This window comes from Cydia splendana, chromosome 16, assembly GCF_910591565.1.
Source record: "Cydia splendana chromosome 16, ilCydSple1.2, whole genome shotgun sequence".
Taxonomy (NCBI): Eukaryota; Metazoa; Arthropoda; class Insecta; order Lepidoptera; family Tortricidae; genus Cydia; species Cydia splendana.
In genome coordinates, this window is record NC_085975.1 from 12,480,023 (window position 1) to 12,552,111 (window position 72,089).

The following is a 72,089-nucleotide window of genomic DNA, read 5'->3' on the forward strand; positions in this document are numbered from 1 at the left end:
ACGAGTCTTGCCTTTTTAGTTCCATCTTGTTTTGTTCTGAAAATCCACTTTGTGTCTATAGCTTTGCTTTCTTCTGGTAATGTTGCTTCTTCCCATGTTTCTAACTTCTTTTGTGAGTCTAGTTCTTTGGTGATTGCAGTTATCCACTCTTCATTTTCTATAGCTTCTTCAAAATTTTCAGGATCTCCGGATAGTAAGCAGTATGCTGCATAGTTTGAGTCATAATCTTGTAACATCTTCGGTTTCTTTATTTGTCTTCCTGACCTTGTTCTATATTCAACTGGATCTTCCGTATGTTCTTCGTTATTCTCTTCTTTATCTTCTTCTGCGCTTCCATTTTTGTCATCTTGAATCTCTTGAATACTGTCTTCATACTTATCATCTTCTTCATGTTCTTTTTTATCATTTTCATCTTCATGCTGTTCTTTTCTGTTATTTTCATCTTCTTGTTCTTCCTGTTCATCATCATCGTAGTACCTATATCCTTCTCTTTTCTTTGGCTTTATTTCTTCATATTTAAATTGAGTCTCATCAAACCTGACGTCTCTTGCTACTGTTATTTCATTTGTTTCAGGGTTCCATACACGATAGCCATTTGGGGCGTATCCTACAAATATCATAGTTCTTGCTCTTTCTTCAAGTTTACTCTGTCTTGGTAAAATGTGTACCCACACTTTGGATCCAAATACTCTCAGCTTGGCTAAATCTCTGTGTCCAATCATCATTTCAGCTGGAGTATGGAAATTGATAGCTGAGGAAGGACAACGGTTGATCTGATAAACTGCGCACCTGACTGCTTCACCCCATAGTGTCTTTGGGAGTCCTGTCTCAACCAAAAGAGTCCTGGCTCGGTTGTAGATAGTTAAGTTCATACGTTCCGCCACACCGTTCGATTGTGGGCTGTAAGGTATTGTGTATAACATAATGATGCCTTTCTCCTTGCAGAAGTTACTAAGGATCTCATTCTTGAACTCACCTCCATTGTCACACTTAATCTTTTGAACTTTGTTGCCAGTTTGTGTTTCAATCTTGTTTATGTACTCAATTAACTTCTGTGTAGCTTCACTCTTCCTTTTCAGTAGTTGTACTTCGCAAAAATGTGTGTAGTCATCTATTAAGGTTTGATAATAAACTTCACCATCAGCTGTAGGGTTACTTACTGGACCTGAGATGTCAGTGTGAATAAGCTCACCAATTCGTCTAGAACGTGGCTTTGGAGTGGGATAAAATGGTAATCTAGTTGACTTACCTTGCATGCAGGGCCCGCACGGTGTCTCACTGTAGGGTAGCTTCATGATGCTCAGATGTTTTCGGTTAGCATGACCGAGTCTCTGGTGCCAAATGTTTTCATTTGCAGTCAGCATACCTAAATTGTGAGTGTCTAATTGCAAAGGTATAACATACAGGTTTCCTATCAGATTTCCCATAATATTGTAAGTTCTGTTGTAAACTGACACATTGTATCTATTAAACTTGACATCAAAACCTTTTTCTAATAATTTTCTGACAGATAACAAGTTGTGAGAGAGATTTGGAACTATTAGCCCTTCAATTGTCACTGGAATGCCATTAAAATTTAAAAATAATGTACCTTTATGACTACATGTTAAATATTGTCCATTAGCAACATAAATTTTGACAACTTTATCCAATTTTATTACATTTGACATATATTCTTGATACTCAGACCTTAGAAGATGTTCTGTCGCACCTGAGTCGACGATGAATTGCAGATGGCCATTAGTTGGATGACCGTGTACTCCTGCCTGGAACGCTTCATACGCTGTGAACGACACGATCACGTCATCACTGGTTGACGCTGTGTTGCCTGATGATCTTGATCCATGGTAGCGTGGAGCATGTGCGCGGCCGGAACTGCTTCTAAATCTGGAGGGACGTTGGTAGCCTCTGGATAGAGGTCTTCCACGATGGTAGCCTCTATGCGGTGGTCCGTCCTGGAATGAGTGAGGATTGTAGGAATCAGTCCATGACTCGCAGTCTCGCATCATATGCCCGTGTTTCCCACATCTGTGACATACGAGGAACGCCTCTTCATTAATGTTGGTGGCGTCTTCTTGGCCTAGCTTCAATTCTGCGTCTAGCAATCTAGCTTTCACTGTATCTACTTCGATTTGGCTGTCTGACTTATCTGTGATTAGCGTTTCAATCGCTGTGATGACATTGTCGTACGCTGCGGGTAGTGATGAGAGTAGATAGCATACCTGGTCCATTTTGTCTACTTCGGATCCAATAGCTTTCAATTCTCCTAACAGGGTGTCGAATTTCAGGAAGTAATCTTGTAGTTTTTCTTTAGAGCCACATTTCAATATGATGAGTTGGCGTTTCAGTCTCAGTTTGTTACATACACTTTTTCTTTCAAAAATATCTTCTAATTTCGTTATCATTTCAACAGCGGTCGTGCAGGTTTTTACTATTTCAATATATTTATCACCTAAGCATTGCACTATTATTGACCTCGCTTTGGCGTCGTTCTTCTTCTTCGCCGTTTCGTCTTGGCTCGTTATATCAATACCTTTCTCTTCTAGTATGAGTTTCACGCGAAATTTCCAGTTTCCAAAATTGCACTTTTCGTCCAGTCGCGGATAATAATTCTTTTCTTGCGCCATTATTTATTATTTGTATTCACTTTTACTTTATATTTTAACACATTTAGCGCAGTGGAAGCGTGTTAAAAATTAGGCTTAATTAAAACGCGTCTTGTTCGTTAGCCATTTTTATTCGCAGAGCAACAGGCAATTGTTACAACCATAGATAACATAGAGTAGACATACTCCTAATTCAAATATTCGAATCTGGAACATCTTGTGGTGGCAGCTTTACCACAGACAAACAATATAACCTCAACAATATGTACCTAAAAAAGTACATTATTCAAATTTACTTATCTAGCATACATAGATATCGCATAGAGCTAGACCCCCCCGTCGCCCGCCGATACGAACGTCAGGATTTTTTTTCGCAAATCAGGAATATTGACAGGAATTCCAAATTTGGATCTGGTAACCCTAGGTTCACAAAGTAATTTTAGATGTCTCGCCATCCTAAACTAATACTTAAAACGGACAATAATACGAATGATGTAATTAAGATCACTAAAGCAAAAAAAAAATAAAAATATCTATCAAAATTTTGCACCCTTGGTAGCGTGCCCATGACGCAGGCAGCGTTCTCGCACTGGATTGCTATGGCCAATCTTTGCGCGAGGGTCACCTGTGGCCTCCCTTAACGTTTGCAAAGCGCCTTGTGGAGCCCCCGAGCCCCCTACCCCACGGACCTAGTGTCTCGACGCTAAAGGCTACAAATTCGTAGTGTACGACGAGATGTTGTACTTAGTAATTAGGTTACTCGCAAATGTTATAGAGTCCCTCTAAGCTAACTCAGGATTTATTCATAAAGTGTGAACATACCACCATAAACTCAATATTTCCATAGTATTATGACGGCGACTCCACACTTTAAGGTTAGCTTGATTTGACTCTATCATCTTATAAAAATATTCGAAAACGAAGGAAATTTAGAAAACTTGACACGCAGGTCGGTAATAAATAAGATTTTTAAGGCGACGATCAATATTCATCATTTGCCGCCTTAGAGCATTTAGTAACTGGAGACGTCATAGCTGTCATTTTCTGTACGAAACAGTCTGCCTTAGAGGATATAACCAACGGAGACGCCATGTCTATAATTTTCGGTACAAAATAGTCTGCCGTTTTTTGCGGGGGAGGGGCACATCAAATGTATACGTAACGTAAACATAGCCATGTCAGATAAACGTCAGTCCATACATGTGGTTGACATGTGGTTGACCATTGGCCGCCTATTTTCGACAGAGGGGAACGCCTGTTAATGACCACTTCGTCCACTCCGTTTGTTTATATTCTCTAAGCAGTCTGCGGATTTTTGCGGGGGAGGGGACGTCAAATGTACAACACAATTGTGCAAGTTTTTCGGCAGAAGGGTAAGCTCTTAAAGGCGAATCCAGTTATTTAAATGCTCTAAGTTTGCCGCTTTACCTGACTCAGAAATCAAATTGATAGTAACAATTAGTGTAACAGTGTTAAATTAAATGTTTACTTTTGTTTCTGTAAGCAATATGTCAATGGATCTCAAACTAAATACACACTTTATAACTGTCTACTCGGGTGGCGGGTATAGTCTTAGTTTCCATGTTGAGCTTGTCCACTTGTATTGAAAACCGCAAACCGAAGAAGTTATAAAAAGATGCAGAACGCTATTTACAATATTTATCTAGGCAGTAGATACATACGTACTTAAGAGGGAAATATAGCACGTGATCGTCCATACAAAAAGAGAAAACGTTTTTCCACTTCTAAATATTTTACATTTTCCATGATTTTTTTGTATGTTATTGACACAATGAAAAACTAGCTTCATAGGTTTTCTTTTTATCAAAATTTGTTTTTTAAGCGAAACCTATAAAACTAGAATATATTATGCTGAAGCGATCGACATCAAAATCAAAGTAATATGTTATGATTTAGGTAGTTAGTTGAAAACGTTTTCTCCCGAAGTGGAAATTGTATGAAACATGTTATTTTTATCAGTAGCTATATTCCCTCTTAAACACTGAAGTAAACTTTGAGCATCCATGGTGTTTTTGTCAATGTGCTAACATTAACTAAAACTAGAGAGACAATAACAAACAAACTTCCAACTACAGTTACTGAAATCACAACAATGGAACTAAACATTAGGAATCATTAGTTCGGGAGCTGCAAAGATAAATTTGTTGTGATTCTTCATGGGAATCCCATCAAATAGAACCATCGTTTTTAAACAGGGCTCCTCCAGTATAGCGACTAGTGTATCAAGTGGTGTCACATTCAAAATGTTGAAAGTAAGTTATAATTAAATCTATAGTTAAATTTTAGTAAACATTTTGGTTACAATGCGCCTCGCAGTACCTACTTATTATCACCATCATCATCATCACCATCACCATTATCATACAGTGGTTAGGTACAGGAAATTGAAAACCAAAATTCAACACAAAAGTTCTTTATATGTACCATATCAATGGTCATATTACCCATAATAAGTGGGAGACAGAGCTTTGCTCGGAAAACATATAAAAACTCAAAAATGCGCGGTTTCCCAATGATAATACCTAGCTAGATCGATTTATCGTTCCCGAAAACCCTCATATAGCAAATTTCATCGGAAATCATAAGAGCCGTTTCCGAGATCCCCGAAATATATAAATAAACAAGAATGAAGAATTGCTCGTTTGAAGGTATTAGATTTATCTAGAAAGAAAAGTTCTGTAAGCTTGTCTCCCTTATCAATAAAATAAATTTTAATAACAAAACTTTCGTGAGACACTCCTCCTCCTCGTACTCCTGCTCCTCCTTAAGGTCCTCGTTATGGAGCGAAACATGTCGCAATCATCGATTTAAACGTGAGTGACCCGGTTTAACATAAATAAATATAAATAAATAAATAATTTAGCCTATTTACGTCCCACTGCTGGGCACAGGCCTCCTCTCAAGCACCAGAGAATTTAGGCTATAGTCCCCACTCTGACCCAATGGGGGTCGGGGACTTCACATACATCCGCGGTTTAATATTTTTAATATAAAATAAATTAACTACGTAGGTAATATTTTTTCAGATCGCTCTGGTGTTGGCTGTAACCTTAGCCGTCTTTTCGGTAGTGTCCGCCCAGTTCGGAGGTGGTTACGGAGGCCCAGGCGGTTACGGCGGCTACGGTCGAGGCGGTTACGGGGGCTGGGGAGGACGCGGCTACGGTCAACGAGGGTTCGGTAACCAAGGATATGGCTGGAACCGTTACGGAGGCGGTTATGGCGGTGGATACGGGGGATTCGGTGGACTCGGTGGATTCGGACGCTGGTAGTACTACTATATTTGTGAATTTCTAATTTTTTTTAGTTGAAACGGCATGTACAATGGATTTTAAAATAATTTTTCAACATGTAAATAATAAGATATATTAAATCAATATAATATTTTTTCACGTAGAATAAAATGTTTTGTGAGCTTTGTATAAAATAAATAAGCTTAAAATAAAAGTGATGTTAATTTAACATACTTAAATACATAATTTTGTAAAACGGCTGTTTTCTTATACCTTATTAAATCACCAATTGGCATAAAATGGGCATATTTGCCGTGGACATCAAGGTAACAATTTGGATACATTTTACTACTCATAAGTCTCTCATCAATCTCATCATGCTGCTTTTAAGAAGTATCTCGGTAGAAAGTTTTAACATGTCTATAAGGATCCAGCAAGTAAATTATGCTTTAAACCCGATTTATTCTATAATGTCCACAGGAAAGACGCATAAACTTTACTAATAGTAAACATGTTTTTGGCTTTGTTATTAGAGACTAATCAAGCCAACACATGCATGCTAATAATAAAGTGTGGAAATGTCATCATAAATGTCAAATTTCTATGGAAATATGACGTACCTATATTTATAATAACGCTTCCACACTTTGATCTGTCAAGGTTTGTGCAGTTTGTTGCAGCTTAGACGGTCTCTACTGCTGTCATGTGAAAAACACAATACATGAGGGATCTTAAATTTTACTAAGCTCTTTAACAATAGTTATTATTTTTATGTGGGCGAAGTTGTTGTTTAACTCTATATATTTTGGGGACCATTTTGAGACAGAACTAGCCGGCTAGCCCTAAATTAAGCAAAGCTTGTACCATAAGCACTACTTAAATAGACATATCAACAAAGTACTTATACATTTTTGAGGCCGTACGCCACTTGTTAATATTCCTCGATAGCCAAATCTAATATGTTGTCAATAGGAAAACAAATACTTCTTGTTCACCGTTTCTAATAAACCGAAGTTATGATAAGCATACAGGGACGTATCAATACACAACAATATAGACATTGACATAAATTAGCAGGATAGTGTCAAATCTCATAGATTTTTTGGGTAATTTAGCTCAATGGATCTCAAACATTGTAGATAGTTGTAGGTTAACAATCAGTAGTAGATTTTATATTAAAGACAATCAATGATATCTTAAATTGTGAGAAATTACAATGTTTTTGTGAGAAATTACATTTGTTACTTAAAGCTAAAAACAATATTTAATGTCAATAGACAACATAATAAGTAGGTATAATAACAATTATATTTGGCTAATTAGCATTTGGCATTTGGCATATCAATCATCGAATAGCTCTCTTAACGTTGTTCTCACTGATGAATCAAGAAAATATATTAACACATAATGATCTGTGTTAATTTATCTTCTTCGATACTTCTTCGAGTTCATCATTTAAGAGTCCTTACTCCTACAGACGAGCGTATTTTGCAAAATGCTTCCTTTTTCATTTAAGATTACGACGTAACTATTAGTATTTATTCAAAAACTGATAATGTACTTAAATAATCATTTCTTAAACTAGGGGCTGAAAACGTTCAAATTTTCATTTTCTCTTTTTGAACCTAAAATAAATGAGTTTTCTTAGGAGTCTTTTTCAAATTTTGCAGTGAGAAGGGTCGTTTCGGTTCTCAATTTTGCAGTAAACAAGAATCATTTGGTACATGAATGATTACAATTCAACTCACCATATCTTGTACGAGGGGCTGACATGCTTGAAAATCGAAGATTCATTTTAAAAAAATGATAAAAAACCTTCCGAGTTTTCTTCATTTTTTTGGTGAAAACAGGGTTACATTACATTTTTTTATCGCAAATTGGACTTATATTTTGCCCCAAAAATAATATTTTATCAAATTGTAACTTTATGTTTACTCATAAAAAAAAAATCATAACTATAGGACCTACCTAGCCGTAAATCTATATTTTTTTAAAGACGTATAAATCACGCTGCACCGACACCGCGCGCTCAGTCTCCGCCGAGTGCGCTTAGGGGACGGACCTGTGCTCGACCGTCAGGCGTTCGTTGCTTTCGTAACCATCGAGAGAGTTCCGAGAAGTGCTGTATACTATGATTAGAAAATCTTGATCCAAGGGTGTACATTTTTTACACCATATTTAATTTTAACAACCGACTCTCGCTTATGTGATAGATTTTCAGTGTTACTTGAATTCTGGTTAGGGTTTGCATTTTTATTATACCCGGACGACCTGGATGATGTCCAGGTTCTCATGATGGAGTCAGGAATGGTCACCGAACTCCTAATCTACTCATCATAACTCCATCGTGTTTGGGCTCAATAGATTTTCCTTGACGAACACCATCGATCTAGATGAGGTCCAGGTTCTCATGATGGAGTCAGGAGTTGGTCACCAGAACTCCTAATCTACTCATTAACACTCCATCGTGTTTGGGTTCAAATGATTTGCCCTGACGAGCACCATCTATCTAGATAAGGTCCAGGGTCATGAGACCCTTCTGGTGACCAACTTCTGACTCCATCATGAGATGGTCACCAGAAGTCCTAATTTACTCATCATAAGTCCATCGTGTTTGGGCTCAATCGATTTGCCTCGATGAGCACCATCTATCTAGATGAGGTCCAGGGTCATGAGACCCTTCTGGTGACCAACTCCTGACTCCATCATGAGATGGTCACCAGATGTTCTAATCTACTCATCATAACTCCATCCTGTTTGGGCTCAATAGATTTTCCTTGACGAACACCATCGATCTAGATGAGGTCCAGGTTCTCATGATGGAGTCAGGAGTTGGTCACCAGAACTCCTAATCTACTCATTATCACTCCATCGTGTTTGGGCTCAATCGATTTGCCTCGACGAGCACCATCTATCTAGATGAGGTCCAGGGTCATGAGACCCTTCTGGTGACCAGCTCCTGACTCCATCATGAGATGGTCACTAGATGTTCTAATCTACTCATCATAACTCCATCGTGTTTGGGCTCAATAGATTTGCCCCGACGAGCACCATCGATCTAGATGAAGTCCAGGTTCTCATGATGGAGTCAGGAGTTGGTCACCAGAAATCCTAATCTACTCATTATCACTCTATCGTGATTGGGCTCATTAGATTTGCCCTGACGAGCACCATCTATCTAGATGAGGTCCAGAGTCATGAGACTCTTCTGGTGACCAACTCCTGACTCCATTACGAGATGGGGTCAGGAGTTGGTCCCCAGAAGTCCTAATCTATTCATCATAACTCCATCGTGTTTGGGATCAATAGATTTGCCCCGACAAGCACCATCCATCTAGAATCTAGATGAAGTCCAGGTTTTCATGATGGAGTCAGGAGTTGGTCACCAGAACTCCTAATCTACTCATCATAACTCCATCGTGTTTGGGCTCAATAGATTTTCCTTGACGAGCACTATCGATCTAGATGCGGTTGATAGATTATTAATATTATTTTATTTTACATACATACTTACAAATAAAGCTTCATTTGCTTCCCACAAGGATCAAGTAAACCTTATAAATCAACTTCGTTCTAAATAAAAACCGGCCAAGTGCGAGTCGGACTCGCACACGAAGGGTTCCGTACCATTATCTATAAAAACGGTCACCCATCCAAGTACTGACCCCGCCCGAGCCCGACGTTGCTTAACTTCTGTCAAAAATCACGTTTACAACAGTATGGGAGCCCCACTTAAATCTTTATTTTATTCTGTTTTAGTATTTGTTGTTATAGCGACAACAGAAATACATCATCTGTGAAAATTTCAACTGTCTAGCTATCTCGATTCGTGAGATACAGCCTGGTGATTGACGGACGGACGGACGGACGGACAGCGGAGTCTTAGTAATAGGGTCCCGTTTTACCCTTTGGGTACGGAACCCTAAAAACGGAGATACTTCTGTTTTAGACATAAAATCGAACTTCAGAGAGTTCAGTAGTTGTTACTTGCAGGTACTCTCGAATTTATTGTCATTATACAGGGTGGCCATAAAATAAGTGCTTTTCCGCTGCTGGTAAGAAAATGGTTGCTGGAAAAAAAATTACCCTCCCATAGAAAATGGACTAGACAAAATGTATGAAACAGCCAAATTTTTTTTTCGCGTTTTCGGGGTTGGTCCCATCGCGGTTCGCGGTTGCTCAGTTCAGTATAATCCCTAAACCTCCCTGGCAACGGGAATGCACTTATTTTTGGCCACCCTGTATATATTATTATTTAATATAACCTTATCTTTAAAACATTTAATTATTCAACTTCCTTGGTGAACTGACTTGAATAAGTTACTTGACTTCGTGGATGAACTTGTCACAATAATTCCATGACATACAGAGGTAAACAATCATTATTATTTACTCGTCGTTGGTTATATATTATCTCATCACATATACTCTATTGACTACTACCATGCTTATAAAATAAAATACAGAGTGCCAATATAACGTTAAAATAAATTTACTTGCAAATTAAATTGAAAAGTATCAAAATTATTCTTGTCTGCGTTGAAACGCGCTTAGCTTTGCCGGCGCTCGCGTACCGAGCGCTAACGCCATCTATCGAGTGTTATTTCGCAAAATCGGTGAACGCTCTAAGGAATAAGGGCTCTTAAGAATGTTTTCTAAAAACTCTCGAAGAAAAAGCCGCTAAAAAGCGGCTTTTAGAATGAAATCTGTGAATGCTATATCGTTTCCGCCGCTCCTGCAGTGGCAGACAAGAGAGAGAAGATTTCTGAGAACTAATTAAAAATGCCATGCAAACCCACTGTTTTGCATGGCATTTTTAATTTGATCTAGGAAATCTTGCACCTTCCCTAGGCCGGCTAGGTCAGGTCGGTTGCTCGCTCTTTCTTGTCAAATTGAAGGACTTTTTCACTGTGTTTACTGCAACAAATTACAAAACGGGACGGAAACTGTGAAAATGGTTCTTAAATAAGCTAAAATTGTATTGCTAAAAGTAGGGTTGATTAATTTTAAGTGATTCACCCCGTATGGCTAAGAACTAAAAAAATATTAAAAGGTACTTAAGGTACCTAATGGATTAAAACTAAAGTAAGTATATATATATATGATGTAACGCGACATGCTAAAGACAGCCCAAAAAATAATTTGGGGCGATAGAATAAAAGTTTCACTTTAATAAAATAACGCAACTAGGTGCGACCAATCGCGCGTATGATGCGAACTCATCAACCAATCGCGTTGTGGCGTTAGACTGCACGATTGACTCGAATTCGTGTGCGTGACACCGCTGTAGTATCACCATTTATAGTGCCCGTAAGATAATCTTTAGATAAAAAAGTTTGTATGGAAAGCCAATAGTGCTGAATCGATTGAGATAAAATTTGGTACGGTCTACATTCTTCTTCTACCAGTACGGTAATTAGCACTTTCCGTGTAATAATTACTGGTGGAATCAGTAATAAAAACTAGTTATCTGCTGAATAAGTAAGTTTTAATTTCGTTTTTTACAAATGCGTCGTTCAGTTTTTTATATAAAATCAATTAGTCCCGTTTGACATAAGCGTTTTGTTATTTCTCATATCAATGGCGTTTTATTGTCAACGGTTTTAACTATGCTAAGATATAATACTAAGGACATTTACTAGTATTAATCAACTCTTAATTTTAAACAATATTTATAACAAAGTTAATAATGTTTTATAACACAATAAATTACCATAAACTCAGTAAACTCTTTAGGTGCATTGCAAACCTGCTCAACGTCAGGGAGCTATATATGTCTATCTCACTTTACTACCTTAGTGTCTTTCTTAGGCTTGCTGTAAGCCAAGCAGAACTCCACCAGTCTACAGTCTGAATATCTATCATTCGGCCTTCCTGATAACAATTTGTTTGTCCCTAAACAAAATACTAAATATAAAATAACACTTTACAGTTTATAATTTTAGTTATAAAAATGTGAAACAATTTTCACATTAATTAAGATATGAAATATGACAATACAGTTGTAGTTAGTCACATTTCCCATTCTCTACATAAAGTTAGTAATACTAATATCACAACATGGAATTCACCGGTTCACAATTGACCCGGCCACCCACAACTTCCAGCTGCACCGTGGACTTCACCAGTTCACAATTGATCTGGCCACCCACGACTTCCAACTGCACCGGTTCACAATTGACCCGGCCACCCACAACTTCCAGCTGCACCGTGGACTTCACCAGTTCACAATTGATCTGGCCACCCACGACTTCCAGCTGCACCAGTTCACAATTGATCCGGCCACCCACTATTTCCAGCTGTACCGTGGACTTCACCAGTTCACAATTGATCTGGCCACCCACGACTTCCAGCTCCACCGGTTCACAATTGATCCGGGCACCCACAACATCCAGCTGCACCGCGGGCTTCACCAGTTCACAATTGATCTGGCCACCCACGGTTTTCAGCTGCACCGTGGACTTCATCTGAAAGTTATAAGTAACACACAGCCATCACATTCTTTTTTTTTTTTTTTTTTTTTTTTATAGGTACTAATAGTATTATCTTTTACAGTTAAAAGACATATTTAAGTATATGCTAAACATTTGCAATATTTTAATTAAATATATCTCTAACAATTAAAGCTGATTTCAGACAACGTTAATTAATTTAATCACAACAATTACTTCTTATCATTCTCACTATCTGTTTCCGAACTGGCATTTTGTATGTGTGCACTGATCCAGGGCTGTATCTGATCGACTGCCCATACATTACAGTAATTCTTTTTCCCTATAGTTGAACCAGGAATACTAGACACTTCGTATCTATCATTTTCAAGAACTTTAGTTACTCTATAGGGACCTGAAAATAGAGGTAAGAGTTTTTTACTTTGGCCTTCACTTTGTGCAACTTGTTTTCTTATTTTTACTAAATCACCTACAGAATATGTATTTGGTTCTTTACGAGTCTTATCAAACCTTTTCTTTTGTTGTTCCTGATCCTTCTGTATATGTTTGCTAATGCCTTCCCTAACATCTCCAATGTCATCACACTGGGTTCTAGTATTTGCAAACACATCAACAAACATATTCTCACCACCATGAAACATATTTTGTCCAAAAAGGGCTTCCGCTGGGGTTCTACCAATACCCTTATTTAAAGTATTGTTAAGACCCCATTGAATCTTACCTAATTCTATATCCCATTTGTTTTCTCCATGAATCTCTGCATATGCACAGAGCGAACCTAACACTGTGCGATTATAGCGCTCCACCTGTCCATTTGCACGAGGCGACGCGACCGCATTTAATATGTGCTTTATATTTTCCTTGTCACAAAACTTTCTGAATTCTTCAGAGGTAAAGGAAGTTCCCCTATCTGATATAAGTCTTTTAGGGTAACAAAAGGTCGTAAATATATCCTGCAACGCAGCAATAGTGGGCGTCGATTTTAGATTACGCAAGGGTTTCAGAAAACAATACTTGGTGAATCCGTCAACTACCAAAAGTAAATAGCAATACCCGCGAGTACTTTTTACAAATGGGCCTAAGTGATCAATGTGCACTGTATGGAAGGGTTTTTCAATTTTAGGGATGGGATGAAGATATCCTTCTTTTTTTCCAGACGGGGCCTTTCCATAAGCACACGCGACACAAGATTTAACATATTTTGACACGAATCTTTTCATTTTCGGGAACCAAAAATCCTTTTTAATTTTTGATAGTGTTTTCTCTACAGAAAAGTGACCTATGTCGTCGTGATTTTGTTTGCATATTTGCCACCGGGCTCCTTTTGGTACGACCCATTTTAATTCATTGTCACTAATTTTCCTGTATAATTTGTTGTCTTTGACAATGAAGTTCTGTTTAATATCGACAATATCATTATATTTTGCATCTTCTAAAACATCACGAATGTGACAGATCTTCGGGTCTGTTAATTGCAAACTTAAAAGCCAATCCTCGGTGGTAATAAATAATACTCGAGGAGCCTCGTATGACACGTCAGATGAAGGATCTACATCAATAGGATTTCGACTAAGTGCGTCGACATGAGCCATAGAATGATTAGGACGATAGATGATGTCACAATCGTACTCTTGAAGAGTTAGCCACCAACGTGCTATTCGCGGCAAAATATCACGCTTAGTAAATGTTGCTCTTAACGCATTGCAATCAGTGACTATAGTAAATTTAGTTCCAAGAAGGTAAACTCTGAACCTACTTAGTGATGTTACCACAGCCAGCGTTTCAAGATCATATGCATGAAATTTCTGTTCATCTATGGTAGTTTTTCTGCTATAATATGCTACAGGTTTAAAAGGAGAATCATCAGATTCTTTTTGAAGCAGTATTCCTGCTAATCCGATTTTGCTCGCATCCGTGTGTAATTGAGTTTCACTTCTAGGATTATAAATTGCCAAAATTGGTCGTTCAATTAACTTTTCTTTTAAAACATTAAACGCATCATTTTGGAGTTCAGTCCACATCCACGAACAGTCTTTTCTTGTCAAGTCAGTCAATGGTTTAGCAATAAGAGAAAAGTTATTTATAAATTTCCTGAAATAACTGGCTAAACCTATAAATTGGCGAACTTCGTGAACATTTCTCGGAGTTGGAAATTTTTCTACGGCCTGAATCTTGGATTTACCTGGTCTGACACCCTCACTAGAGATTTCGTATCCTAGATATTCTATAGTCGTTTGAAAGAAACTACATTTTTTGATATTAAGTGTGAAATTAGCTTCATCCATTAATTTAAATGTTGACTCTAGTTTATCAATTCCCTCCTTAAAATTTTTTGAAACTATTATGACATCATCCATGTATGCCAATGCTGCTTTGTTTCCAAATTCACCGTTTGTACCAGACAACGCCAACGCTTTGGACATAGTCCGCTGAAAAATTGATGGTGCGTTTGCTAGGCCAAATGGCATCCTTTTAAATTGGAACAGCCCATCCGGGGTAACAAAAGCTGTTAAGTGTCTACAGTCGGGTTTAATAGGTATCTGATAGTATCCGCTAACCAGATCTAAGGTACAAAAATATCGACTACCACTTAACTGATCAATTTGATCTTCGATGAGTGGCAGTGGAAAATGATCTTTTACGGTCCGTTTATTTAAAGCTCGATAGTCAACACAAAGACGATGCCCACCCGTTTTTTTTGTCACTAATATGATTGGGCTAGCATAGTCGGAAGTAGATTCTTCTACAATATCATTTTGAATAAGTTCGTTAACCATGGTTTGTACTGTTTCACGTTGTGTGCAACTCAACCTGTATGGTCTGTATACTACCGGTGTATTGTCAATAAGCTTGATATCCATTTCAGCTAAATTGGTACAACCTAGTTCGGAGAGGTTTTGAGCAAAAGTACCGCGGTATTTCTGTATAAGTTCATGAAGCTGATTTTTTTGTGTTTCGTCTAAGTCGGGGTTAACATTTATTTCATCGCGTTCGATTTGTTGGGAATCTACCCGAATTCTATAACACTTCACAGAATCAGTATCCCTTAGCACCTCACTTTTACATAACTCAGCTCGGGCCAAAAGAGACCCCTTCTTCACAGGAAAACAATTAGAGGTAGGAGATACTAATATATTGCATTGATTGTTAAGTACATTATAAACACCCTCATGTATGTAATATTCGCTTCCAGGTCCATTATATCGATAACGTCCTGACACAAATAAATCACCTTCTGTTAGATCACGCGTATGACATTTAATATTACCAGTTCCATTAAGTGTAATGTCATCGTTCGCATATAATTTTATGATGCAGTTTATTTCATGATCAATTTTGGACAAATCTGATGGCATGTCACGGTTTAATAATTCCAGGGACGTGCTTGATTTGATGACTAATATGTGTGGTAATTCCGTAAAATCATGTCCTACTAGAATAGGCACATGTAACTCTTTTAGGGGCACTACTAATGCAGTAATTAATGCCTCAACTTGGTTAATTCTTAATAAGATTTTAGTTTTACCAATTACTGTTAAACGTGTCTCATCAACCCATTTTATGTTAGGAATGCAATCTTTTTCAACAACCAGATTGTGTGTGTCGACAAAGTCTTCTCTTATTAAAGTGCACTCACTGCCAAAATCAATAAAACACAAAGTGCCACTAGTAGAATTGTTGATGTGTGCAAATTTATAATATTTTGAACTAGTTTGAGAAGGGTTTGTCGACTCAACTGTGCACACTCGTTTATCTGAATTTGTTACATTTTTTGTTTTAGTACCTGAATAACAATCTTCAGTTTTATGACCAACTTTATTACATTTTTCACATTTGATCAATGTCTTTGGACACTTCATTATAACATGTCCTAGCTCTTTGCAATTAAAGCATCTTAACTTCTTTTTACACTGACTTGCATGATGACCCACTTGGTCACAATTTGCACATGTAACATTACTACTGCTAGAAGGAATGGATTTGTTTTTAAATAACCTAGACTCCCTAGTATCACGATTCATTTCTTTCAGGTATTTCAACAATTGCTCGGGTTGTGTAAACCGTGCTGAGGTAGCACTAGCCCGAATGGTCCTATCATCAAGGCCATGAATTAAACAATCCACAGCCTTTTTGTTTGTAATTTCACATGCATTTAATAAAGCCATTTTTGAATAATAATAATCATCTAATGTTTCAGTTGCCTTAAGCCTTCTGTCTAACATTTCACTCAACAAAGAACCATAATTAACATCAGACGGGAAAGCATTTTTTAATTGTTGTTGCCACTCCGGCCAAGTATAATTTACTGTTAATAAAGTTTCATACCAAAGCTTAGCATGACCAACTAATCTAGGCAATGCATAAAAGGAGGTTTGCCTATCAGACCAGCCATAAATCAGTGCACACTCATTAACCTTAGAAATCCAATTTTCTACTTTATGACTTTTAATGGAAGGATTAAATTCAGGAACTATATTTTTATCACATTGAATCTTATTTTGCTCTGGTTTTACGACATTGTTCATAAACTTCATAAAATCTTGGAAAGTAAACTGACCTGATGCATTTGGCACACTTTGCTCAGCATCAATGTTCCTTGTACTTTCCTGGACAGCTTGATCCTGGTGTTCAGCTGCATAGATCGGCCATGCCGGTATAATAGCCCGTGTTGTTGTACCACTGTCTACAAGCTGCATTGAGTGGTTTGTGGTCGACGATCCTAAAACCGGACATGTCATATCCTGCATATCTGATTGCCTTGATGTTACCTCTGGATATGTACGTTGTATTGTTGGAGGCGCTTGCATAGGTAAAGATGTCTCTTCTAACATGTTACTATGGTAACTTTCTGTAATTCTTTCAGGAACTGTAGAGTAGCCGCAATTGTTAGCAGATGCAAATTGAATATCTCTAGCAGTATATTGCTCAACACCTGGTGTTCTTAATTCTCTATCATGTGTATCTTCTCTATGTACTTGCACTTGAACAGTTTCACGTCTCGGAGGGCTACGAGTAGGTGTATGTAAAAACTTCGAGTTCGATGATCGCTGTCTTTGGGGTGTTTCACTCCGTTTCCGATTTCTTCGGTGTACTTTCTTAGTCTCTGGTGTATTTTTATGTAGCTTCCTACCTGCTGTACGATAACGTGATCTACTTCTATACACAATTTCTTTCGACGAATCCGTATCTGAACTCGAACTAGTTCGATGTCTTTTACGATTCTTGTCAAACTTTTGACGAAATTTTCGACTTTCCGAAGTGATTCTTCGATGATATTTGGATGTAGAGCGTTGGCGTGAACGACTTCTTCGAGTGGAAGGCACATTTTCATCAGTAACACTGGATGTATTCGATTTAGATCTTGCTCGATTACGCTCACGTTTACGCCGCTTACGATCGCGTTTTTTCTTCATATTTAAATGTTCTGACCACTTCTGATAATAATTACTGGTGGAATCAGTAATAAAAACTAGTTATCTGCTGAATAAGTAAGTTTTAATTTCGTTTTTTACAAATGCGTCGTTCAGTTTTTTATATAAAATCAATTAGTCCCGTTTGACATAAGCGTTTTGTTATTTCTCATATCAATGGCGTTTTATTGTCAACGGTTTTAACTATGCTAAGATATAATACTAAGGACATTTACTAGTATTAATCAACTCTTAATTTTAAACAATATTTATAACAAAGTTAATAATGTTTTATAACACAATAAATTACCATAAACTCAGTAAACTCTTTAGGTGCATTGCAAACCTGCTCAACGTCAGGGAGCTATATATGTCTATCTCACTTTACTACCTTAGTGTCTTTCTTAGGCTTGCTGTAAGCCAAGCAGAACTCCACCAGTCTACAGTCTGAATATCTATCACGTGCCATTTTCAAAAGTTTAAAAGGCTATATTGTATACCTACTGCAAAACGTTGTACAGGATACACGTGCGAATAGGTAATTCGCAACTCGTGACGATTGAAAACATTCCCTTCGGTCTATTTTAAGTTTTGTCGTATTTCGTTGCGAATTTCCCAGTTTTCGGACTTGTATCGTAAATAAATATGTAGAATACTCTGTATTGGCATACCTCAGTAAAAGATACAGCTTAAATAAAAACAATCGATTAAAGATAGAGGCAATCGAAATGTCTGGGGAGATCGTAATGTATTATTGTATCATACGTTCTTTATTTTAGTTTCATAAAACCATACATACCTATGGCTACATTAGTATATTTGCTGTTATTCGCTTATATCTCGCTTCTTCCTCGCAGTAATGCCTGCCTCCACAATTTATGCGGCAGCAGAGTTGTTTCCTACTTCTACTACTGTATTAAATGCAGTGCTATCTTCAGCCTTATCTTTTTCATTTGGTGACATAGAAGTCTCGTCTTGTCTATGATTATCTTCGTTGACATAATGGGTATCATTGACTTCAACCGATTCTCCTTTCTTTGATTTGTCGATGTCAACATTATTATTTTTCGAATTTTCTGATGTATTCTCTTCATGTGCTATTTCCTTTTCCTCGTTTGCGATTGTTGTGTCAGAGACATTTGTAGATGTAATCTCAGTAATATTTTCATTTGTTTTATTACGGTTAGTATCTGTTTCTGAAGAATTAGATGCATCTGCATCATATTGAGCTCTAAATGAGAACGTATTGTTGGATTCCAATGCTTCAGCATCAGTAACATTTTCCATTCTGTTACTTTCTGTACTTTCTATGCGTTTTGAGTGAGTTAGATTTTTTACGTATTCGACCTGGTCTTTTACTGCTTCTATTTCTTCTTCTATATGCTTAATCATTGTATCTACGACATCGATATATCCTGGACTAGTATCCACTGCAAACGAATCGTTTGCGTTACGTTTTCTTAAAATTTGTCTTTCATCGCTGATTCTGAAACTATTACAGTTATATGTTATTCGGCGAAAATGACCCAATTTCATTATTCATTCCAAATATTCATAGGTATAAACTTACTATGTATAGTGGAAAGTATAAAAGTAGCATTTTACATGAATATATTATTATGTATTTTTGAGGCATGTAAGGTAAACAAGGGTACCTAGTGGCTTGCCTTCACACTGAAGCCTGTTTATCCATTAATTAGTAAAATGTACCTCTCATAACATAAAAAGGAAGGTTGATATTGGACTGTAGCCGCTGTAGAGTGAGTTGTCTTTGGCGGTCAAAGTTAAATAGTACCTATACATAATAATATTACTTACTTGTCTGGCGAAACAAAAGTTATGTTGAAACGTCCTGGTGTCTTCCGAGACAACCCAATATCGATAACATTGTTGTGCTGTATTAGTATCTCCTCTGTACTAGTCTCGTCTTCTACTCTATCTCTAGAAAACTCATTAGAAGTTATTTCAGGGTCTCGAGTATTTTGCCCACCCATTAAAACCTTTTCTTCCGATTCAGCAGATTCAGTTGACTCTTGTTTACTGGTTCGGAGATTCTTCTTGTGTTTACCTTTATTTGAATAACGCCATCTGTCATGTGGTTTGTTTTGACTTAGATATGGTTTATTTTTAACCTGCGACGGCAAAAGCACCGAGGAATACGAATGTTGATTTGATTGTGGTTTGTATTTAGCCCCCGGCGGAGAGGGAAATAAGGAATACGAATGTTGATTTGATTGTGGTTTGTATTTAGCCCCCGACTGAGAGAGAAATGAGGAATACGAATTTTGATTTGATTGTGGTTTGTATTTAGCCCCCGACGGAGAGAGAAATGAGGAATACGAGGAATACGAATGTTGATTTGATTGTGGTTTGTATTTAGCCCCCGACGGAGAGAGAAATGAGGAATACGAATTTTGATTTGATTGTGGTTTGTATTTAGCCCCCGACGGAGAGGGAAATGAGGAATACGAGGAATACGAATGTTGATTTGATTGTGGTTTGTATTTAGCCTCCAAAGGAGAGGGAAATGAGGAATACGAGGAATACGAATGTTGATTTGATTGTGGTTTGTATTTAGCCTCCGAAGGAGAGGGAAATGAGGAATACGAGGAATACGAATGTTGATTTGATTGTGGTTTGTATTTACCCTCCGAAGGAGAGAGAAATGAGGAATACGAATGTTGATTTGATTGTGGTTTGTATTTAGCCCCCGACGGAGAGAGAAATGAGGAATACGAATGTTGATTTGATTGTGGTTTGTATTTAGCCCCCGACGGAGAGGGAAATGAGGAATACGAATGTTGATTTGATTGTGGTTTGTATTTAGCCTCCGACGGAGAGAGAAATGAGGAATACGAATTTTGATTTGATTGTGGTTTGTATTTAGCCCCCGACGGAGAGAGAAATGAGGAATACGAATGTTGATTTGATTGTGGTTTGTATTTAGCCCCCGACGGAGAGAGAAATGAGGAATACGAATTTTGATTTGATTGTGGTTTGTATTTAGCCCCCGACGGAGAGAGAAATGAGGAATACGAATTTTGATTTGATTGTGGTTGATATGTTTGTGGTTCATTCATACCAATCAACGTCTTTAAATCGTCATTAGATACGAAAATCTCTAGTTTTTTAAAAGGTTCGTTTTTAAAATCGTTAATTTTTTTTGGTAAATATGTCTTTTTTGTGTGTGCTGTAAATTTATCGTAATATCTATGTTTGCGTGTTTCCCATTGATTTGTCGTACGCCTAGTAGTAGTTACGTAGTTGCGTAAGCCATTGGGTCCATTGTTTGCAATATATGTTCGCAAATAATTATTGACCAATTTTTTAAATTGAGTTTTTACATCATTACCGAGCGATTCATAATGCAAAAATGCAAGCGACGCGAGTCCTCTTCTTAACAAGTTCCCTGTATTATATTCATTACCTCTTCTCAATTTCTTAAGGTCACTAAGTGCTTCCCTCAATTTAGCACTAGCACCTTCATACAAAGTATTCCCAATTTCAAGTAAGTCAGTATTTCCTCCAGCTTCTCGTTTATTTTCTATGAGGGCAATTACTGCATCTATATGCCTACGCAAGTCATTAGCTGTCATCTCCTTGTTATCGTCTAATTTCTCAGAAACGTACCTCCTCATATCATTATCTTCGAATAGCTCTTTTAACTCATTATCTTTGTTAATATATCTTTTTGATTCATCATTGATAACAACGTATGCTTCTTCGAGTACATCGTCTTTCAGACTTTTTAGAATTTTAGCAGCTTTAAAAATGAAATCCGTGAATGTTATATCGTTTCCGCTGTTTCTCCTACCACTGGTTTGCATGGCATTTTTAATATTATCTAGGAAATCTTTCACCTTGTCTAGGACGGCTAGGTCGGCTGCTCGGTCTTTCTTGTCAAATTGAAGGACTGTTTCGAGGGCTAGATTCAATTGTTTCGGCTCCACTGCTTTCACTATATTTACTGCAACAAAACGGGACGGAAACTGTGAAAATGTCAAATTGTCTCTGTTTGGTCCTAAGGTTGACTGGTAGAGAATGCTATTTGGCATTAAGTCCGCCATTTGTACATTATATTGTATATATTTTGTGCAATAAAGTTTAAATAAATACCCTAACTCCGGCACCCCAACTAGAGATGGGAATGGGTGCATTACATTTGTTATAATTACTCTTCATATATTATAGTTTGATATATCGTTATTTTGAATAACGTAATAAATGGCATACTACCGTAATACCTAATTAACGGTATACATAATGTTATTATTGGTATAATGGTCATAAGGTATATTTACACTTCGTCTAATATACATTGCCATAATTATTACATACTCTAAAGCATATTATTTGTTATAACAAGTGACATCACATAATTATTTATGTAGCATAATAGTTGCATGACATAAATGGGTTAGGTTAGGTTGGAACTGCGACTCCGCACAAACGAATAACTACCTAACAAATTAAAAGGAGGGTTAGGTTAGGTTAGAACTTTGACCCTCCGTAGAATAAAATATTCTATCAAAAAAGTGGTTTAGGTTAGGTTTGAACTGCGGCCCCCGCAGAACGAAATCCGTGAAAAAATAGGTTAGGTTAGGTTAGAACTGCGACCTCCCTAGAATAAAATAGCTAGCAAAAGCAGTAGACCTGCGTACTAGTTATAAAAAGTATGTAAAACTTTACGTTATCAGTAAATGAAATATGACAAAAAATGTTATACGATATATGTATTTATACTTGATAAAATTGTATGAAGTATTATGTTATACAAAAATATAATATAACAAATGTCATTATAAAACATGTCTATATACTATTTAAAAATTATATTACATTAGGCATTATATCAATGTCAGTTTAGATGAAATCACTGTATAATAAAGGAAACGTATAATAAAAATTACATTATAACATACAATAATATATCAAATGGCGTTATAACAAATGTATGATAGTTTTTTTATAATTATATTAAACTTTACACACCCGATGGGAATAATAATGGCCAGGAAGAAGAAGAAGAGAAGAAAGTTTAAATAAATAAATAAAATGGTTCTTAAAGAAGCTGAATTTGTATGGCTAGACGTAGTGTTGATATATTTTTGGTTTAATTTGGTTAAATGGTTTGGCTTAGGACCGGATGGCTGAGAAGTGAGAACCAATGCTTTCCGAAGAAAATATTAATGAATTAGAGTTAGACCAAGAAAAGTCTGCAACGATTATGATAGCACTCGCAGTGCAAGTGTTATTTTAAACGTCAAACTTCTATGAAATAATAACGTATAAATAACACTTGCACTGAGTATGCTATCAAAATCGTTGCAGACTTTTCTTGATCTAACTCTAAAACCCTAAGGACCCTAAACACGAATAATTTCGTACATAGACCCGCCATTTTCTATCTCTATCGCACGCGCATAATACTTGTATTGCTGTCCCGCCGATGATGCCGGCGGTCAATGCTTCTGTGATTCTCCGAGACCACGGGAACAACGCCATCCTCGAAACGTCGGAGGTCATTTTAAAAATTAATTTATACGCGATTAAGTCCTGTTTTAGAATACTTATATGTAAAAAATGTAAAAATAGTGACAGTTTAAATTAGTGAGTTGTAAGTAGTGCAATTACCCGCCTTTCCCACTTTCCTTTGACTCCGTAATTTCCGTAATTTTTGGACTAGTTAGTTGACCCCCCTTCCCTAAAATCATCCAAAAATCATGCTTGCCGGGGGGGGGGGGGGGGGGGGGGGTTTGAAGTTCACGTTTTTCGGTTTTTCGATTATATGCATCTTAGCGACATGGCCACTTATACAAAATGAAAGTTGATCTCATTTGTTAGAAGTTTTATTCAGTCAAGTTTTTTGGAGATATCCGCTCTTGAAAGTTTATTTAGGGCTCTAAATTTTATCTTGAATCTACATTAGTAAAGCTGCTAGGCCGTGTTTGGTATCGTTTTCTCCTAACTAAACTCTAAATCATAATTCGATTCCAAAAAAAAGTAAGACAATGTTGCCACTTTTTACTAGCGCGTCTTGTATTTATGTAAAAATAAGTAAATAAAAGTACTTTTTTAAATCGTAGGAGTAAAATTACCAATAAATAAATTATCTTAGCGTATTTATTTATAAAAAGGAATTTACTATTTTACAAACAAATTATTGCAGTGGCAACATAGTCTTACTTTTTTTGGAATGTAATTATGATTTAGAGCAGCGGTCGGCAACCTTTTTTTGCGTATCTACCTAGTTTTAGTAGCGTAGTTAACGATGAGTAAGTTGACGCGGGCCGCACTTTGTTAATATTTATGACTTTATCAGACATTGTCGTTTCTCAATATTACATAGCCAGAGACGCTCGCAGGCCGCAAGTGACAGTTTCACGAGCCGCATGCGGCCCGCGGGCCGCAGGTTGCCGACCGCCGATTTAGAGTATAGTCCAAACAAAGTTACGGAGTCAAAAATTGTGTTCCTAGCTTTTCCCTCTACAACTTTTTTTTAACATTCGTTGCCTGACCTACTGATCTTGTATGAATCTTGTTATCACAATGTTCATCAGTATGTCCATCTGTGGCATCGTAGCTCAAAATATTATTTAAAAGAATAAAATACAGTAAATTACCTATTAAACTGGCAACAGCGATAAACACGACGGCTTTCATTTTACTGAAAATAATTCAAGAAATTGCAAAATAATCGTAAAATATTTATGTGTATACCTACACATAAATATTATAAAGTCAATATCGATGTTACATACTTCCGACTGTTAAGGGGGCGATATTCGCTACGTGCTTGAGTGTGGCGTAGCCTTAAGGGGCCCACTGATTAACAGTCCGCCGGATGGTATCTGCCTGTCAGTTGCTGTCAACTTTTTGTTCTAACTGACAGGCCGATTCCGTCCGGCGGACTGTTAATCAGTGGGCCCCTTTAGAGTGTTTTCATTTTCACATTGACCGACCCGATATTTGGTCCTATTTCTGATTTTAGGGTCCCTTATCTCAAAAGGAAAAAACGGAACGGAACGGTGAGGGACTTAGCCCTAAACTAAGCAAAGCTTGTACCATAAGCACCACTTAAGAGCGCTCTTACAAGAAAAGTCGAAATAACGCAAAATTGATGATACTAGTCGACGAAATTCAGGACTTTGTGCTCATTATTAGAAACAATGAGTACTTGTTCCAGTAAAAGCGTCTTCTTATCTTTTTAAATATCGTTGTAAATATTAGAAAAAGGACTTATTAAATTAGTAATGATTTTTTTTCTGATGGTCGTTTCCGAAAAACCCCGTGAAGCACTGAATGGCAAGCTCTTATTTGGAAATGTTGAGAAGTTTACTCTGCTAAACCTGGCTATTTTGTATTACTAATACCCTGTACTTTAGGCATATCAAACGATATTTTTCCTACACACCTTTGAGAAAGAGAAAATCAAAGTAAAACGAACTCAATTTTCTCTCCGAAACAAGTGTCAATTCCTACGAAAATCTACTTAATATCGAAGTCATTTTCATACTCAAGCAATCTGCAACGTTTGCTCATACTGTTGGTATACATTAGTGTTTATGAAATTCTACTATAATTTTTTGGCAATTTTTTGAAAACTACTCTATATTACCGATGACGCGCGCTGCGCCAGCTCAGTGCCGCGGCAGAGCTTGTAGAGGCAGGACGTGTGTCGGTCGGCTCCGCACATTTTCAACGGCGACAACGAGATTTTTTATCATTGTGTGCGGCGGGCGCCGTGTAAAACGCTATACTGTGTGCGTGTAAACCGCAACGAGAGACTTTGATCCTAGCACTGTTTTTATAGTATTATAATTTATAATGGTACAGTTTAATAAACTACCGGACAGGATTAAAAATATTTGATCAGGTCGTTTCAATATGTATTAATTTTGACTCAAGATAGTACTCAGGGTCTGATGATGGAGCTTCCGGCTCCGGCTTCCGGAGCCGGAAGGTGGTCACCGGTACCAATCAACCATGCAACTAAACCACTTCGTGTTTGGGCTCGTTTGATTCGTCTCAACAAGATCTTTGACACAAGATAGTACTCAGGGTCTGATGATGGAGCCGGAAGGTGGTCACCGGTACCAATCAACCATGCAACTAAACCACTTCGTGTTTAGGCTCGTTTTATTCATCTCAACAAGATCTTTGACACAAGATGGTACTCAGGGTCTGATGATGGAGCCGGAAGGTGGTCACCGGTACCAATCAACCATGCAACTAAACCACTTCGTGTTTGGGCTCGTTTGATTCGTCTCAACAAGATCTTTGACACAAGATAGTACTCAAGGTCTAATGATGGAGCCGGAATGTGGTCACCGGTACCAATCAACCATGCAACTAAACCACTTCGTGTTTGGGCTCGTTTGATTCGTCTCAACAAGATCTTTGACAAAAGTTAGTACTCAGAGTCTGATGATGGAGCTGGACTGTGGCCACGAGTACCAGTCTACCATGTAACTGAACCACTTCGTGTTTGGGCTCGTTTGATTCGTCGCAACAAGATCTTTGACACAAGATACTACTCAGGGTCTGATGATGGAGCTCGAAGGTGGCGACGGATACCAGTCTATCACGTAACTGAACCACTTCGTGTTTGGGCTACGTGTTTGGGCTTCGTGTTTGGGCATCGTGTTTGGGCTTCGTGTTTGGTGTATCACCTAATGTCAAAGATCTTGTTGAGACGAATCAAACGAGCCTAAACACGATGTGGTTTAGTTGCATGGTTGATTGGTAATGGTGACCACCTTCCAGCTCCATCATCAGACCCTGAGTACTGTCTTGTGTCAAAGATCTTGTTGAGACGAATCAAACGAGCCCAAACAAGAAGTTGTTTAGTTACACGATAGACTGGTACCCGTGGCCACCTTCCAGCTCCATCATCAGACCCTGTGTATCTTCAGTGTCAAAGATCTTGTTGAGACGAATCAAACGAGCCCAAACACGAAGTTGTTTAGTTACACGATAGACTGGTACCCGTGGCCACCTTCCAGCTCCATCATCAGACCCTGTGTATCTTCAGTGTCAAAGATCTTGTTGAGACGAATCAAACGAGCCCAAACACGAAGTGGTTTAGTTACATGATAGACTGGTACCCGTGGCCACCTTCCAGCTCCATCATCAGACCCTGTGTATCTTCAGTGTCAAAGATCTTGTTGAGACGAATCAAACGAGCCTAATCAAGTTACTACATGGTTGATTGGTATCCGTGACCACCTTAATCATCATCATTATCATCAGATCCTCAATACTAGTTCGTTTTTAAACCCTCGTTGATACAAACTTTACAACCTATAGGTACCAAATGCTATGACGAAACATGTAAATAAGCGAGTACCTATAATTTATTTCGAGTAATACTTATACCTTCATAAGTACGAGTATGGGGCTATTCATAAATTACGTCGTTTCAAATGGAAGGAGGGGGGGGAGGGGGGTCTGGACATCGGATGATGGTAGTATGACGTAGGAGGAAACAGAGTCATCCGAAGCATGATTTTTGGATGATTTGAGGGGTGGGGGGGGTCAAAAATCGTCAAAAATAGATGAAAAATTAATTTATGAACACTGCACACACTTACATTTGCACTGCATTTAGTATTTTCGTACTTACCAAATAACAGTTTTAGGACTTTAAAAGTTAAGCACATCAGTTAGTGTTGTTATGGTTGATTTCAATATGCTTCGCGAAGGATCAAGAATGTTTAATCCATCATTGTAGTGCGAGTGTGGTAGAAGGGATCGGCATACTGAGCTCGCACGGCCTGCCGCAGCGCGTAAAATACCTAAACTCGCTCAACGCCGAAATGTAATAGCGCTCTTAATGGTAGAAGAGCCGGCCGCAAAATTTCTAACCGACTTGATACCACGATGAAATGCACAATGGTTTCCCAGAAAAGTTATGCTAAGTCCGAATTCGATAGTCTGCCACGGCGGAACTTGCCGAAAGTACGAAACAGAAGGCCACTTCCGGTGCGAAAAAAGGGGCTGATTTAACCCATCTGATACCGAGATAGTAGTTATGGCAGCAGTTAGAAATTTACATGTAGACACAGAAAAGCGAAGTCTGCCACTATTTTTTTTGCCGGAAGTGCTTGGCAGACGCTCTCAAAGGTGACCATCGGGACCCCTAAATTAACCCATCTGATACCACCATGAAACCAATGCCAGTCGGTAGGTATGAACTCTCATGTCAGGAATATATAAGTCTGCCAAGGCTTTTCCTGCCGAAACACCATGGCAGACGAGATTATGTAAGCAAGGTCGCCATCGGTTACCCTACACTAACCCATCTGATACCACCATGAAACCAATTCCATTCGGTAGGTATGAACCCCCATTTTAGGAATATATAAGTCTGCCAAGGTTTTTCCTGCCGAAACACCTTGGCAGACGAGATTATAAGCAAGATGACCATCGGTTACCGTACACTAACCCATCTGATACCGCCATGAAACCAATTCCAGTCGGTAGGTATGAACCCTCATTTCATGAATATATAAGTCTGCCAAGGCTTTTCCTGCCGAAACACCTTGGCAGACGAGATTATGTTAGCAAGGTGTACATCAGTTACCCTACATTAACCCATCTGATACCTCCATGAAACCAATTCCAGTCGGTAGGTATGAACCCTCATTTCGGAATTTTTTAAGTCTGCCAAGGCCTTTCCTGCCGAAACTCCTTGACAGACGAGATTATGTAAGCAACATCCGCATCCGTGGGACCGGTATACGTGATTACTGTAGGCTTATTTATTACTTTATGCTTTTACATATTTGTATATTATTATGTTATTAATGAAATATATTTATAATTTATTAAACCTATACCTAATACATTGGGAATTCATTACCTGCTTACGGCAGTAGTAGGGAGTAGTGGGTGAGTTCTGGCTCACTTAGCCAGGCCAACAGTCCCTCCCCCTTTTTTTCCCTTGTTGAGGCCCTGCAACCTTACCTTGAACCCAACCTAATGTCATTGTAGCTCGAATCTAACCTAATCTATTTTTATTGCTTTTAGAAAATATTCTAATAACAATTATCTACTTTTGCAAAGTTAAATGTTGAATTCTTTATTTCGCAAAATGAAATTTTAATGTGACTATAATGTATGTGCAATCTACTTAGAAACTGGGTTTAGAAATATAAAAACACACATTTTATATAGGATAATAAGTTTATTCAAGTAATATTCTGAACATATGAGATATAGTAACATCATTACTTATTCTGTGTACAGTGGAGAAAACATGCAAGTTGACATTTTTCGTTTTAAAATAAAGATAAACTAAACAGTATTTGCCACAAACCGATGTAAAAAAAACTTTGCAGTTGTTGATTACAATACCATATCTTAAGGCCCCAGTACACAATGGGCCATCGCCGGCCATTCCAAGGGACGCATTTATGCGTTAGAGGGAGCAAATGATATTGCTATCTCATTCTACCGCATGGCTGCGTCCCTTGGAGTGGCCGGCAATGGCCCATTGTGTACTGGGGCCTTTACAATTTCTCTCCATGAACATTTTATGATACCCAACCAACCTTCCGGTTTTCGCCCGAATGAATTAAAATATTCACCAACACCATTGACATCAATATAAATGGCTATCCGATGTCAGCCAGGTTTAAAATCCGGATCTAAATTGATAATAAGCAATTTAAACAGGTGAACAGGTAGCTGAACAAACATTGGCATTTTGTTGGCTGCAAATACATTCGATTCCACGCCTATATTCATTTTACTCATATAGTGTTACACAGAACTCATTTGCTGTCAAGAATTACCGACAATTGTCGTGTTTCTTGTGACAATTGTCATTAGCTTCGCAAAATAAGTACTTAGTATTTGGCGATATAATGGAGTTTTTATTTTATTAACATGTTGGTGGCAAACAAGCACACCGCCCGTCTGATGGTAAGCGGTTACCGTAGCCTATGGAGGCCTGTAACGTCAGTACCAACTGTAATGTCGACAAGTGTCGCACCTGCCACCGTAGTGAAATAGAGGCCAGGCCCCAATTTCACATCGGTGACAGGTGCGACGAATTGTAAAATCACTATCGCTGACGTCACAGGCATCCATGGGCTACGATTACCACTTACCATCGGGCGGGCCGTATTCCTGTTTGCCACCATCATTGTATTATTAAAAAAAAACTTTATTATATCGGAAAAAACAGATATTTCTCCTGTGAAGTTTCTGACAATTGTCAAAGATCTAGAAGAATTGTAGGTAATTCTTGACAGGTAATGAGTTATATGTCGGAATTTCGTGACAATTGCAGTGTTTCTGTGACAATTGTCATAAACTTAGCAAGAGAAATATCTGTTTTTTTTCCGATATCATAAAGTTTTTTTTTAATAATACAATGATGGTGGCAAACAGAAATACGGCCCGCCCGATGGTAAGCGGTAACCGTAGTTCATGGATGCCTGTGACGTCAGCAACAGTGATTTTACAATTCGTCGCACCTGTCACGTTGGTGAAACAGGGGCCAGGAGTTAAGTCAAAAGCTAGTAAACAGTAATCTCCTCCATAGTCCTCTCTAACTTTCAGGCAGTTTTATTAACTTCTTAATGGTATCAATGTGGAGTATAAATAGTCTACTATACATATATCCCAAAAACTTTAACGTTTACGTTTTTAAATACAGGGTGACCTTAGCCATTGGACAAACCCTGAAATCCCACATAGGGTTACTTCTCAGAAATGCTCTAACGGTAATTTCTTTTTAATTAGAACAAAAGATAAAACATTAAATTATCAAACAAAAGTTAATTCCAATAATCGACAACAAAAAGAAACATACTGTATTAATCATTGGCAGTGATTTTGACAATTTGTTTGAAAATGTGCGGCAATGATGACATTTGTCAAAAGTCAGAATCTTATTAATGTCATAAATACAAAAGATAATCAAAACGGTCGAAGAAAGTTTTAATTAATTTAATTTAATTTAATTTATAATTTAATAATTAATAATTAATAATTAATCTTATTTAAAGCTGCAACACGACTGATTAATTGACATGATTGTTCTCCCAGAAGGAGGTTCGTGGGGTGTTAGACTTTGGTACGGTCGTATAGAGGGCGGTCTCGTGACTTCAGAAAATTCCGACTTTTGGCCTACCGCTTCCGTTCAGAAAAATGTTCGACGGCCCGGCCAAACGGTGGGAGGTAGGTGGGGGGTGCTCGACCAAATGTCATAGAGGGACCCTGGCAGTTTTTGACGCCACCATTTTTTTTCAAAATGGCTGACTTTTTTTTTTAATTTTTTCAAGTTTGTCCTAGCGCGCTGAAATTTTGGTCACGGAATCTCGGGGTCCTCTAGATTCGTATGGGAAAAAAAATTTCGAAAAAATCCAAGATGGCGCAAAAAATGGCCCCTTTTATTTTGTATGGCAACTTTTAAACGGTGCGAGATAGGTGGGGGGTGCTCGACTAAATGTCATAGAGGGCCCCGAGACAAAATAAACTGCATTTAAAAATTTTCAAACGGGCCGACTTTTTTTTTTTTTTTTTTTTCAAGTTGGTCCGAGCGCGCTGAGATTTGGCATGGCGAGAGATAGAAGCCTCTAGATTCCTATGAAAAAAAAAATTTTTGGAAAAAATCCAAGATGGCGGAAATAATGGTCATTTTAATTTTGTATGGCAACTTTTAAACGGTGCGAGGTAGGTGGGGGGTGCTCGACCAAATGTCATAGAGGGCCCCGAAACAAATCAAACTGCATTTAAAAAATTTCAAAATGGCCGACTTTTTTTTTTAATTTTTCAAGTTGGTCCGAGTACGCTGAGATTTGGCATGCGGCGAGCTAGGGGGCCCAGCATTACCATGTAAAAAAAATTTTTGGAAAAATCCAAAATGGCGGGCGACAAGGGCAAAATTCAAATTTCCAAGTAGGATAAGCGAGCCCGAAGGGCGAGCTTCAGGCCGGGAGGCCGAAGGCCGACCCCGCGTAGGGCCGTCAGGCCCGGAGCTTCACCCCGAATATCCAAGCGTGCCCCGCCCCCAGTAATTTTGGGCGAGGCCGAAGGCCGAGCTGCGGGAATGACGAACAAAGCAAAATCCTATACAAAAAGTGTGACGAAGACACTTTTCCTATTGGGTCGTGTTTAAGCTCCAACTTCCCGCTTAAGCCCCGAAGCAAAACCAACCCTCCCAACTGTTTTAATAAGCGAAGCGGCGGGCCGAAGGCCCGACGCTGAGCTTCGAAACCCAGCGAAGGACGAAGGCCGAGCTCCGCGTAGGGCCGAAGGCCCGGAGCGTCCCTTACGAGTTCCCAAGCACGCGAGGCCAGGCCGAGCTGCGGGAATGTAGTGCTTTCACGCGGATCTTTTCGTCCTAGCAAAAGTACAACTTTATTTCTTTTTCCCTTTGGAAAACAAACTACTACTACTACTACTACAACAAAAACAACAGCACCAACAACAAACTACAAGAAGACCGCGGGGCCCTCGGGCCCCGCGCACAGGGCAAAATCTAGTCATACTATTTATTACCTCAGGAGCTACTAACACATACAGGTTGCTCCAAAGTAAAAAAATCGTAATTTGTTATGATACTTTGTATACTGGTTCTAAATACCATTGACGTGTAAAATTGTATTGATTTTATGAATAAATTATTGAATATTGAATATAAATACCCTAATGCATGGACACCCTGTATATCAACTTGAAAGAAAATGTTCAATATTTCTTTATAGTGCGACTCCTTAGCTCGATTTAGTATGGAGGTAGAGTCTGGCTAATAAAAGATGAACCTGCAAAAATGCGGTCCTGGTCTGACCCATCCTAAATCCTGTCCCATCCGGCAGAAAGCACGAAACTTGGCATGCAAACTTCAAACTTCAACATTTATTCAGCAAATAGGCCGCAAGGGCACTATTACACGCCGCTAAAGAAATTTTCACTTCAAAAAGTTTTGAGATGTAATGTGAAACCAAGTCGGTTATTTTAATCAGTGTGTGGGGTGTTAAAACAGTATCAATAAGATATCTTTAATTTGTAATTTTTAGCGAGTTTTAGCGGTGGGCAAAGTAATCCGGTGATTTGGCATCCATACCAACATTGCCCACCACCAAAAACGGATTAGGGTTGTCACTTTCATCTAATTTACCCAACTTCGCATGTAAAATAAGGTTATGTTTGTACACTAAAGTAAGTTTATAAATATATACTGTATTTAATTTGTCTTATTATCCTTTACTTAGATGTTTTATCCCGTTAACTAATGAAAAACACAGCAAAAATCATATTTTTGGCCATTAAACTATTGTAACAGATTTTCTCAAAAGTGACAACCCTAGCCTTTGTAAAATGCTTAGGCGAGCCTTATATGGAAATGAGCAAAAACGGGTAGGCAACATTGCCCAGCAAATTTATTTAAAAGTTTTTACACTTATCGCTAAGTTATTAACAGGGAATGGTAGGATTGCCCAAAACCAGTGATCCTTAGACATCATCATCATACGAGCTGTATTTGAATACCAAATTGACGTGGGCAATGTTGGCGAAAACTCCGGATATCTTTGCCCACCCTCTAAAACGCAAAAAAATGGGTAAAAACACGATAAAAATATTTTTTCTTCAAATAAACTGATGCGTTTGATCACAATGGACGTGCTGAGCAAAAAAAGTAATTACGATTTGTTTTTTTTTTTGAGAAATTCGTGTTTTTTTTTAAATGCGGGCAAAGTTGGTGATAATGACCGGTACCTACTCTTCGAAGGCCGCAAAAATATATGACATGCTCTTATGGTTCTACAAATAAGATCGTGTCAGATATTTTTGCGGCCTTCGTTGTGTGTTGTGTAACATAAATTGCAGGTGACTGTATATTAGGAATAATTATTTTATTTAGTTTCAACGAAAGTTTCAAGTTTAGTACGAAAATACTTCAGATATACAATATGCACAAAATGTAGACCTAATCGAAATAAAACATTGCTTTTTATAGTAAATTTTTTTTAAAACATTCGATACATAGGTATACATAACAATAACCAGGCCACAGCGGTATTGGCCTGTAAGCTTTATCTCGGTCTCCAAAGCCGCAAAAACTCGCTAGTACTTCGTGCTGGTCTAGCCGTTATTTTTTCTTGAAGATTTTCAGAGAACAGCACGTACACGCATTATACATATAGACGGAACGAACGGCATAATCATAATCATTTATTCGTCGGAATCCATGGTATTACAGATCTAGGTACAAGACTTTCAGATATTACTTATACGAATTACATAACGCTTCCTGTTAATAGGCAATATTTTAAGATAAAAGTTCTATAATATATTACAAGATTACAATTGTCATCAAAATTAATTGACGTACAGAAGTCAAATACGTTTTTAAAATGACGCAAAATGAAAATTAATCCCAATCAGTAAAGGATGAGTCTTTAAACTTTTTTCATTTTAAGCGAGTTTTGATTTGAAGGAACATAATACTTAAATTCGACTGTAATCGTATTGTTTTAAGATAGTTTACTGAGGTTTTCAACCATTATGACCCGTAAATAACAGCAAATCAAATTGAAAGGAGACGCGAGCTGATATTTATGTACCCTATTTTTTGAAATACAATTTATCTACTGGTATACTTTCTCGTGTGCGTATATGATTTAATGTCAAATCAAGCTGTCATTTTTATTTGAAGAATTATACGTGTGCTCCGGTGCAGCCCCAGCGGGCATCTGACTTGAAGAAGAATTTTGAGTGATGTCGTCAATGTATGGAAATTGTTCGAAGGTTTACATTTGAGATTTAATTTCTGTGTTGTCTTTGTGAGTAAAAATATAAATCTTGAATTGTCTAGCTTTCAAAATCACACAATAATTCAATTACTGTCAAAGACAAAATTGTTTTGCTTCTTTCTCAAACGGACCTCCATATTTTGATATTTTGATACTTTTAGTGTCGATTTGTAGAGAATAACAGCAAATTAAAAATATAATGGCATGAAGAGTCGGTACACGGTTTCTTCGTGAACAAATTTACGTGTAATAATAATAATTATAATATAATATATATTATAGTGGTTTTCCGGGTCAAGGTCCGGGTCCGAGTCCGGGTCCGAGTCTGAGTCCGAGTCCGGGTCCGAATCCGTGTCCGAGTCCGTGTCCGGGTCCGAGTCCGAGTCCGGTTCCGAGTCCGGTTCCGAGTCCAGGTCCGAGTCCGAGTCCGGGTCCTAGTCCGAGTCCGTGTCCGAGTCCGAGTCCGGGTCCGAGTTCGATTCCAAGTCCGGGTCCAAGTCCGGGTCCGAACCGGATCCGGGTATGAGTCCGGTTCTGGGTCCGAGTCCGGGTCGCAGTCCAAGTCAAAATCGAAATTAGAAATCACCAAACGTGTACTATGCGTCGTTGAAGAGTTTTGTTCTGGTCATCATCAGCAGTTCCACTTCATCAAATGCGACAGTTTTTAATGTAAATGCTTGATTTTATGATGAAAATACAAAAAAAATCTATACTTATGCCTTTAATATTTGAGGAGTTCCCTCGATTCCTTATGGATCCCATCATTAGAACTCGAGCTTGACAAAAATGTGGCTTTAAAACTTGACTTGCTTAACAAACATAACGAAGAGGAAAAATCGCCAAACGTGAACTATGCGTGGTTGAAGAGTTCTGTTCTGGTCATCATCAGCAGTTGCACTTCATCAAATGTCACTTTTTTGAATGTGTATGCTTAATTTGATGATAAAAACCCAAAAATCACTATATGTATGCGTTTAAAATTTGAGGAGTTCCCTCGATTCCTCATGGATCCCATCATCAGAACTGGGTTTTGACAAAAACGGAACCAATCTGTATGCATATACATACAATCAAAAAACTAATTTTCAAAATCGGTCCAGGAATGACGGAGATATAGAGTAACAAACATAAAAAAAATAAAAAATAAAAAAAACACAACCGAATTGATAACCTCCTTCTTTGAGATTTGGAAGTCGGTTAACAAACTAATATTAGCCCAAAATCTAAAATAAATGAAGTACCGATCACATAAAAAGTAACATTAAATTAAGTAAATAAAAACAGGAAGGTATCATAAAATGTTAATGAAGAGAAATTGTAAGAGATGGTATTATGCCAACCAACAACTGCAAAGTTTTTTAACATCGGTTTGTGGCAAATACTGTTTAGTTTATCTTTATTTGAGAGAGCTAATATGATAGCCCGCAGGTTTGCTCACTGCTCCAAAGATGTAAAAGTCACCCTTTTTAGGGCTTACTGTACGACTTTCTACACAAGCAACCTGTGGGCTGATTATACTCATAAACGGTACAGCGCTCTGCGTGTTCAATATAACAACGCTTTCAGAGTGCTGATGGGGCTGCCCAAATTCTGTAGTGCATCGGGGATGTTCGCGCAGGCGCGAGTAGACTGCTTCTACACCACCATGCGCAAGCGAGCTACATCCCTTGTGCGCAGAGTGAGGGCCAGCTCCAACAGCATTCTGAGAATGTTGGCAGGCAGAATCGATTGCCTGTACTTGAATAACTGCTGCTTGATACACGCACGCAGAAATAAATAAATAAATATAGTTATTTTAAGGATAGTTATGTAGTTCTAACACTAGGATAACACTATTTATATTACTAACACAAATGATCCTCGATGGTCGTAAATAAAGAATTTATTTATTATTATTTATTTTAAAACGAAAAATGTCAACTTGCATGTTTTCTCCACTGTACACAGAATAAGTAATGATGTTACTATATCTCATATCTTCAGAATATTACTTGAATAAACTTATTATCCTATATAAAATGTGTGTTTTTATATTTCTAAACCCAGTTTCTAAGTAGATTGCACATACATTATAGTCACATTAAAATTCCATTTTGCGAAATAAAGAATTCAACATTTAACTTTGCAAAAGTAGATAATTGTTATTAGAATATTTTCTAAAAGCAATAAAAATAGATTAGGTTAGATTCGAGCTACAATGACATTAGGTTGGGTTCAAGGTAAGGTTGCAGGGCCTCAACAAGGGAAAAAAAGGGGGAGGGACTGTTGGCCTGGCTAAGTGAGCCAGAACTCACCCACTACTCCCTACTACTGCCGTAAGCAGGTAATCAATTCCCAATGTATTAGGTATAGGTTTAATAAATTATAAACATATTTCATTAATAACATAATAATATACAAATATGTAAAAGCATAAAGTAATAAATAAGCCTACAGTAATCACGTATACCGGTCCCACGGATGCGGATGTTGCTTACATAATCTCGTCTGTCAAGGAGTTTCGGCAGGAAAAGCCTTGGCAGACTTATATATTCATGAAATGAGGGCTCATACCTACCGATTGGAATTGGTTTCATGGCGGTATCAGATGGGTTAGTGTACGGTAACCGATGGTCATCTTGCTTATAATCTCGTCTGCCAAGGTGTTTCGGCAGGAAAAACCTTGGCAGACTTATATATTCCTAAAATGGGGGTTCATACCTACCGAATGGAATTGGTTTCATGGTGGTATCAGATGGGTTAGTGTAGGGTAACCGATGGCGACCTTGCTTACATAATCTCGTCTGCCATGGTGTTTCGGCAGGAAAAGCCTTGGCAGACTTATATATTCCTGACATGAGAGTTCATACCTACCGACTGGCATTGGTTTCATGGTGGTATCAGATGGGTTAATTTAGGGGTCCCGATGGTCACCTTTGAGAGCGTCTGCCAAGCACTTCCGGCAAAAAAAATAGTGGCAGACTTCGCTTTTCTGTGTCTACATGTAAATTTCTAACTGCTGCCATAACTACTATCTCGGTATCAGATGGGTTAAATCAGCCCCTTTTTTCGCACCGGAAGTGGCCTTCTTTTTCGTGCTTTCGGCAAGTTCCGCCGTGGCAGACTATCGAATTCGGACTTAGCATAACTTTTCTGGGAAACCATTGTGCATTTCATCGTGGTATCAAGTCGGTTAAAAATTTTGCGGCCGGCTCTTCTACTATAAGGATGACTCACGCTAGACCGGGCCGAGGTGTCCGACATGTAATTTTCTACGACGGCTGATGGGTAGTGCTTTCCATAGAAAACGAAACGCCGGAAGTTCCGGCCCGGCCCCGGCCCGGTCTAGCGTGAGTTATCCTTTAAATAAACATATAAACAAAGTACTTATAAATTTCTGAGGCCGTACGCCACCTGCTAATATTTCTCGAAAGCCAAATCTAATATGTTGGCGATAGGAAAACAAATACTTCTTAGAATAAATTTAAAAGTGGAAAAATTACTGTCTTGGGTGAGACTTGAACTCACGACCCCTGGATCGATACTCCAGTGCTCTGCCATCTAAGCCACCAAGACCTCATCCATAGCCAGCAAATCTTTCCACCATATTATATGGTCAAGGGGACCTTTCGCAGACGTTTCTGTTTGTTAAAAATTAAAATTAGTATGGGTAGCACATCGTAACTGGTGAATTTCCAATATGACTTGGAACTCCGGAAGCCGTTTAAGAAGTGTAACACTCTTGCGGTAGATGTCGCTAAGGTCCCCTTGATCATATAATATGGTGGAAAGATTTGCTGGCTATGGATGAGGTCTTGGTGGCTCAGATGGCAGAGCACTGGAGTATCGATCCAGGGGTCGTGAGTTCAAGTCTCACCCAAGATAGTAATTTTTCCACTTTTAAATTTATTCTAAGCTTAATAGCATCGTTCGCAGACGTTTCTGCTTGTTAAAAATTCAAATACTTCTTGTTCATCGTTTCTAATAAACCGAAGTTATGATAAGCATACAGGGTCGTATCAATACACAACGTTATATAGACATTGACATAAATTAGCAGGATAGTGTCAAATCTCTGAGATTTTATGGGTGATTTAGGTTAATGGATCTCAAACATTGTAGATAGTTGTAGGTTTTATAATAGTATAGTATAATAAAACAGTAGTAGATTTTATAATAAAGACAATCAATGATATCTTAAATTATATAATCTTTCAATACCTAGGTAAACAATGTTTTTGTGAGAAATTACATTACAATCTTCTTGAATTTTTTTTTCATATTTTAAATTTTATCAACATAAGAAATTTTAAAAAATTCACTGTATTAAGTCCTGAGTTGCTGACGTCCTTTGCAAAGGCCACAGTGAAAAAGTCGAAGAAAAGGCGTGCGTTTTGTTTCGTTAATTGTCATGGTGTGTTGTTTCATACCGTAAATAACAACATTAGCTGAATCTTTAAAAATAATATTAAAACCTTACCTCGTATACGTCTGTCTCGTCTCGTTCTGTCTATAGACAGAAGGATAATTTCAATAAAAGAAAAAAAACTTGTTTTTTTTTAAATATGTATTGTAAAAAATTAACGTCAACTTAAACTCTATTTGTTTGCACACTTTATCGGGAAAGAACTGTATTTATGTGACTTATGAACATAACATAGTATTTATCTAAATTAATTAAAATAAAATATTACTTAAGCGCATCTAGTCCTAAAATTTCAAAACGATAAAACCAAATTCTTACAAATCCAGAAATTAAAAACCGTGGCTCTGGGAACTGTAGCCTCCTAAGGCCCACGGTCCTACTTATTTCTTCAGTTCGACGAAATTTAAACCATATTCAATTGGAACAGAGTTGCATTTCTTTTGTTTCGCAAAATTTTCAAACAAATAAAAATGAACTCTTTTATATAGGTACAGGTAGTAGGTTTACTATACTATAGGTTCAAACTTCAGTGGCAAATTTTGGGTTTTTCATTTGTATCCCTGCCATTCCCTTAGGAGAGTAGAGCTCGCGAACCCACAATTATCAAACCTGCTCACAATTTTTTACAAGAATCGGTTGAAAACTCGACGTAGAAGAGACCTTTTAACGACCGTTCTGGCCTAGTGGGTAGTGACCCTGCCTGCGAAGCCGATGGTCCTGGGTTCGAATCCCGGTAAGGGCATTTATTTGTGTAATGAGCACCTACAGATATATTTTGTTCCTGAGTCATGGATGTTTTCTATGTACCTATTTAACTATTTGTATATTATATACACCACAACACAAGCCTTCTTGAGCTTACCGTGGGACTTAGTTAATTTGTGTAAGAATGTCCTTATAATATTTATTTATTTATTTAAGAGAACATCCGGACATAATAAAATAAAATAAAAATAAAAATTGCCTTTATTTCCCTGAAAAGTATAGATACATAATTATTAACTTATTTAACGTATAAAACTAAAAAACCGGCCAAGTGCGAGTCGGACTCGCGCACGAAGGGTTCCGTACCATTACGCAAAAAAAACGATTAGAAGAATTGAGTACCACCTCGTTTTTACAAGCATAACTTGCCTTGAAAAATATTTTATGAAATTCGAATTTTGAATTTTTATTAATTAATTTTGTAAATATTTATAACTAAGTTACAAAGGTTTTTTGAATCTAACCCAAATTTGATTATGGTAACTGAAAAAAGTATGTATAGTACCGGATTGTAGTGGGAAATTACAAAATATGTTATCTATTGTGGTATTCTGCCTTGTAGTATATTCTTGAATTTGTGGGCTGAAACCGAGCGATAAAAGGTATTCTGATATTTCATTTTTTGCCTTATCCCGAAAATTAATATTGAAATCTCCCGCTATAATAATCTTTTCTTGTGCACTGATCTTAGCTTTTCTCGTACAATCCACGGCAATTTTAGGTAGACATTTTGGAGATTTGTATATACTTAACAATTTAACACCAAATGCTTTAAAAGTGAGACATTCGCAATGCCCACCGCCTGGACTGTCTACAAAAAAACCTTTCGTGGAGCTATTGTCAAGTTCATTGATGCAATTATTATTTATATATGCGATAGAACCCCAGCCTGGGTTTGCATTCGACATATTAAGGCCGTCTAGTCTGCACCCTTGCTCAAAACCTTCAAGCACAAAATTGTCGCTTGGGGAACCCCATGTTTCAGCAAACATCGCGATGTGAGAAGAATTAACGATACAGTCTGCTTTAATATCTATTAAGTGTTTTCTTAACGACTGAACATTATGAAAAATAATTTGAATATTATCATCACCCAGTGATTGTAAAAACTCGAACTGGGGTTTTAATTTATTTTGAATTAGTCTCTTCATTTCCAAATAAACTGGACTTGTGTCTAACATCTTTGTTGGGGGGCTAAAATCGCCATCTGATGTAACCAAAAATAGCCCACCAGCTGATGTAGCTCTGGAGCAAGCTACGTAAAGCATTGAACGTTTTACGTTTGCACTGCGGTTTCGTATGGCACGTGTAAGGAGCCGGCTGACGGAGCGGCTGGGGTGACGTCACCGCGAGCTAATAATGCATCGGCTATTAGGAGTTTTTCTGATGTTGCGCGAACGGAGGTCATACCGAAACAAATTGAAAGGGATGCAGATTTTATGGAAGAACAGCGTAGGAGATATAGAAACCGTTTTGTTGGGAAGACTGGTACCGCTTTGTCTAACCCGGGTGCGAAATTTAAGGGAGTTGACTTAACGGTTCCTTTATTTGTAAACTTTGTCGATAAGGACGTGTCTGCGCGAGATATAGTGGAACATATCGAGAACCGGTTACGGGTGACTGTACGCATTGAAAAGATTATTAGAATGCATGAAAGATCGTATGATGCGTATAAAGTGTTTGTGAATTAAATGAACCACAACTTTATCCATTGTAGATCCCTGCGATTTATGGATTGTCATTCCTTCAGCAGGTACTACTGGAAATTGAGACCGATGTACTTTTAGATTCGACGACTTCCATTGCTTCACTGTAAACGTAGAAGCTGCTAGTGGTGTCCACTGTGATTCTATGTATAAATGATGATTTCGCGTATGTGACACACCAAGATTGTTTATCTTATTTCTAATGCTAAATAAAAAACCCGTAGGGGTCGGATCAAAAACTAAGCAATTAGTCCGACTCACGCTTGACTACATATTTCTAATAGGTTTTCCTGTCATCTATAGGTAAAGATCTATTTTATGTATTTTTTTCAAAATTTTAGGCCCATTAGTTTCGGAGATAAGGGGGGGGGGGGGAATGGTCATTTTTTGCCTATTTTCTTGAATTACTTCTAAACTGTTTATTCTAACAATCTAATTATAAAAAAAATATATTTGAGATTCTCACATTGAGCTCTTTCATTTGATATGTAACATGATATAGTTTGAAAAACTTTATTTTTTAATTTTCTCATTTACCCCCAAAAGTGGCCCCCATGGTTAAAATTAATTTGTTTACGTTACATGTCCGTCTTTGGGTCACAAACTTACATATGTGTACCAAATTTCAACTTAATTGGTCCAGTAGTTCCGGAGAAAATAGGCTGTGACAGACGGACAGACAGACAGACAGACAGACGCACGAGTGATCCTATAAGGGTTCCGTTTTTTCCTTTTGAGGTACGGAACCCTAAAAACAAAATTAAAATACTAAAATTTGGTGGTAACAATTGGTTTATTCTCATTCGACTCCTCCATCCCATCTCATGCCAGTCGTTCCTGTTTTGGACCATCCGGACATATGAAAGCATTTCTTTCCAATCTGAAAGCCTCCATACCTTTGCTCTGCTCTGTCAATTGTCTACAGGTAGGTATGTACACAGGTACTTCATCTATTAAAGTCCATTTCAATAGAACTTGCGAACTATGTAAACAAACCGCCATATTGAAATTGTCTCTGAATGATGAATTTACTAGTGATGGGCAAGAGTCTCACTTAGTCCTTTACTTAAGGCCGTAACACACTATCGCACTGCATCATGACCTTGGTGCTTCGCACCCATAAGTCGTTTTTTGTTTGCATTAGAAAGAACTTGAAAGAAGGTAAGCCATCTTGACATGTCTTTTAATTACGCTTATTAAAAATCAGTAACTATTACTTATGAAAGCAGAAGAATATAAATAATCGTATTGGATTCATTATTGTTACATATTTGCCGTAACTTATTTTTAAAATGTGTTTTTCAATCAAAAACAAAGACATATAAAGATTGTTTACCTTATTTTAATGCTAAAAAAAACGAACTATACAGGGTGGAAAGATAAGTCGGGCCCTGGAGGGAAACTATCTTAAATCCTTAAGCTGGCTCATTTTACTTAGAGGAGACCATCCTTGATTTTTTAAAAGAAACAAAACTGCATTCAAAGTATGACTTTACTGTGAGTCGGGTAGTGTGTAGCGGCTTTACGAGTATATCACCAACTTTAGTCACAACACAACACTACCCATCATAGACAATTGTAGAATGTAAAAGAAACAAAAACGTCATTACATCAGGGCCTAATAACCTAACTTATGAAACCATTTTAAACTTTTATTGAAATATCCAAGATACAGTTATATATTGTTGTATTTTACGGTAACGACCGCTTTAATAGTGTATAGTGTATGTGTTTCAATGGTGTTTGATGAGATGATGTGAAAATTCAAGGAGAAACAGTGACAAAACAAAGTTACGTCCTTTGTTTACATAGTTCGCAAGTTCTATTGAAATGGAGTTTATGTAACATGATATTAGAGTGTCTCAAATCACTTTTGAGTTTAAAGTTAGTGTAAAGTTTGAGCATCTGCGGTGTGTTTTGGTCAACGTGCTAATATTCACAGAAACTAGAGTGAGGTAATACCGAACAAAGTTATAAATACAGTCACTGAAATGACAACAACTGAGCTAAACGTTAGGGATTGATTATTTTGGGAACTGCAAAGATAACTTTGTTGCAACACGCTTCATAGGAATCCCCAATCAAATAGAAACATCATATTTAAGCCAGGATCCTCTAGTATTATCAGTAGTGTATCTATGAGTACTGAGTGCTAGTGAACCGAAGTACATAATGTTCAAAGTAAGTATTAAGCCTTTTTTTTAATTTGACAACTATTTTTTTAATGACATTGGATAAGGGTGCAGTACAGCAGCAGTAAGTTAAGCTCTTTCAAACACAGACACATAACAACATAGTAGGTAATAAATTTTACAGTACTTACATATGGTGCAACTTTACCGCCCTAGGGAGGGATTAAGGACAATACGTGTATTTAAATGGCCATATGTACTGTAAAACGTTGTACAATACACGTGCGAAAAGGTAATTCGCAACTCGTGTCGATATAAAATAATCCCTTCGGTCTTGCTTCAATTTATCGTCCCTCGTTGCCAATTTCCTACTTTTTACACTTATATCGTAATGTACTAATGACATCCGTTGGTAACTAAGTAATTACAATCTCTCAGAATTTTTGAAGTGAAAACTTCTTTAGCGGCGCTGAGCACTTTTTGAGGTATTTCGGAACTAAAGTTTTTCAATAGAAAGGAGGATGGGTCCCATATAACCATTCCAGTCGCAGAATCACAAAGTGGTAACTAAATGTCAGATGTGTCGTAACAGAGTCCACACAATGTGTCTAGAATTGTTTCGAAACAAAGTGTCGTCGCCGTGTCTACACTTTTCCGTAACAAGGTGTCAACACATTTGTGTGCACTTTGCGTGCGGTTTGCGACTAAATCTGACAGCAAATTTGTGACAGCAAATGTCAATATAAAATACCTCTTGGAAACCAAGGTTTGTCAAACTACTATTAGTGTCTCGTGTGCTCGTAATTCTAGTAAGTCATCATGGGCAATGCAAATGATAATAATCGACCGAAACCATATAAACACCCAACACCCGTCAACCTTTTACAGAAAAGTTTTTAAAGAAATTCAATAAGCTACTTAGGTCAGGCAACGAATGCTCCAAAAGTTGTAGAGGGAAATGCTCGGAACACAATTTTTGACTCCGTAACTCGGTTTGACAAGTTAGGAGGTGAACATATCAAAAGTCCCCGGCCGTAGCCCTTGAGCGGGGGGGAGAGAGGGGGCTTTGAAGGTCCCATTTTCCCGTTTTTCGATTATATCTCGGAAACTATGCATCTCAGCGATATGGCCACTTATACAAAATGAAAGTTAATTTAATTTGTTACAAGTTTATTCCGTCAATTTTTTCGATATGTTGAATAGTTTTTGAGATATCCGCTCTTGAAAGTTTATTTAGGGCTCTCAATTTTATCTTGATATATCTATATCAGTGAAGGTGCTAGGCCGTGTTTGGTATCGTTTTCGTATAAATCTGGGGTGCTGAATCCATTTAAGATATCACATTGACACCATTCCACAAAATAAAAATAAATCTTTTTAGGGTTCCGTACCTCAAAAGGAAAAAACGGAACCCTTATAGGATCACTCGTGCGTCTGTATGTATGTCCGTCTGAATACACAAAATAGTTCTTTACCTATAGATGACAGGAAAACCTATTAGAAATGTGCAGTCAAGCGCGAGTCGGACTTAATGTACGGAACCCTTAATACGCGAGTCCGACTCGCACTTGGCCGGTTTTTTTGAAACTCTTCTTGACGCTTAACCGCTGAACCGATTTCGTTGAAATTTGGTATAGAAATAGTTTGCGTCCCGGAACAGGACATAGGATAGATCTTATAACCAAAATCATCTTTTGAAGGTGTGAAAAGTGGCGTGGAAATTTGTACGGGAAATCAATAACCGCTGAACCGATTTATATGAAATTTGGGATGGTCTACATCTTTGATTTAGTTAAAAATGATGAAAAAACATGACTTCAAACCTAAACTTAAACAGTATTAACTTCAAGAAGTCAATTCTGAATTCCCCGCTACACCTCATTTCACACCTTTAAAGGATGATTTTTGAGATAACTTATTATATCCTGTCTCGGGACTCAAAATATATGTGTACCAAATTTAAATTAAAACTGTTCAGCAGTTTAAGCGTGAAGAGGAGTTTAAAAGAAAGTATTTTAATAAGTTTATATGTTTTTACTTCGGAATGGTGTCAATGTGATACCTTAAGGGGCCGGTATATGACGTTTTCGATTTAGACCTCACTTTGTAACCATAATTTGTTCAATAAATGTTTAATAATTGCATTAAATTACACGTAAATTTGTTCACGAAGAAACCGCGTACCGACTCTTCATGCCATTATATTTGTAATTTGCTGTTATTCTCTACAAATCGACTCTAAAAGTATCAAAAAATCAAAATACGGAGTTCCGTTTGAGACTGAAGCAAAACAATTTTGTCTTTGACAGTAATTGAATTACTGTATGATTTTGAAAGCTAGATAATTCAGCTACCAATTTATTATCGATTTATATTTTTACTCACAAAGACAACACAGAAATTCAATCTCAAATGTAAACTTTCGAACAATTTCCATACATTGACGACATCACTCAAAATTCTTCTTCAAGTCAGATGCCCGTTGGGGCTACACCGGAGCACACGTGTACTTCTTCAAATGAAAATGACAGCTTGATTTTCTTGCTTTTGACAATTATATTGACATTAAATCATATACGCACACGAGAAAGCATACCAGTAGATAATTTGTATTTCAAAAAATAGGGTACATAAATATCAGCTCGCGTCTCATTTAAAATTGATTTGCTCTTATTTACGGGTCATAATGGTTGAAAACCTCAGTAAACTATCTTAAAACAATACGATTACAGTCGAATTTAAGTATTATGTTCCTTCAAAACTCGCTTAAAATGAAAAAAGTTTAAAGACTCATCTTTACTGATTGGGATCAATTTTTATTATGCTGGTATCATTTTGCGTCATTTTAAAAACGTATTTGACTTCTGTACGTCAATGAATTTTGATGACAATTGTAATCTTGTATTATTTATATTATAGAACTTTTATCTTAAGATATTGCCTATTAACAGGAAGAGTTATGTAATTCGTATAAGTAATACCTGAAAGTCTTGTACCTAGATCTGTAATACCATGGATTGCGACGAATAAATTATTATGATTATGCCGTTCGTTCCGTCTATATGTATAATGCGTGTACGTGCTGTTCTCTGAAAATCTTCAAGAAAAAATAACGGCTAGACCAGCACTAAGTACTAACGAGTTTTTGCGGCTTTGGAGACCGAGATGAAGCTTACAGGCAAATAGCGCTGTGGCCTGGTTATTGTTATGTATACCTATGTATCGAATGTTTTATAAATTTACTATAAAAAGCAATGTTTTATTTCGATTAGGTCTACATTTTGTGCATATTGCATATCTGAAGTATTTTCGTACTAAACTTGAAACTTTCGTTGAAACTAAATAAAATAATTATTCCAAATGTACAGTCACCTGCAATTTATGTTACACAACGAAGGCCGCAAAAATATCTGACACGATCTTATTTGTAGAACCATAAGAGCATGTCACATATACATATTTTTGCGGCGTTCGAAGAGTAGGTACCGTCATTATCACCAACTTTGCCCGCTTTTTTTTTTAAAACACGAATTTCTCAAAAAAAATCACATCATATGACTTTTTTTGCTCAGCACGTCCACTGTGATCAAACGCATCAGTTTATTTGAAGAAAACATTTTTTTATAGTGTTTTTACCCATTTTTTTGCGTTTTAGAGGGCGGGCAAAGATTGCCCACGTCAATTTGGTATTCAAATACAGCTCGTATGATGATGATGTCTAAGGATCACTTAAAGGTTTTGGGCAATCCTACCATTCCCATTTAATAACTTAGCGATAAGTGTAAAAACTTTTAATTAAATTTGCTGGGCAATGTTGCCTACCCGTTTTTGCCCATTTCCAAATAAGTCTCGCCTAAGCATTTTACAAAGGCTAGGGTTGTCACTTTTGAGAAAATCTGTTACAATAGTTTAATGGCCAAAAATATGATTTTTGTTGTGTTTTTCATTCGTTAACGGGATAAAATATCTAAATAAAGGATAATAAGACAAATTAAATACAGTATATATTTGTAAACTTATTTTAGTGTACAAACATAACCTTCTTTTACTTGCGAAGTTGGGTAAATTAGATGAAAGTGACAACCCTAATCCGTTTTTTGTGGTGGGCAATGTTGGTATAGATGCCAAATTACCGGATTACTTTGCCCACCGCTAAAACTTTTGTGTATTTAGGCCTTTTTAGTTTAAATCTCAATAGACATAATCTATGCTTCATGTGTTATAACTCAAACCCGGAAATATTTGTCAAAGGGTTCTCAATTTTTTCTACTTGCATTCATTATTTATAAATTTTTTGCCCGCCGAAATATACCCTATATTAGACAAATCGCTCAAAATTCCCAAGTCAAGTTATGCACAAGTTTGGTATATACTTTGTCAGAAATATAACCTATTTTCTACTAAAAACAGGGTGGCCATAACTATTATCAATTTTTCTACATTAACGAATTTGTTTAAAATTGTCGTTTTGGGCAAAGTTTCCCTGGAGGCAAAGTTGGCGCTAATGACGTAACATATTATTGCAGGTGACTGTACATAAATGTTTCGGTGATTTTGAGATTATTTTCCAGGTTAGTTTACTAACAATCAAGTTATGCAGATACCGATTTCGTGAACGTATAAGTATTAGTACCGCTATTGTTTAGCGATACCGATTATTTTTGAAGGTAAAACTATACCGGTTGAAATATAAAGATATTAAAATTACAGCAGGGACAACCATTTTTATAGGTGTACCTAAACCATCATTGGCCGAGCGTTAGCAAAGGTCTCCGTTTCAGCTTGGGCAAAAATGCTTTTGTATGTTCTCCTTTGCAGATCACATTTCTCAACTGATTCTCGTGAAAATTTGTAAGCAGGTTCGATAGAACTATTCTGTTTCGCTTTATCCGCCAAAATGGAATTGCCACCCTGCTGAAACTTTATTTATTTAAATTCCTATTGAATGGATTTTGCACCTTATGAAAAACCGTATAGAGTAGTAAATAACATTTTACATCTGACTTAATGACATCTTGTTTTATTCGCTTTAATTGTACAAAACGCGAATCTCGACAAAGCAATTTTAGGTAGTAAAACAGTCAACAATCAAATGAATTAAATAGGTACGTCACGTGTGACATGAATAGACAAGGAAAGCAAGATTAAATGCATTGTTTCTCTTTCATCTTTAAATACCCTCAAAGGAGGCTAGTGGTCAATACTAAACTAAAAGTCCAATCTTAAAAAAACATGATGGGTCACTGACCTGTCCCAGTAAAGTGAGGTAGTGTGCGTGAAGTGCGCTTGTGTGTGAAATGGGGTAAATTGACAGAATCTGAAATTTTACCCACCGCTACCGTCGCCTTAACTAAATTTGGTACTGCGAATTTATACGAAAACGATACCAAACATGGCCTCGTAGCTTTACTGTTGTAGAAGTCAAAATAAAATTGAGAGCCCTAAATTCTTATTACTTGGCCAAACTTGTGTAGAAGGAAAAGGTAAAATAAAAGTCTTCGGCAGGAATATAAGACACAAATATATTTTTTTTTTGCGTTACTATTTCATTCATCAAATATAAACATACCTTGATTATACTATTCTAGTGAGATCCTCATAGATAAACAAAAACATTTACTTAAAAAATTACAAGGTCGAAATGTCACGGAACTTGTGAGAGTAATATGTGAAAAATATAAACTTTTATGACAAAAAAAATCTGGACACAATTTAAGAATCACCCAATTGCGTCGAGGAATCATCTGTATTTTTGCTTGTTTCATTACCTCCTCGCTTCTTTTTTGTCCTTTGTATTCTGTAGCAATTTGTTAGATCTGAAAATAAAGATAACTTGCGTCGTCACGGATGTCGATTTATAGGTTTTAGGGAGTGCAGAATTCGAAAACGATGATCATTTTATAATCCAAGATGGCGGCTACGTATTTTGTCATAAAAGTGGAATCCAAAATAGTCATCATTTTCGAAATCTGCGCCCCCTAAAACCTATAAAATGACATCCATGACGACTTTTATGACATAGTGCATGGCCGCCATCTTGGAATCCAAAATAGTCATCATTTTCGAAATCTGCGCCCCCTAAAACCTATAAAACGATATCCATAACGACTTTTATGACATAGTGCATTGCCGCCATTTTTAAATTGAAAATGTTATCATTTTCGAAATCTGCGCCCCCCAAAACCTATAAAACGACACCCATGACGACTTTTATGACATAGTGCATGGCCGCCATTTTGGATTCCAAAATGGTCATCATTTTCGAAAGCGGGGCCCCCTAAAACCTATAAAACGACATACATGACGACTTTTATGACATAGTGCATGGCCGCCATCTTGGAATCCAATATGGTCATCATTTTCGAAATCTGCGCCCCCTAAAACTTATAAAACGACACCCATGACGACTTTTATGACATAGTGCATGGCCGCCATTTTGGAATCCAAAATGGTTATCATTTTCTAAATCTGCGCCCCCCAAAACCTATAAAACGACACCCATGACGACTTTTATGACATAGTGCATGGCCGCCATTTTGGATTTCAAAATGGTCATCATTTTCTAAATCGGGGCCCCCTAAAACCTATAAAACGACATCCATGACGACTTTTATGACATAGTGCATGGCCGCCATCTTGGAATCCAAAATGGTTATCATTTTCGAAATCTGTGCCCCCTAAAACCTATAAAACGACACCCATGACGACTTTTATGGCATAGTGCATGGCCGCCATTTTGGATTCCAAAATGGTCATCATTTTCAAAATTGGGGCCCCCTAAAACGTATAAAACGACATCCATGACGACTTTTATGACACAGTGCATGGCCGCCATTTCGGATTCCAAAATGGTCATTATTTTCGAAATCGGCACTCCCTAAAACCTATATATCGACACCCATCTCGACTTTTATGACAAAGTGTTTTGCTACCATCTGCATGCAAGACATTTCTATTATTTTTACGTACAAAAATGGCCCCCTGTCAACTTTCAATCGAGATTTAATCGATAATTTATTCGATTAATATTCAGATTAATTCAATTTCAATCTATGTTAGGTCGACTAAACTAATCGCGATTAAAATTTGAGAATTAACTTTTTTTATTCCATTAATTAGTCGAATAAACAGTTAATCGATTAATGCCCATCTCTGACCACGGCATTTTTACACTTTGAGAATATCTGAAAACAAATCAACACAAGGAGCCATTTTGCAAATCCAGTAACATACCAGTAACTTTGTTATTACTTTTGACAGCGCGTGTCATGTGTCAACACAGAGTCGACACAAAGTCGAAACATTGCAACTACTTTGTGACTGCAATATTTCTCAGCCTTGAACCATATTTATACATCATAATTAACAAGTTTCGTAGTATGTAAAGCGTTATTTCTGTTATTTAAGTATAGTATACGCATCGAAGTACTAAAAATGCTTCAAATAATATAGTTATGAACACAGGCACTGAGAAGTAAACAATTTCATTTCCGGCTAAACTAAAACAATGTGGTGGCGCGTTGATTATATTACACTTAGTTTATCAAATCACTCGAGCAGTTTAATTCCCCATAATAATTTAAGTCATATTGTAATATAAATGCAAACAATATATAATTACGTCTTGTAATCCGTTTTAGAGATGGCGTATTAATGTCACTTATTTTTATTTAAGTATTTTTCCATCTGACAGTTTCCATTTGACAGGAACAAAATGAACGAATGAACGAATGATTTTGGCATAAAGTAGTCGCAAACCCGAAACAATGTGTGCACACGGCGACCACACTTTATGTCACTTTGTGTCATGTGTCGACCCTTCCCCATTTCTCGTAACTGTGTCGACACGGCGACGACTCTGCGACTGGAATTGTGACCGAAACAGACGGTGTCGACACAAGATGTGTCAACACCGCGTCGTAACGGCGACTGGAAATGGTTGTATGGGGTCAATTATACATAGTGCTGCAGATATTTTGGATTAGTCATTGAGTTTTCACTTCTGTCGGCACTCCCGGAGTGCAACCCGTTGTTTTTTTTTCATAACTATGATCACAGATCGTTATCTGTAATCATTATATTCTCATGTTGTATGGTCTTAAACTAAATAGCACACTTAAACAGTATTTAATCTTGTCTATAATAGTAATTATATTAGTGTAATCTGTTTATTAATATACCTAATAATGAGAAAGATAGATGGATAGGTATGTCATAATATTTACAACTAAATTATTAAATTCATAAAAAATGTATAGGTACCTTTACCTAAGATATATTTAATTCATAAAATCACGATTGACACTAAACATTGACCGCCTGTTGTTACCTAGTCTTAACCCTTAAATGCATGATTTTTTCTTTTTGCCCGAAATTAATATATGTATCACATAATTGTTTGCCGATTCTAGGAAAAATAGTAAAAAAAATATAACATTGATTTTCACTGCGAAATCAGTGTTAGAAGGTGAATTGGCTAAATCATATTTATGTAAATATGTAATTTTCAGTAATAGATTAGAAAGGTACACTATTTGTGATACCTATGATAAAGTTTTTAAATATAAAATAATTACAAACCCCGAAAACATCGTTCAAAATCACATACTAAAAATTATCAACTTCTGGATTTTTCCAAGCTTTCCGACTTTTCGTCTTAAAACGAATGTAATTTTTAATTAAAAATGTTGCGTAAATTTAACCCTTAAATCATCACCCTACTACTTGACGTTTGGTATAAAGGTGCGTTCAAGAACGTAAGCCTTTTTTTTTAATCTGTGAGCTGTCTAATGCTTTGTAGACATTTGGCAACACTATTTATTTAAGGGTTAAGCTTGTATTTCACTTTTTGTATTTGTTTAACTTTATGGTGCAATAATAGTAGATTGTACAACAAGGGCATAAAGGGACCCATTTTTACCCGAGGCAATTTTTTGGTCTGAGCGAAGCGAAGACCAAAATAGTAGACGAGGGTAGAAATGGACTTTATGCCCTTGTTGTACACTCTGCTTTTCACTTCGATTGCGAGGAAAATATACAAAAAATCAAATATTTTAGGTTATTTTAACGTATTTATTCAAGACTAAAGAAAATTGTTCTTGGGCCGGTCGGAGGCGCGGGGCACGCCGATCGGGAGAGCGCCGGTCGGGGGCGCGCCGGCAGGGCTGGCACTTTGTATGGCAGAATTTGGACTTTATTGCTAAGTCAATAAGGGTCGTAATAGATGATTTTACTTTATGCTCTAGAGCATAACATGCGATTTTATGTCGTCTACGCACGACATAAAGGTGCACTTTTTGAGCATGAGAAGTGAAAAGGATATTTACTTACATTTTATTATTACCGAACAATTTTATAATGATTGTAATATTTGTAAAACATTCGATGATTGTTGCAGATCACGTTGTTATTGGCTGTCACCTTAGCCGTCTTAATGTCGGCAGTATCCGCCCAATTCGGAGGTGGAGGCTACGGAGGTTACGGGGGCAGTCAGGGCGGATTCGGCGGCGGTCGGAGTGGTTACGGGGGCAGTCAGGGCGGATACGGGGGCAGTCAGGGCGGATACGGAGGCAGTCAGGGTGGTTTCGGTGGCCGAGGAGGCGGTCGCGGTTACGGTGGTAGCCAAGGTGGTTTTGGCGGCAACCAAGGGGGATACGGAGGTCAAGGTGGATTCGGACGATAAGGTGACTTCGGAGGTTAATCGGTCGAATGAGACAACAATTTGACATGCTTATAGTAAAACGGACTTACAAAATAGTACCTAAATTGTTATGACTTAAATAAATAAATCATGTTAATCTTGTTAATTTTATTGAAACAAACCCAAAGTACATTGTTAATAGAAATATGCTAAGAAAGCAAAATTGTAGTTTTTATACTGAAATGCCATCATCATCATCCTCGCGTTATCCCGGCATTTTGCCACGGCTCATGGGAGCCTGGGGTCCGCATTTCTAATAGGTTTTCCTGTCATCTATAGGTAAAAAGCTTTTTTGTGTATTTGTTTCAAAATTTTAGACCCAGTAGTTTTGGAGATAAAGGAGGGGGCGGGGTTGGTCAGACAGACAGACAGACAGATAGACGCACGAGTGATCCTATAAAGTACAAGGGTTCCGTTTTTTTGTGAGGTACGGAACCCTACAAATATGTATTTTAGCCATAGAAACACATCAGATAACAATTATACCTACTATGTTTTCATTCGTTAAGGTGCATCCAGATCTTTAGATTGTCCATTTTAAGTGAGCCTTGCATGAGTTGCGTTAACAAGGCACGCAATCTGTACCAAAGATGTGGATGCACCGCGACGTAAAAACGGTTAAATTGATCAATTAACAATAAAACTTCCAATGGAAAGATTTCCATTTTATTAACATATTTTATCCTTCTCCTACAGTTAGATCAAGATAAATCTGCAACGATTTTGATGGCACACGCAGTGCAAGTGTTATTTTAAACGTCATACTTCTATGAAATTATAATGTAGGTAACTTATAAATAACACTTGCACTCGTGTGCTATTAAAATCGTTGCTTATCTTGGTGTAACTCTAATAGAGAATATTACGCGAAACTCTGCGTAGTGGGCGCCACTAACACAATGAGGAGGCACACTGAAAGGTTAGGACAGATGTCGCCACTGCTGCCGGCTTTCTTTACGTTTTGTTGTCAAGTGACAAGTGCGTATTTTTCAATAATACTTGCGATTATTAAAGTAAAATGTATTCATTTATGACTGTACGGGAACTGCAAACCGAGCTTCGAAGGAGAAATGCTACAGTTGGCGAAAAAAAGGCTGATTTGATACAAAGATAATCACTTAATATTGGGTCCTTACCTATGAAATTGGCGTTTTTGTTCATAGATATAAGTCTGATCCTAGTTTTTTTTTTTTTTACAAAAGTACATACACAATTACAATAAAACTACAGTGCACTCAATAAACAACGATTTTACATACAATTAATTGTTATTTTTTATTGTTAAGTGTTCAGAATTAAGCCTTGAAAATAGGTCTTTTCATGTGCTGTCGGTTCGAGTATTAAAATTACTTATATTTTTCTAATGGTACCAATTTTCAAGAAATGGAGATATTGAAAACATACCTTAAAGGTGTCAAAAATTACTGGAAAAATTTTGTTTGGTTTGAATTAGCCATCAAAAAAATATCCGCAAAATTAATTGTATGGAAATTCGTGTTTCGTTGAAATTCTCCGAACAAAACGCCAATTTCATAGGTAATGACCTAATATATTTGAGGTTATCTTGTGTATTTTACCGTTTATTCATATTTTCAATTTATTTATTTATTAATAAAAGAGAAGTTACATTAATTATTGTTACTTATCTGCCAAACTGCATAGCAGTTTGTTGGCAGAAAACTTATTCTACCCTCCACCATTGTAAAGTAAGTTAATTCTTACTTAATTTATAGCTGTGTGAGTGCGATTTCTTACAAACAGTTGTATACGTAACAGACAGACTTTAATTAAAAACATTTAGATTAGAATAACCATTAATACCATTAACCAGCTAACTAACTAGGTTTACCTATTTAGTCACTCTGTTACTGCATTATCATGTGTAAAAGGTAATTAGATTTCGTTATTAAATTTTATCTCAACCGGTCACCGGTAAACAATAAACATACGGAGTGAAGCTAAATAAAGAGTGTAAGATAATAAAGTCATCAGCAATTTAACATCCTCGCCCCATCATATGTAATAGACCAATTTTATATTGACCAGCGATCTTATGATCATGTGATTCTATTGTACCTACTTAAGGACAAGGGAAGCGGGTCATCTTGCATCGGTAATTCCATACAAGGCGGTCGTCCTTCACTATCCCATACTATTTGTGTGTGGCCAAGCCATTATGCCCTAAATTATGTACTACTTCATTAAAACTTAGCTTACTTGTGTATTTACTCTTTCCAAAATATTTATCTTCCTTAAAATGCAGCCTATAAAAACGGTCTTTGTCATTTGCCTTAGTTTTTGATACTCAAAGCTTTTTCTCACCGATTTATGCATATCGGGTCCTTGGGAAAAAAGGGAGATCCTATATTTCCACAATTTGTCGCACATTATTGGAGTATTTTGGAGAAAAAGGAGAATGTTTACAATTTATTTGATAAAATGTATGTGATTTGACAGTGACAGCAACTACATTACGGAGTCGCCACCTGGCGTGATAAAATGTCAGTTTGCCTCCTCATTACTCACAATCTGGGGGCTACCGCAAACGAGAGACTCAAAATTTTGTTATCTAACCTCTCTATCGCTCTTGCATATTTGAGCGATAAAGAGGCAGATAGCTAAGTTTCGATTTTCGCATTTCCTGGTAGGCCCTTTGTAAACATACCTCCTTGATGTATCAATGACATATTTCATTGTCTGTGAAAACTTGTCAAAAAACAGTTTAAGGTACAGTATGTATAAGTTGAGTACTCTATGGTTTACGATGGGTGCTAGTGCTGCACTCTGGCGGCATATTGAAACAACGCATTACCTTGGCTATATTTTATTGAAAACTCCTTGCCCTTGGTGTTTGCTTAGACTAGTCAAGTAAGTAAACAAATTATTATCCACTTATCATAATTGACACGGTGAAGCTATCAAAATTTACGCATAGGTACATTTTTCACAAGGGTGTGTCAAATCCGATGACCCGGTTGAATATTAAAAACGTCAGACAGCTAAAAGATGCTCAAAGTTTGCGTTCCTGACGTAACAAGTGACGACAGTGGGAATCCCCTTTACTATACTCTGTATCTTTAGGTAAGTACTTAAATAAAAGTAAACAAATAATTTGTACATTTTCGGGTAGTTATAACATTTATTGATTAACCAGCCAAATACAAAACCGCCTGGATCTGACACGGAACGACCTGACTTTAACCTACATTATTTGATCATGTAATGTTTTCATCTACCCTCAACTGGCTTAAGAAGCCATTTGTGGGTAGATTTTGTTTACTCTTTTTTAAATACCTAAAGATACAGACTATTGCACTATCAACCAGGCTATGATAGTAAGATCAGAATATATATTATAGATTCAATAGCCTTTTGGATACAAGAAAAACTGCATATAGCGCTGTCATAGATGAAAGAAAAGCGATCGTCACGCGATGCATATAAGAGCACTCACCAGAGGTGTCGCTTAACTGACGCTGTTAAGTAAAAGTCAAGTCATACAAATATCATCAGACTAATTCGGCATCGTAATATTTTCAAACAGAGAGTAATTAACGTAATGACATTAATAATAATGTAATGTCATTTGACAAAATCGGCTTCGGCCCATCTCACCCTATAGGCCCCGCCCGTGCATGAACTATAGGGGGCAGCATTAGGAGCCGACAGATTTTTGGCGCGAGGGATAAATATTATGTCGTTTATACTTCCGATGTAACCCACAAGATGGCAGAACCTACTATGCACAAGGAAACGTACCGACAAGAACGGTAGATGGTAGCACTTGCTTTGGAAATGTAGGTACAAGTGCACATATGTTTCCGATTTTGGCCACAAGATGGCAGACCCTCCAACGCGCACGGTCCCTATAAACATTAGAGTTAGACTTAGGTAAGCAATACTCCTGTGTTTGGTGAAATGCTATATTATTATTGCAAACTTCACACCCAATAGATAAAAGTGTCTATATTTTATGGCAAAGTTTGAATATCCAAGATATTTTATTACATACATAAATCATTATGCTAAAATTCATTGATAAAACTGGAACCATAAAATCGGCAAATTTACGCATTCCATCAAAGTAGGCACAAAGATGATATTCGCTGTATAGAATTAGTATAATGAGTTTTATAGAAACGCATAAATATATTTGCTAACATGAAGTTGTTTGGAATGCCCAGTAGGATAGTAATATCATATTTAAACAAGGATTCTGGTGTGTTGTGATCAGTGTGTGATATTGAAGCAAGTGTGACTATTCGCAAGATGTTCAAGGTACGTCGCGTGTTATTCTAACATAAACATAATACTTGTAGAAGATCAGTGCTACTTACATTATATTTTACCGATCAACAACATAATGTTATCAAAAACCCTTAAATGTGTTTATCCCAGGTCCTATTTTACTCCAGTGGTTACTTTCCTACTCTAAGTAAAACATTAAAAAAAAATTAAAATGCATATATGTAGATTGTTACCCCATAAAAATTAAGTATTTGTTTTTCGTAATACAATTTTATATCAAAGTAATACACTTATTAATTTATTATACAATTACCTATAAAGTTAATTACAATATACCTAGTATATTTACAATATTTACATAGGTACTTAATCAATTTTCGACGAACCCTAATGTCACCTCCCTAAATACATATGTATGTACCTACCTATTATTTACAATTTATTGGTATAAATTTTATTAACGCTAAATTAAATTAAATACTTAATCACTTTTTTAGGTACCTACCTACTGTAAAAATAATAAAAGTACATACTCAGTTAAAACTCGAGATTTTTACTTCGTTGCGTTTTTATTTTGTATACTTACTAAACTGTTACATGCAATCTTTTGTTGGTACCTACCTATTTCTGTTTATTTTTTTATTAACCAGCATACCCGTCAATGTGGTTCAGTGAAGGGAGGACGGATGGAGGATGGACTAAAAATGCGCTGTGCGGTCATTTTGTAATGAAATGGCTGACGCGACATAGTTTAGCTAAGCCCGTTCCTTTAGTCACGCATGCTAATTTCAAATGTTATTTTTATATATTTTGTAGCTCTATTTTTTTTTCATAACTGTTATAGATTACGTTCGTGCTGGCAGTAGTCGTGATGACGACGGTCACTGCCCAGTTCGGTGGCCGGGGCGGAAGACAAGGTTTTGGCGGTGGTGGTTTCGGTGGCCAAGGAGGCTTCGGAGGCCAGGGAGGAGGCTATCGCGGCCAAGGAGGGTTCGGTGGCCCCGGAGGAGGCAGCTTCGGCGGGGGATACGGACGCCCAGGTAGTAGAAGAGCCGGCCGCAAAATTTTTAACCGACTTGATACCACGATGAAATGCACAATGGTTTCCCAGAAAAGTTATGCTAAGTCCGAATTCGATAGTCTGCCACGGCGGAACTTGCCGAAAGCACGAAAAAGAAGGCCACTTCCGGTGCGAAAAAAGGGGCTGATTTAACCCATCTGATACCGAGATAGTAGTTATGGCAGCAGTTAGAAATTTACATGTAGACACAGAAAAGCGAAGTCTGCCACTATTTTTTTTGCCGGAAGTGCTTGGCAGACGCTCTCAAAGGTGACCATCGGGACCCCTAAATTAACCCATCTGATACCACCATGAAACCAATGCCAGTCGGTAGGTATGAACTCTCATGTCAGGAATATATAAGTCTGCCAAGGCTTTTCCTGCCGAAACACCATGGCAGACGAGATTATGTAAGCAAGGTCGCCATCGGTTACCCTACACTAACCCATCTGATACCACCATGAAACCAATTCCATTCGGTAGGTATGAACCCCCATTTTAGGAATATATAAGTCTGCCAAGGTTTTTCCTGCCGAAACACCTTGGCAGACGAGATTATAAGCAAGATGACCATCGGTTACCGTACACTAACCCATCTGATACCGCCATGAAACCAATTCCAATCGGTAGGTATGAGCCCTCATTTCATGAATATATAAGTCTGCCAAGGCTTTTCCTGCCGAAACTCCTTGACAGACGAGATTATGTAAGCAACATCCGCATCCGTGGGACCGGTATACGTGATTACTGTAGGCTTATTTATTACTTTATGCTTTTACATATTTGTATATTATTATGTTATTAATGAAATATGTTTATAATTTATTAAACCTATACCTAATACATTGGGAATTGATTACCTGCTTACGGCAGTAGTAGGGAGTAGTGGGTGAGTTCTGGCTCACTTAGCCAGGCCAACAGTCCCTCCCCCTTTTTTTCCCTTGTTGAGGCCCTGCAACCTTACCTTGAACCCAACCTAATGTCATTGTAGCTCGAATCTAACCTAATCTATTTTTATTGCTTTTAGAAAATATTCTAATAACAATTATCTACTTTTGCAAAGTTAAATGTTGAATTCTTTATTTCGCAAAATGGAATTTTAATGTGACTATAATGTATGTGCAATCTACTTAGAAACTGGGTTTAGAAATATAAAAACACACATTTTATATAGGATAATAAGTTTATTCAAGTAATATTCTGAAGATATGAGATATAGTAACATCATTACTTATTCTGTGTACAGTGGAGAAAACATGCAAGTTGACATTTTTCGTTTTAAAATAAATAATAATAAATAAATTCTTTATTTACGACCATCGAGGATCATTTGTGTTAGTAATATAAATAGTGTTATCCTAGTGTTAGAACTACATAACTATCCTTAAAATAACTATATTTATTTATTTATTTCTGCGTGCGTGTATCAAGCAGCAGTTATTCAAGTACAGGCAATCGATTCTGCCTGCCAACATTCTCAGAATGCTGTTGGAGCTGGCCCTCACTCTGCGCACAAGGGATGTAGCTCGCTTGCGCATGGTGGTGTAGAAGCAGTCTACTCGCGCCTGCGCGAACATCCCCGATGCACTACAGAATTTGGGCAGCCCCATCAGCACTCTGAAAGCGTTGTTATATTGAACACGCAGAGCGCTGTACCGTTTATGAGTATAATCAGCCCACAGGTTGCTTGTGTAGAAAGTCGTACAGTAAGCCCTAAAAAGGGTGACTTTTACATCTTTGGAGCAGTGAGCAAACCTGCGGGCTATCATATTAGCTCTCTCAAATAAAGATAAACTAAACAGTATTTGCCACAAACCGATGTTAAAAAACTTTGCAGTTGTTGGTTGGCATAATACCATCTCTTACAATTTCTCTTCATTAACATTTTATGATACCTTCCTGTTTTTATTTACTTAATTTAATTTTTTACTTTTTATGTGATCGGTACTTCATTTATTTTAGATTTTGGGCTAATATTAGTTTGTTAACCGACTTCCAAATCTCAAAGAAGGAGGTTATCAATTCGGTTGTGTTTTTTTTATTTTTTATTTTTTTTTATGTTTGTTACTCTATATCTCCGTCATTCCTGGACCGATTTTGAAAATTAGTTTTTTGATTGTATGTATATGCATACAGATTGGTTCCGTTTTTGTCAAAACCCAGTTCTGATGATGGGATCCATGAGGAATCGAGGGAACTCCTCAAATTTTAAACGCATACATATAGTGATTTTTGGGTTTTTATCATCAAATTAAGCATACACATTCAAAAAAGTGACATTTGATGAAGTGCAACTGCTGATGATGACCAGAACAGAACTCTTCAACCACGCATAGTTCACGTTTGGCGATTTTTCCTCTTCGTTATGTTTGTTAAGCAAGTCAAGTTTTAAAGCCACATTTTTGTCAAGCTCGAGTTCTAATGATGGGATCCATAAGGAATCGAGGGAACTCCTCAAATATTAAAGGCATAAGTATAGATTTTTTTTGTATTTTCATCATAAAATCAAGCATTTACATTAAAAACTGTCGCATTTGATGAAGTGGAACTGCTGATGATGACCAGAACAAAACTCTTCAACGACGCATAGTACACGTTTGGTGATTTCTAATTTCGATTTTGACTTGGACTGCGACCCGGACTCGGACCCAGAACCGGACTCATACCCGGATCCGGTTCGGACCCGGACTTGGACCCGGACTTGGAATCGAACTCGGACCCGGACTCGGACTCGGACACGGACTCGGACTAGGACCCGGACTCGGACTCGGACCTGGACTCGGAACCGGACTCGGAACCGGACTCGGACTCGGACCCGGACACGGACTCGGACACGGATTCGGACCCGGACTCGGACTCAGACTCGGACCCGGACTCGGACCCGGACCTTGACCCGGAAAACCACTATAATATATATTATATTATAATTATTATTATTACACGTAAATTTGTTCACGAAGAAACCGTGTACCGACTCTTCATGCCATTATATTTTTAATTTGCTGTTATTCTCTACAAATCGACACTAAAAGTATCAAAATATCAAAATATGGAGGTCCGTTTGAGAAAGAAGCAAAACAATTTTGTCTTTGACAGTAATTGAATTATTGTGTGATTTTGAAAGCTAGACAATTCAAGATTTATATTTTTACTCACAAAGACAACACAGAAATTAAATCTCAAATGTAAACCTTCGAACAATTTCCATACATTGACGACATCACTCAAAATTCTTCTTCAAGTCAGATGCCCGCTGGGGCTGCACCGGAGCACACGTATAATTCTTCAAATAAAAATGACAGCTTGATTTGACATTAAATCATATACGCACACGAGAAAGTATACCAGTAGATAAATTGTATTTCAAAAAATAGGGTACATAAATATCAGCTCGCGTCTCCTTTCAATTTGATTTGCTGTTATTTACGGGTCATAATGGTTGAAAACCTCAGTAAACTATCTTAAAACAATACGATTACAGTCGAATTTAAGTATTATGTTCCTTCAAATCAAAACTCGCTTAAAATGAAAAAAGTTTAAAGACTCATCCTTTACTGATTGGGATTAATTTTCATTTTGCGTCATTTTAAAAACGTATTTGACTTCTGTACGTCAATTAATTTTGATGACAATTGTAATCTTGTAATATATTATAGAACTTTTATCTTAAAATATTGCCTATTAACAGGAAGCGTTATGTAATTCGTATAAGTAATATCTGAAAGTCTTGTACCTAGATCTGTAATACCATGGATTCCGACGAATAAATGATTATGATTATGCCGTTCGTTCCGTCTATATGTATAATGCGTGTACGTGCTGTTCTCTGAAAATCTTCAAGAAAAAATAACGGCTAGACCAGCACGAAGTACTAGCGAGTTTTTGCGGCTTTGGAGACCGAGATAAAGCTTACAGGCCAATACCGCTGTGGCCTGGTTATTGTTATGTATACCTATGTATCGAATGTTTTAAAAAAAATTTACTATAAAAAGCAATGTTTTATTTCGATTAGGTCTACATTTTGTGCATATTGTATATCTGAAGTATTTTCGTACTAAACTTGAAACTTTCGTTGAAACTAAATAAAATAATTATTCCTAATATACAGTCACCTGCAATTTATGTTACACAACACACAACGAAGGCCGCAAAAATATCTGACACGATCTTATTTGTAGAACCATAAGAGCATGTCATATATTTTTGCGGCCTTCGAAGAGTAGGTACCGGTCATTATCACCAACTTTGCCCGCATTTAAAAAAAAACACGAATTTCTCAAAAAAAAAAACAAATCGTAATTACTTTTTTTGCTCAGCACGTCCATTGTGATCAAACGCATCAGTTTATTTGAAGAAAAAATATTTTTATCGTGTTTTTACCCATTTTTTTGCGTTTTAGAGGGTGGGCAAAGATATCCGGAGTTTTCGCCAACATTGCCCACGTCAATTTGGTATTCAAATACAGCTCGTATGATGATGATGTCTAAGGATCACTGGTTTTGGGCAATCCTACCATTCCCTGTTAATAACTTAGCGATAAGTGTAAAAACTTTTAAATAAATTTGCTGGGCAATGTTGCCTACCCGTTTTTGCTCATTTCCATATAAGGCTCGCCTAAGCATTTTACAAAGGCTAGGGTTGTCACTTTTGAGAAAATCTGTTACAATAGTTTAATGGCCAAAAATATGATTTTTGCTGTGTTTTTCATTAGTTAACGGGATAAAACATCTAAGTAAAGGATAATAAGACAAATTAAATACAGTATATATTTATAAACTTACTTTAGTGTACAAACATAACCTTATTTTACATGCGAAGTTGGGTAAATTAGATGAAAGTGACAACCCTAATCCGTTTTTGGTGGTGGGCAATGTTGGTATGGATGCCAAATCACCGGATTACTTTGCCCACCGCTAAAACTCGCTAAAAATTACAAATTAAAGATATCTTATTGATACTGTTTTAACACCCCCTGGCACTGATTAAAATAACCGACTTGGTTTCACATTACATCTCAAAACTTTTTGAAGTGAAAATTTCTTTAGCGGCGTGTAATAGTGCCCTTGCGGCCTATTTGCTGAATAAATGTTGAAGTTTGAAGTTTGCATGCCAAGTTTCGTGCTTTCTGCCGGATGGGACAGGATTTAGGATGGGTCAGACCAGGACCGCATTTTTGCAGGTTCATCTTTTATTAGCCAGACTCTACCTCCATACTAAATCGAGCTAAGGAGTCGCACTATAAAGAAATATTGAACATTTTCTTTCAAGTTGATATACAGGGTGTCCATGCATTAGGGTATTTATATTCAATATTCAATAATTTATTCATAAAATCAATACAATTTTACACGTCAATGGTATTTAGAACCAGTATACAAAGTATCATAACAAATTACGATTTTTTTACTTTGGAGCAACCTGTATGTGTTAGTAGCTCCTGAGGTAATAAATAGTATGACTAGATTTTGCCCTGTGCGCGGGGCCCGAGGGCCCCGCGGTCTTCTTGTAGTTTGTTGTTGGTGCTGTTGTTTTTGTTGTAGTAGTAGTAGTAGTAGTTTGTTTTCCAAAGGGAAAAAGAAATAAAGTTGTACTTTTGCTAGGACGAAAAGATCCGCGTGAAAGCACTACATTCCCGCAGCTCGGCCTGGCCTCGCGGGCTTGGGAACTCGTAAGGGACGCTCCGGGCCTTCGGCCCTACGCGGAGCTCGGCCTTCGTCCTTCGCTGGGTTTCGAAGCTCAGCGTCGGGCCTTCGGCCCGCCGCTTCGCTTATTAAAACAGTTGGGAGGGTTGGTTTTGCTTCGGGGCTTAAGCGGGAAGTTGGAGCTTAAACACGACCCAATAGGAAAAGTGTCTTCGTCACACTTTTTGTATAGGATTTTGCTTTGTTCGTCATTCCCGCAGCTCGGCCTTCGGCCTCGCCCAAAATTACTGGGGGCGGGGCACGCTTGGATATTCGGGGTGAAGCTCCGGGCCTGACGGCCCTACGCGGGGTCGGCCTTCGGCCTCCCGGCCTGAAGCTCGCCCTTCGGGCTCGCTTATCCTACTTGGAAATTTGAATTTTGCCCTTGTCGCCCGCCATTTTGGATTTTTCCAAAAATTTTTTTTACATGGTAATGCTGGGCCCCCTAGCTCGCCGCATGCCAAATCTCAGCGTACTCGGACCAACTTGAAAAATTAAAAAAAAAAGTCGGCCATTTTGAAATTTTTTAAATGCAGTTTGATTTGTTTCGGGGCCCTCTATGACATTTGGTCGAGCACCCCCCACCTACCTCGCACCGTTTAAAAGTTGCCATACAAAATTAAAATGACCATTATTTCCGCCATCTTGGATTTTTTCCAAAAATTTTTTTTTCATAGGAATCTAGAGGCTTCTATCTCTCGCCATGCCAAATCTCAGCGCGCTCGGACCAACTTTAAAAAAAAAAAAAAAAAAAAGTCGGCCCGTTTGAAAATTTTTAAATGCAGTTTATTTTGTCTCGGGGCCCTCTATGACATTTAGTCGAGCACCCCCCACCTATCTCGCACCGTTTAAAAGTTGCCATACAAAATAAAAGGGGCCATTTTTTGCGCCATCTTGGATTTTTTCGAAATTTTTTTTCCCATACGAATCTAGAGGACCCCGAGATTCCGTGACCAAAATTTCAGCGCGCTAGGACAAACTTGAAAAAATTAAAAAAAAAAGTCAGCCATTTTGAAAAAAAATGGTGGCGTCAAAAACTGCCAGGGTCCCTCTATGACATTTGGTCGAGCACCCCCCACCTACCTCCCACCGTTTGGCCGGGCCGTCGAACATTTTTCTGAACGGAAGCGGTAGGCCAAAAGTCGGAATTTTCTGAAGTCACGAGACCGCCCTCTATACGACCGTACCAAAGTCTAACACCCCACGAACCTCCTTCTGGGAGAACAATCATGTCAATTAATCAGTCGTGTTGCAGCTTTAAATAAGATTAATTATTAATTATTAATTATTAAATTATAAATTAAATTAAATTAAATTAATTAAAACTTTCTTCGACCGTTTTGATTATCTTTTGTATTTATGACATTAATAAGATTCTGACTTTTGACAAATGTCATCATTGCCGCACATTTTCAAACAAATTGTCAAAATCACTGCCAATGATTAATACAGTATGTTTCTTTTTGTTGTCGATTATTGGAATTAACTTTTGTTTGATAATTTAATGTTTTATCTTTTGTTCTAATTAAAAAGAAATTACCGTTAGAGCATTTCTGAGAAGTAACCCTATGTGGGATTTCAGGGTTTGTCCAATGGCTAAGGTCACCCTGTATTTAAAAACGTAAACGTTAAAGTTTTTGGGATATATGTATAGTAGACTATTTATACTCCACATTGATACCATTAAGAAGTTAATAAAACTGCCTGAAAGTTAGAGAGGACTATGGAGGAGATTACTGTTTACTAGCTTTTGACTTAACTCCTGGCCCCTGTTTCACCAACGTGACAGGTGCGACGAATTGTAAAATCACTGTTGCTGACGTCACAGGCATCCATGAACTACGGTTACCGCTTACCATCGGGCGGGCCGTATTTCTGTTTGCCACCATCATTGTATTATTAAAAAAAAACTTTATGATATCGGAAAAAAAACAGATATTTCTCTTGCTAAGTTTATGACAATTGTCACAGAAACACTGCAATTGTCACGAAATTCCGACATATAACTCATTACCTGTCAAGAATTACCTACAATTCTTCTAGATCTTTGACAATTGTCAGAAACTTCACAGGAGAAATATCTGTTTTTTCCGATATAATAAAGTTTTTTTTTAATAATACAATGATGGTGGCAAACAGGAATACGGCCCGCCCGATGGTAAGTGGTAATCGTAGCCCATGGATGCCTGTGACGTCAGCGATAGTGATTTTACAATTCGTCGCACCTGTCACCGATGTGAAATTGGGGCCTGGCCTCTATTTCACTACGGTGGCAGGTGCGACACTTGTCGACATTACAGTTGGTACTGACGTTACAGGCCTCCATAGGCTACGGTAACCGCTTACCATCAGACGGGCGGTGTGCTTGTTTGCCACCAACATGTTAATAAAATAAAAACTCCATTATATCGCCAAATACTAAGTACTTATTTTGCGAAGCTAATGACAATTGTCACAAGAAACACGACAATTGTCGGTAATTCTTGACAGCAAATGAGTTCTGTGTAACACTATATGAGTAAAATGAATATAGGCGTGGAATCGAATGTATTTGCAGCCAACAAAATGCCAATGTTTGTTCAGCTACCTGTTCACCTGTTTAAATTGCTTATTATCAATTTAGATCCGGATTTTAAACCTGGCTGACATCGGATAGCCATTTATATTGATGTCAATGGTGTTGGTGAATATTTTAATTCATTCGGGCGAAAACCGGAAGGTTGGTTGGGTATCATAAAATGTTCATGGAGAGAAATTGTAAAGGCCCCAGTACACAATGGGCCATTGCCGGCCACTCCAAGGGACGCAGCCATGCGGTAGAATGAGATAGCAATATCATTTGCTCCCTCTAACGCATAAATGCGTCCCTTGGAATGGCCGGCGATGGCCCATTGTGTACTGGGGCCTTAAGATATGGTATTGTAATCAACAACTGCAAAGTTTTTTTTACATCGGTTTGTGGCAAATACTGTTTAGTTTATCTTTATTTTAAAACGAAAAATGTCAACTTGCATGTTTTCTCCACTGTACACAGAATAAGTAATGATGTTACTATATCTCATATGTTCAGAATATTACTTGAATAAACTTATTATCCTATATAAAATGTGTGTTTTTATATTTCTAAACCCAGTTTCTAAGTAGATTGCACATACATTATAGTCACATTAAAATTTCATTTTGCGAAATAAAGAATTCAACATTTAACTTTGCAAAAGTAGATAATTGTTATTAGAATATTTTCTAAAAGCAATAAAAATAGATTAGGTTAGATTCGAGCTACAATGACATTAGGTTGGGTTCAAGGTAAGGTTGCAGGGCCTCAACAAGGGAAAAAAAGGGGGAGGGACTGTTGGCCTGGCTAAGTGAGCCAGAACTCACCCACTACTCCCTACTACTGCCGTAAGCAGGTAATGAATTCCCAATGTATTAGGTATTGGTTTAATAAATTATAAATATATTTCATTAATAACATAATAATATACAAATATGTAAAAGCATAAAGTAATAAATAAGCCTACAGTAATCACGTATACCGGTCCCACGGATGCGGATGTTGCTTACATAATCTCGTCTGCCAAGGAGTTTCGGCAGGAAAGGCCTTGGCAGACTTAAAAAATTCCGAAATGAGGGTTCATACCTACCGACTGGAATTGGTTTCATGGAGGTATCAGATGGGTTAATGTAGGGTAACTGATGTACACCTTGCTAACATAATCTCGTCTGCCAAGGTGTTTCGGCAGGAAAAGCCTTGGCAGACTTATATATTCATGAAATGAGGGTTCATACCTACCGACTGGAATTGGTTTCATGGCGGTATCAGATGGGTTAGTGTACGGTAACCGATGGTCATCTTGCTTATAATCTCGTCTGCCAAGGTGTTTCGGCAGGAAAAACCTTGGCAGACTTATATATTCCTAAAATGGGGGTTCATACCTACCGAATGGAATTGGTTTCATGGTGGTATCAGATGGGTTAGTGTAGGGTAACCGATGGCGACCTTGCTTACATAATCTCGTCTGCCATGGTGTTTCGGCAGGAAAAGCCTTGGCAGACTTATATATTCCTGACATGAGAGTTCATACCTACCGACTGGCATTGGTTTCATGGTGGTATCAGATGGGTTAATTTAGGGGTCCCGATGGTCACCTTTGAGAGCGTCTGCCAAGCACTTCCGGCAAAAAAAATAGTGGCAGACTTCGCTTTTCTGTGTCTACATGTAAATTTCTAACTGCTGCCATAACTACTATCTCGGTATCAGATGGGTTAAATCAGCCCCTTTTTTCGCACCGGAAGTGGCCTTCTGTTTCGTACTTTCGGCAAGTTCCGCCGTGGCAGACTATCGAATTCGGACTTAGCATAACTTTTCTGGGAAACCATTGTGCATTTCATCGTGGTATCAAGTCGGTTAGAAATTTTGCGGCCGGCTCTTCTACCAAGGCGGTGGATTTGGCGGACAGGGAGGTTTCAACCAAGGAGGATTTGGACAAGGTGGATACGGAGGACAGCAGGGAGGATATGGTCAAGGAGGCTTTGGGGGACAAGGGTTCGGTCAAGGAGGCTATGGACAAGGCGGTTTCGGAGGACAGCAGGGAGGATATGGTCAAGGAGGCTTTGGGGGACAAGGGTTCGGTGGCCAAGGAGGGTTCGGTCCTGGGGGCTTCGGTGGTGGCTTTTAAAGTAGACGGTAACGTCTAAAAACTAAGGACTTGAAATAAAAACATTGTGATAGTAACATATGCTATTATTTTAAGTATTTTATTAAAATTAAATTATAAAGTTAAAATTACAAGTGTTTTTATTATATTAATTAATATTATATCATAATATTAAATGGGTGCCGGCGGAGAATATTGGATGAGAGCTGATCTAGCGCTTGATATGACTTCCGACATCACTTGTAAGAAAATATTTCCGAAATAGAGCGCAAGTCGAGATCCTTTGACTAGAGGGCTCGTTTTTTCAACAGGCGGAGGAAGTGGAGGCTTTGGGACCTCAACCTCTATACTATTGCTATTAAGCACTGGCAATACGGCCTCTAAGGGGGGTGGTGGCGGAGGCCCTGCAGGAGGGGGCATTATGAGACCTGGAGGTGGAGTTATACCGAGACCTTCTACCGCTTTTAGGTATGCATTTATTTCTTCTACTCTGCCTATGTCCGTAAGTAAATTGCCTTGAGTCAGACCTTTGGGGACTTCTGGTGGCACTGGCGGGGGAGGTCCAGGTATTGGCTCAGGGACTAGAGGCGGCGGCGGTGGCGGAGGTGGTATGCTCACCACTGGCGGTGGTGGAGGAGGAGTTATTACTATTATTTCCGCTCCCTCTGCTGGCAATCTTGAAAGATAATCCTCACTTACAAGTATGGTTGACCCTGTGACTGGAGGTACGCTTGGCGGAGGACTTGAAATTCCCGGTGCTTCTGGTATAAACACTGGTGCTGGTGGTATACCTTCAGGAAGTGGCGGTGGAGGCGGCGGCAAAGGAGTTCCAATCCCAAATTCCTTTTCTAACGATACCTTTAATAGTGAGTCTGGATTGACGATATTTTCTTCTGGTTTTGGTATCACCTCAAAAGGACTCCTTTTTACTATACCGTGTCCTAAATGCAACCACTTATGTTTAATAAATTTGAAAGGCTTGATCGGCAAAACTGGGGGTTTGATGGAAAACTCAAAATCCTTTTTCATATGAATTTCTTTAAATGGCTTGGAGTTGACAATTTGAAAAACGACGAATAAAATCAGGATCTGCAAAAGAAATAACATTTTCATAATTTCTGTTCTTACTTTCACTAATCAAGTTTAGAAGTCGCTGCCCCAATATTACAGGGTTCTATGTTACATTTTCAAGATAGTTGAAATTCGACTTAATGTCACTATGACAATGTTCAAATTTCAGTTCGATAAAAGTGAAACATAGAACCCTGTAATATTGGGGCAGCGAAGTGTTGGAAAAATGGCGCGGGTTTTATCAGTTCGGTACAAATCGCGCGCGCTCTTACAAATCTATTTATTCCTAACCGTACCTATAGAGATGTTTTCAAAATATTTTAAAGATCGTAATAAATGCATTACAAAGCAGGTTAAATAACAAATTAACAAATGTGTCTAATTAAAATAATGTGTAAGTATATTATTTTAATGACCACACTTAGTCATTCTTTTTTAATTAGTCTTCCTTTAACATTAGCGTCCTTTCTTTGTGCATTGGGTAAAAACCACTGACGAATGTGCCCATAAAGGCGAACACCATAACTTTCTATGCCACTATTAATGTGAATGTGCACAATGTCAATAACACTTTTATTTATTATTATTAACTCTTTAAATGGAAGGTCTATAAAGTGGGTCAAAATTCTCTACGCACGCAAAACATTTTTTTTTATTACTGCGGCATAATTGTTGATTGCGTTTGTAAAGGAGTATATTTTGAAAATAATATTTTATTATTTTAGCTCAGTGATTAAAATTTTAATTTTTAATGACATTTGTAAGTGACGTCTAAGTAAAAAAAATTTCCTAAATTTTTTTTGTTAGCGTATTTTTTTTGTTAGCATATTATGAAAAATCTAAAATGAATCTTGCAACTCGCAGGTTGTCATGGCATGACTGCAAAACACAGGATTTTCCTATGTATAATCAAAATTGACAATAATAATGAAAATTAGGGTATTACCTTACAGCCAGCCATATTGCACAAGATATTGAGAAATACTGAGAAAAAAAATACAAAGATCCCTTTAAATAAACTCGAATTGTGGCAAAAGAACAATCGAAGGAAAATTCTCAAACACGCCATGCTATTCAAGGGATGACCCGAGGAGGTATCATGTAATGACTTTTATTGAAAATTGAACTGTGTTAGCAGTGAGTAAGGTTCCTTTTATATTTAATAATTTTCCTGCAATACGTGTTTGCTTAAGCTATCTACTGTGAAACTATGTCAATAATGAATACCAAGGAGAGAATATTGTCTCTGATAAAACACAAGGGTCGCTAGAAAATGGACATTTAGGTACAGTTTATCTAAAGAAAATAAGAGTTGTTATTGCTTGACCAAGTTTTAATTACGATGTTATGCCGTGACCAGTTTAGTGACATTGATATTTAACAAATACTCACAGGCCTATCGTCCGCTAACAAGTACTTAATGATTAAAGACTTAAAACCCATTGTTCTCTAAAGTCTTTACGTTAACGGCACCAGTCATGAGCAAACCTGGGATAACTTGGGGCACTTAAGTGCCTCTACCATCAGTTGGCAGACTATTTTTCACTTACTTTCAGTGAATAAACGTGCCGTGAGTCACGTTTTACGTTTCTTTACGGTCTTATGTACCTAACTTCACTCCACTCCAAACGATATTCTATTCTATTCTGCTGGTGAATACTGCGCACCAGTCTGGCTCAATAGCGCACACACAGAGCAAGTTGACGTGCAACTGCGTAATACTATGCGATGTATATCAGGCACGATCAAATCCACACCCGTACAATGGCTCCCAACCCTAAGCCACATCCCACCACCTCATCTTAGACGACAATTGGCACTGGTAAAAGAAGCGAACAAAATTCACAGCGACCCGAAACTGCCGATCCACCAGGAATTCCTTAACCCACCACAGCATCGTCTGAAGTCTCGACACCCGCCCTACCAAACCGCTCAAAACCTGACGCAAGGTGGCTTCAATATAAAAGACGCTTGGAAAGATGAGTGGCAATCCAACCTGCCAAATCCCAGCCTAAATGCCTACGATCCTACCAAAAAGCCGTATGGCTTTTCAGCATCTAGGAAGGAATGGTGCCAATTAAACAGACTCCGTACCGAACATGGACGCTGTGCGGACTACCTGTTTAAGTGTGGTTGGCGAGACTCACCAGCATGCGACTGCGGGGCCCCAGTAC

The 72,089-nt window shown here is 37.7% G+C and overlaps 2 protein-coding genes across 2 annotated transcripts; one reads left to right on the top strand and one right to left on the bottom strand.

Annotated features, from left to right (window-relative positions):
- Positions 1-18,525: 18,525 nt before the first annotated feature.
- Positions 18,526-24,417, bottom strand: LOC134797891 (uncharacterized). Its single transcript, XM_063770240.1, has 3 exons — positions 24,344-24,417; positions 19,539-21,687; positions 18,526-19,212 (listed from the first exon to the last, which is right to left on the bottom strand). The coding sequence occupies exon 2, from the start codon at positions 20,794-20,796 to the stop codon at positions 19,831-19,833; it is 966 nt and encodes a 321-aa protein (XP_063626310.1). The 5' UTR covers positions 20,797-21,687; positions 24,344-24,417; the 3' UTR covers positions 18,526-19,212; positions 19,539-19,830.
- A 32,937-nt stretch (positions 24,418-57,354) lies between these two features.
- LOC134797892 (uncharacterized) lies at positions 57,355-68,972 on the top strand. The gene is made up of 3 exons (XM_063770241.1): positions 57,355-57,475; positions 58,290-58,485; positions 68,627-68,972. The coding sequence occupies exons 1-3, from the start codon at positions 57,467-57,469 to the stop codon at positions 68,863-68,865; spliced, it is 444 nt and encodes a 147-aa protein (XP_063626311.1). The 5' UTR covers positions 57,355-57,466; the 3' UTR covers positions 68,866-68,972.
- Positions 68,973-72,089: the final 3,117 nt, after the last annotated feature.

What these genes read in the sequence shown, in the direction of transcription:
- LOC134797892 (XM_063770241.1), top strand. An exon ending in CGGGGGATACGGACGCCCAG is followed by an intron (nt 58,486 to 68,626) that starts GTAGTAGAAGAG and finishes TCTTCTACCAAG; the next exon opens with GCGGTGGATTTGGCGGACAG.
- LOC134797891 (XM_063770240.1), bottom strand. Translation starts at nt 20,796, where the DNA reads ATGAACCACAAACATATCAACCACAATCAAATCAAAATTCGTATTCCT.